This window comes from Malania oleifera, chromosome 12 (assembly GCF_029873635.1).
Source record: "Malania oleifera isolate guangnan ecotype guangnan chromosome 12, ASM2987363v1, whole genome shotgun sequence".
Lineage (NCBI taxonomy): Eukaryota > Viridiplantae > Streptophyta > Magnoliopsida > Santalales > Ximeniaceae > Malania > Malania oleifera.
Genome location: NC_080428.1, coordinates 53,196,484 through 53,268,572, shown reverse-complemented (window position 1 = coordinate 53,268,572; position 72,089 = coordinate 53,196,484). Strand labels below are relative to the sequence as shown.

At 37.4% G+C, this 72,089-nt stretch overlaps 2 protein-coding genes and 1 non-coding gene across 3 annotated transcripts; 2 read left to right on the top strand and 1 right to left on the bottom strand.

Moving 5' to 3' along the window:
- The first annotated feature begins 18,856 nt into the window (after positions 1–18,856).
- On the top strand, positions 18,857–35,455 carry LOC131144969 (nudix hydrolase 15, mitochondrial-like). The gene is made up of 4 exons (XM_058093966.1): positions 18,857–19,377; positions 19,664–19,806; positions 34,841–34,960; positions 35,060–35,455. The coding sequence occupies exons 1-4, from the start codon at positions 19,005–19,007 to the stop codon at positions 35,282–35,284; spliced, it is 861 nt and encodes a 286-aa protein (XP_057949949.1). The 5' UTR covers positions 18,857–19,004; the 3' UTR covers positions 35,285–35,455.
- A 1,136-nt stretch (positions 35,456–36,591) lies between these two features.
- LOC131144968 (magnesium-chelatase subunit ChlI, chloroplastic-like) lies at positions 36,592–39,409 on the bottom strand. The gene is made up of 3 exons (XM_058093965.1): positions 38,936–39,409; positions 38,571–38,689; positions 36,592–37,894 (listed from the first exon to the last, which is right to left on the bottom strand). The coding sequence occupies exons 1-3, from the start codon at positions 39,036–39,038 to the stop codon at positions 36,842–36,844; spliced, it is 1,275 nt and encodes a 424-aa protein (XP_057949948.1). The 5' UTR covers positions 39,039–39,409; the 3' UTR covers positions 36,592–36,841.
- Positions 39,410–48,133: 8,724 nt separating this feature from the next.
- Positions 48,134–48,239, top strand: LOC131145273 (small nucleolar RNA R71). Its single transcript, XR_009134058.1, has one exon. It is a non-coding gene; the product is annotated as a small nucleolar RNA R71 (small nucleolar RNA).
- Positions 48,240–72,089: the final 23,850 nt, after the last annotated feature.

Below are 72,089 nucleotides of genomic sequence, written 5' to 3'. Positions count from 1 at the left end.
GAGCACCCCGAACCGTCTCTCAGTATTTTCTCGTCGACGAAGCCCTGTGTTCGTCGACGAAATTCTGAAGACCTTCGTCGACGAGACCCTGTGTTCGTCGACGAAGTCTACGACCTTCTTCTGTTTCTGTTTCTATTTTCTCTCCCTCTTATTATTAAAAATGCTATTATTCTTCGGGTCACTACATGAATAGTCACGGACTGGTTTAGACCCTGTTAGGAAAGTTAGGTGCGCCATCCTGATAAGGCGTGTTGGTTGAGGTCAGCCCCTTGAATTGACCTAGTTGTAAACGGTGCTGCTCCACCTCGATAAGTGAGCATTAGTGGAATCCTCAAACTTGCGAGCTAGAGGCGAAGATGTAGGCACAGTTGGCTGAACCGTGATAACATATCTGGTGTTGATTTTATTTCTGCAATTTACTTTCTGCACCTGTATGTTTATGTTTATCATTTAAATTTTTTATTAGGATTGTGAATACATAGATAGACCCTAGGTTTGTGAAATATTGCTTGCTAGATTAGTTGATCCTAGGGGATTAATTTTTTAAATACCCAATTCACCCCCCCTCTTGAGAATACACAAAGGCTAACACATCCATTTATCGATATCTTATGTTTGTGCTGAAATGAAAACATGTTCACACACTAAATGCACCCATAAGATACTCATGATTTGTCAGCATCAAAATAGAGATCGGACTCAAAAAACCAACAACCTCAATCATCAAATCACAACGCGTAAATTACCAAAATTCTCTTTCAGAGGCTTATTCCCATAAATCAACCAATCTAACCTTGGAGTTCTAATTTCAAGTTCCAATCTCTTTACTTGGAAACATCACCATCGATGGATTTACCATGGTTTTTTGAACCCGTCACCTAATTCAGAAAATCACAAAAGTCCGTCAAGGGATTTCTGCCTCCTAGCTACAAAACAAAACTCAAAATTCCTTGAAAATAAAATAGTCTTCCCAAGAGGGGGTGAATTGGGTTAATTAAAAATTTATGTTCTTTTTAAACTTTTGGTATTTTAATTACAACAAAAAACTTAATTAAGTAAATTAAATAACAACCACAACCTAAACACTTAACAATAGTACTTGAAAGATAAACAATCCAATCAATCAACAAAATTGAAATCAATCGATTAAACACTTGATACTTTTGATAAGAACCTTGTGGTTATATGCAAGCCCTGTTTTGATTGTTTGTAATGCACTCTTTTAACCAAGATTTCACAAATTAATCAATGTACTCTCTAGAATTAAGAGTCTTCTTTGAATTCTTACTTAAGCCCTGCAATCAGCAATTTTCATTCACAATATATAGTGAAAAAAATAAAAGTGTAGGGTAGAGAGAAGACACCCAAATTTTATGAGGTTCAACTTATCCCTAGCCTTTGTCACCCAAATTTTATGAGGTTCAACTTATCCCTAGCCTTTGTCCTCTGTGACGCCCCGATTTTCGTATAATTTTGTTTTCAATAATAAATATATAATCACTCGTCATCCACAACATCCACAAATCGGCCACGTCAACAATCCTACTATCATTCATACGACCCGACCCGCATTGGGTACTGGGTAAAAAGTTATTTTATTATACAACCTAACAGCGGAAGACAGTATAAACATATTAGTCAGAATACAATACCCAGAGTATCAATATACACATATACACAAATATATACACTACCATCACAACCTCAAAACAACACAATTCTATGGAAATTACACCTCCCCGACTCCACAAAACTCACCCTGTGTGTCAGGGTCCCAACTCCCTATGATCACGGAGCTCTATCACCAGATCTATCCCTATTCCCAGAAAAATTTAGATAATTTGGGTGAGACATATCTCAGTAAGAAAGAATAAATTATTTACAGTGTGTGGTCATATGAGTTCAATTATAACATGCTTTATTTTTCAAAACAACATTTCATCAAAGAAAATAAATTGATATTCACATTCTCATAATCATATAGATATACAACACAAGCTTTTATAAGCTTTAAAACCATTTTTCAAGTTTATTCATTTCCAACACACATAATTACCCACGAAATTCCTGAGAATAGGGAAGATTGTCTACCCATACAGGTAGCTTCCCTCTGCCTTCACACGTTATGCAGTCAGGAATGACCACATCTGATACCTATCAGGGCACCCACCTTACTCAGTAAGCCCTCAAGCGGAGAAGTTCACTTCCCCTCAATTATTTATTTTATAAAACACACTCTTTCATTTCTCATAATCATTTCCCATTTTAACTCATTACATATTTATGTGTACATAAATTCACATTTATGTACTTTACATAATACATTAAATCACATATCTCACAACACAATTTTCATACTGAGCATACCTCCCCAACGGCATCAGTAGGAAAGGAATACCACCCACCTGCAATTATTGTGCGATATTGGCATATCATCAATCATATTTCAGTATATCTCAATTCAATTTAATATAAATATTCTCATCATTTTCTGTATACATTTCATCATCTCATAATAATATACATCATATTTCACATATTTCCACATTTCCTAAAACACTCATATCAGTAATTTGTACAAACTCATTTTTCATGCAAATAATTTCTACTCGCGTATAAATATCACATCAATCATTCTCATTTCAATATTTTCTCAAAAATTACACATCATTATATTTCACATTTTTCAACATACATCGTATGCCACATAGTTTTCATCTATTATTCATAAAATATTAATTTCATACTCCAAAATATCACAATTTAAAATTACTCAAATGTTACACAATTTATCTGATATTTATATCATAATAATTTTCAGACAAAATATCATATGCTCATTTTCACGTATTAATTCAAATAGTAATTTTAAAAACACTGCTATAATTTATTTCTCTTACCTGACTTACTAAGAATCTCGTTAGAATACCAAATCCCACGCCCTTGGCGCCCGAAATTCAAATCTTGCAATTTGTATTTTCTTTATATTAATTAACCTATTTTTCTAAAATAATACCCATCTAACCTTCTCTAGGATCCATATACCTCAAATTAACATTTAAACTAATATTTAACACCCCCACTTAATTTTTTGAATTTTATCTGCGGGTCCCAAAATTACATCCGTGGCGCTCACCCAAACCCTAAATACTAGAAATCCTACTTCAACTCCAGATGCACAACATTTTAGAATTTTTAAATTAATTCTAATTAATTAAAAATAAGCCCCTTAATAACCCCCGTACCCCAAATTTAGGGTTTTTTCCACGACGACCACACAAGAATTCCGTCTTGCTAGACTTGTAGAGAATCATCCCTAAATTATCGTGGTGGTGTCCGTTCGTCGTTTGAGCTAATAATTTGTAAGAAATTAAAGAAAAATGGGAAATTGGCTTATCTCAGGAGATACGCCTATGCCGCTCCTACTACCAATCCGCTTCGGTAGAAATGACGGCAGTAAAGAATGGAGTCCAGCGGTATCTTTTGATTTTTGATCGGATGAAAATCCGTCACGAAATCGAGGAGAGAGGGAGAAAGAATGAGATGAGAGAGAGAGTGAGTTCAGAGAGAATCTGAGAGCCTTCCTAAATTCGCCTGAAGCTTCAAAGCTTCAGGTGAATTGTTTCATATATAATAATAATAATAATAATAATAATAATAATAATAATAATAATAATAATAATAAGGATGATGATGATGATGATGATGATGATGATGATGATGATAATAATAATAATATTTAATTAATACTAAAAATAATATATTTTATTAATAAAAATAAATTTTAATTATTATTTTTCATTATTTTTTAAATTTTTTAAATTTTAAATTTATTTTATTTTATTTCCAAACCTATAACTTTCTAGGGCATTACATTCTGCCCTCCTTATAAAAATTTCGTTCTCGAAATTTGCTATTCGTTTGTTTCCCATTCTTTGAGAAAACACTTTCAGGAATACGTGATCTCCTACGTCAAACTCCAGTTCTCGCCGACGAGTATCAGCATAACTCTTCTGCCGGCTCTGCGCTGTCCTGATTCTGTCTCTGATGAGTCTAACTTTATCCTGAGTCTACTGTATCAGCTCTAGCCCCAATACCTGTCTCTCTCCAACCTCATCCCAATATAACGGGGATTGGCACCTCCTGCCATAAAGCGCCTCATACGGTGCCATCCCAATGCTAGCCTGATAGTCGTTATACGCAAACTCAACCAATGGCAGATGCTGCATCCAATGACCTCCAAAGTCCAGCACACATGCTCACAGCATATCCTCTAGAATCTGTATCGTCCTCTCCGTCTATCCATTTGTTTGAGGATGAAAAGCTGTGATGAACGACAACTGAGAACCCATAGCCCCCTGCAGACTCTTCCAAAAATGAGATGTGAACCATGGGTCTCTGTCTGAAACTATAGACACTGGGATGCCATGGAGTCTAACTATCTCTTAGATATATAACTCAGCCAATCTTTCCATGGAGTAGCTAACTTTGATCGGCACAAAGTGGGCAGTCTTTGTCAATCAATTGACCACTACCCAAATAGCGTCCTATCCACGCAATGCCAGCGGTAATCCTATGATGAAATCCATCGCTACATGCTCCCACTTCCACTCAGGAATGTGGAGTAGCTGCAATGATCCCACCAGTCTCTGATGCTCAGATTTCACTTGCTGGCACGTCAAACATTGATCCACATACTCGACTATCTCCCTCTTCATGTTACTCCACCAAAAGGATTCTCGAAGATCCCTGTACATTTTAGTGCTACTTGGATGTACAGTATATAGGGATCGATGAGCTTTCTCCAGGATAACCTTCTTGATCTCAAGGTCGGCAGGAATGCATAACCTGGTACAGAACCTCAAGACTCCATCATCTGAAATGTTGAACTCCGTTTCCTGACCATCATGTACCTTCCCCATAAGCTTTACTAGTTCTGCATCATTCCTCTGAGCTACTTTAATCCTTTCCTATAGAGTCGGCTGCAACCAAGTCAGCAATGAATGCCTGTTGATCGCCCTCTACCAGCTCCATGCCGAGCCTCTCTAGATCCATCTGGATCGGATGCTGAATCTTCATTGCAGATACAGATGAATCCACTGATTTTCGGCTCAAAGCATCAGTGACCACATTAGCCTTTCCTGGGTGGTAACTAATAGTGCAGTCGTAATCCTTCATTAGCTCCATTCATCTCATCTCTCTCATATTTAATTCCTTCTGCATAAAGAAATATTTTAAACTCTTATAGTTTGTAAATATCTCACACCTACCCCCATATAGATAGTGCCTCCAAATCTTCAATGCGTAAACAACCACCGCCAACTCCAGATCATGGGTAAGGTAGTTTTTCTCATATTCTTTCAATTGTCGTGAGGCATAGGATATCACTTTCCCTCGCTGCATCAACACGCATCCGAGCCCTTTATGGGACGTATCATTGTAAATTACGAACCCCTTTTCTTTTGAAGGGATAGTCAACACAGGCGCAGTGATGAGTCATTGCTTCAATTCCTGGAAGCTCTGTTCACATTCATCAGACCACTCAAACTTCACTCCCTTCCTGGTCAATCTGGTTAGTGGGCCTGACAGTCTCGAGAAGCCCTTAACAAACCTGCGGTAGTACCTAACCAATCCTAGGAAACTCCTAATCTCATGCACATTCTTTGGTTCCAGTCTACTACTGCCTCAATCTTACTATGATCAACAGAACTACCATCCCTGGATATAACGTGTCCAAGAAAGGTAACCTGTTATAGCCAGAACTCACACTTCTTGAGCTTCGCATATAGCTTCTTCTCTCGCAACACCTGTTGCACTATACTCAGATGCTCCTTATGCTCCTCTGGGCTCTTCGAATACACCAATATATCATCAATAAATACCACACAAATTAATCCAAATACTGGTGAAAAATCATGTTCATCAAATCCATAAACACTGCAGGAGCATTCGTCAAATCAAACGGCATAACTAGAAATTCATAGTGCTCATACTGTGTTTTGAATGCCGTCTTCGGAACATCTTCCGCCTTGACTTTCACCTAATGGTACCCAGAGCGTAAGTCTATCTTTGAAAAGATCTATGTCCCTTGTAGCTGGTTAAACAAATCATCGATACTCGAGAGCAGGTATTTATTCTTAATAGTCACTTGTTTATTTCTCGGTAGTCGATGCACAACCTCATCGACCCATCCTTCTTCCTCAGAAATAAAATTGGTGCTCCCCAGGGCAACACACTGGGCCGGATAAACCCCTTATCCAATAGTTCCTGCAACTGCTCTTTCAATTCTTTCAGCTCTACCGGTGCCATTCTATACGGTGCCTTCGAAATTAGCACTGTCCCCAGAACCAGATCAATAACGAACTCTACCTCACGATCAGGAGGTAGTCCCGGCAAATCCTTGGGGAATACATCAGGAAAATCCCTCACCATTGGGATATCCTCCACCCTCAACTCCCTTTCTGATACTGCCTTCACACAGGCTAAATATCCCTGACAGCCTTCTGACAACAATCTACGTGTCTGAATAGCAGATAGTAACTGAGGTGGGGTGCGCACACGTGATCCCATGAATCTGCACTCCTGTCCCTCTTGAGGTTTAAATGCTACCTCTCGCTAATGGTAATCAATATTAGCATAGTGGGCAGCTAGCCAATCCATACCCAAGATTACCTTAAACCCATGCATATCTAAAACCACTAGATTAGCTAGCAAAGACCTCCCTTGAATACCTATTGGACAGTCTCTGAGTACCTTTCTACATATCCCTACAACCCTAGTCGACGTAGCAACATAAAAACAAATATATAACTGTTGAGGCTCAAATCCACACAACTTCATATATTCTTGGGCGACAAAAGAATGCGTCGACAAAAGAATGCATCGCCCCAGAATCAAAAAAGACAATAGCTTTAAATGATAGTATTGAAACAATACCTGTCACCACATCTCCTGCCGCCTCTGCATCTCTTGGCGTCAATGCATACACTTGTGCCATAGCAGTATTCCTCTGCTGTCCCCCTCGAGGCGCCTGATAGCCTCCTTTATATGGCCTAGGAGCAACCATTACCGCTGGTGGTGCTTGACAGTTCCTCGCGATATGCCTAGGCTAGTGGCACTGATAGCAAACAATCTCTCTCACTCGACACTCTCCTGGGTGTCTCCTCAAACATCTGGGACAAGGAGGGGGCATCTGTCTACCCTGTACTACTCAATCTCCTCCTCCCTGTCGCTGTCCCCCTCTGCTATCATACCTCCTCCATGGCCCTCGACTGGGCCTTGCATGAAAATCAGAAGGCGCGGGCCTCTTCCTCTGGCTCTAGGCTGTTAGGCCTCTCTATATGCTGCTCTCAATCACCACAGCCCTATCCACTCTCTCCGCGAAGGTCTGAACTTGGAAACTTACAACCTGCGCATACAGGTTCTGCCTCAAACCCTCCTCAAACTTCCTCTCCTTCCTCTCCTCATCTAGCACCATATACGGGGAAAATCAGGACAGCTCAACAAACCTCGCTGCGTAGTGCTGCATCGTCATAGACCCCTGTGTCAGATATAGAAATTCTAATGCCTTCGCACTCCTGATCGTAGCGAGAAAGTACCGCTTGAAGAAAATCTCCCTAAAGCGACTCTATGTCATCACTATAGGATCTGACCTCTGCTCCTCAAGTAATCTCACTAACCTCCACCAGTGCTTTGCTTCTTCGGTCAATTTAAATGTAGAAAATAACACCATCTGCTCGTTTGTACATAAGAGGACTACCAGTATATCCTCTATGTCCTAAACCCAGTTCTCTGCTACCAATGGGTCCACTCCTCCAACAAAAGACGGGGGTCGCATACGCATGAACTGCTCAATCGTGCAGCTCCGTTCTCCCGAGCTCCTGGCCATCTCAGCCATCGCTTGCTGAGTAATGCTACGCAACACTGCGTCAGGGTCTGCACCACCCATACTGGAAGGTCCTACTCCATCACCTCCCGCATTCATGTTACTGTTCCCCGGACCCATCCTGCAAAGGGAGCAACTAATCTCAACATACAACTACTATCACACAACCCACACACCACTATAACTCATAAATTACTCTTCTATCCACATTCTTAATCCTCATTTAGGATTCAAACCTACCACTCAGAAACAAGACCCAGCGATAGTATCCATGGTTTTCCTGAAATCATCACCCCAGGAAAAACACAGAAACAATCCCGGTACTCCTGTCTCCAGGCTGCAAGATAGAATCCTAAATTTTCATCTCATCTTCAAACAACCACTAACTCACATTTCAGTCTACCCATCTCCTATTTCCCTTAAATTCAACTCCTATACTTTGGTATTTGTATTTCGCTGTCTACTAAAGTCTACGAAACCTAGCAACCTAGGCTCTGATACCAAACTGTGACGCCCCGATTTTCGTACATTTTTTTTTCAATAATAAATAAATAATCACTTGTCATCCACAACATCCACAAATTGGCAACGTCAACAATCCTACTATCATTCGTATGACCTGACCCGCATTGGGTACTTGGTAAAAAATTATTTTATTATACAACCTAACAGCGGAAGACAGTATAAACATACAAGTAAGAATACAATACCCAGAGTATCAATATACACATATACACAAATATATACACTCTCATCACAACCTAAAAACAACACAACTCTAGGGGAATTACACCTCCCCTACTCCACAAAACTCACCCTGTGTGTCAGCGTCCTAGTTCCCTATGATCACGGAGCTCTATCACCAGATCTATCCATGTTCCGTGAAAAATTTAGATAATTTGGATGAGACACATTTCAGTAAGAAGGAATAAATTATTTATAGTGTGTGGCCATATGAGTTCAATTATAACATGTTTTATTTTTCAAAACAAAATTTCATCTGAGAAAATAAACTGATATTCACATTCTCATAATCATATAGATATACAACACAAATTTTTATAAGCTTTAAAACCATTTTTCAAGTTTATTCATTTCCAACACACATACCCACGAAGTTCCTGAGAATAGGGAAGATTGCCCACCCATACAGATAGCTTCCCTCTGCTTTAACACGTTCTGCAGCTAGGAATGGCCACATCTGATACCTATCAAGGCACTCACCCTACTCAGTAAGCCCTCAGGCGGAGAGTTTCACTTCGCCTCAATTATTTATTTTATATAACACACACTCTTTCATTTCTCATAATCATTTCCCATTTTAACTCATTACATATCTATGTATGCATAAATTCACATTTATGTACTTTACATAATACATTAGATCACATAATTCTCATTCTCAACACATTCACGATTTCCATACTGAGCATACCTCCCCAATGACATCAGTAGGAATCTCACAATACAATTTCCATATTGAGCATACCTCCCCAACGGCATTAGTAGGAACTTCACAACACAATTTCCATAATGAGCATACCTCCCCAACGGCATCAGTAGGAACTTCATACACACAATCTCCTCCCTACTGAGCATACCTCCCCAACGGCATCAGTAGGAAAGGAATACCACCCACCCGCAATTATTGTGCGGTATTGGCATATCATCAATCATATTTAAGTATATCTCAATTCAATTTAATATAAATATTCTTATCATTTTCTGTGCACATTTCATCATCTCATAATAATATATATCATATTTCACATATTTCCACATTTCCTAAAACACTCATATCAATAATTTGTAGAAACTCATTTTTTATGCAAATAATTTCTACCCACGTATAAATATCACATCAATCATTCTCATTTCATTATTTTCTCAAAAAATACACATCATTATGTTTCACATTTTTCAACATATATCGTATGTCACACAGTTTTCATCTATTATTCATAAAATATTAATTTTACACTCCAAAATATCACAATTTAAAATTACTCAAATGCCATACAATTTATTTGATATTTATATCATAATAATTTTCAGACAAAATATCATATGCTCATTTTCACATATTAATTCAAGTAGTAATTCTAAAAACACTGCTGTAATTTATTCTCCTGACCTAACTTACGGAGAGTCTCGTTAGAACCCCAAATCCCACGCCCTTGGCGCCCGAAAGTCAAATCCTGTAATTTGCATTTTCTTTAGATTAATTAACCTTACTCATCTAACCTTTTCTAGGCTCTATATACCTCAAATTAACATTTAAACTAATATTTAACATCCCCACTTAATTTTCTAAATTTTGCCTGCGGGTCTCAAAATTGCACTCGCGGCGCTCACCCGAGCCCTAAATACTAGAAATCCTACTTCAACTGTAGATGCTCAACATTTTAGAATTTTTAAATTAATCCTAATTAATTAAAAATAAGCCCCTTAATAACCCCCGTACCCCAAATTTGGGGTTTTTCCCACGAAGACCCCACGAGAATTCCATTCTGCTAGACTTGTAGAGAATCACCTCTAGATTTTCGTGGTGGTGTCCGTTCATTTATTAGGCTTATAATTTATAAGAAATTAAAGAAAAATGAGAAATTGGCTTACCCCGGGAGATATACCTACGCCGCTCCTACCACCGATTCGCTCCGGTAGAAATGACGGTAGCGGAGAATAGAGTCCAGTGGTATCTTCCAATTTTCGATTGGGCGAAAATCCGTCATGAAATCGAGGAGAGGGAGAAAGAATGAGAGGAGAGAGAGAGAGTGAGTTTAGAGAAAATCTGAGAGCCTTCCTGAATTCGCTTGAAGCTTCAAAGCTTCAAATGAATTGTTTCATATATAATAAAAATAATAATAATAATAATATTTAATTAATACTAATAATAATATATTTTATTAATAAAAATAAATTTTAATTATTATTTTTCATTATTTTTTTATTTTAATTTTTTAAATTTTATTTTATTTCCAAGCCCATCACTTTCTGGGGCGTTACATCCTCGCCTTTAGCAAATACTACCAAAGGATTCCACTATGAACCGCTCCTTTACGGGTGAAGCAAACCTTTTACAAAACCTTCTTTTTCAGGAAGAGAAACCTCTCCAAATGATATCCCCTCGTTTGTTTACAATGATCCAAAAATCCTGAATCATCTAGAAATAACAAAGAAATTGGGAAGAATTTGTGTATAAGAGACACTCTCAAATAGAGCATGTTAGTTCAGTAATCAACACAATATACTTCAATGTAATTCAACATAAAGAGATTGAAGCTCGATTGAATTAAATCACTGAATTTATCTTCCTTGGATTGAAAGATTCAGACCTTAAAGACACAAATTCAGAGTTAGTATCAACAACAACTCAGTAATGAAAGCAAGATGTGAACAATAGAACTTTGAGTTCTTGATTGTTGAGAAATTTTCTTGGTGTCTAAAAATCTTGTTTTTAGGGGCTATTTATAGATGTTTAAAAGTTACTACCTTGTCTCCCAAGTTTCTTTAGAGTATGGACTAAGTTCTTGAAAAGAATAGTGCCTAAGAAACCAAATTTAAAACATTTCCTATTAGAGTTTTAACCAACCTATTCGAGTGGCAGTTGCTTGCCATGATTGGTCAGGCGCCTGCCAAGGTTCAAACCTGAAACACAGAAGGTAGGCAGTCGCCTGCCAAAGCATAGGCAGGTGCTTGGCTTGACCACCCAATCGCCTAGTAGGTTCCTGGCAGTCGCCTGGAACCCTACTGCCAGATTTTAAATATTTAAAATGAGCAATCACCTACTCGAGTTGGGCAGTCATCTAGCTTCTAGAGAACTAAATTTTAACTTTGAAAACTTCTTCTCTTTTGAGACCTTTATTATTTTAATTTAGGAAAACATATTTTAAGGTCTTCAAAAATTGGTTTCTTAGATTCTTGTTCTTAATGGGCTTCAATTCAATTTATATTAAGCTTTACATGAAGTACTCACATAAAGACTTTCTTAAGACTCTAAACCCTTGAGCTTCTTAAGTCTTCATGAAGCTCCTTACTTTGAGTTCTTTCCTTGATCATTAAGCATTCTTTGAGCTTTCTATACTCTTTCATTCTTCAAGCTTTTATAGAATATGCCCATCTTTAGCTTTTATCATTGAGTTTAGCTTTGAAACACTTGAGCTTTCTATTATTTGCTTCCTGCAATAGTTCAACTTGAAATCATATCAAATTATCTTGATTTGTTATCATCAAAATAAGAATTGTAAGCCTTCTTAGGCCAACACCTATTAGTATACTAATCTACCCATTCCTATCCTCATCCTAACTTGAACCTATACTCTGGTAAAATCATTTGTTAAAGTCTGCAAAACTGCTAGGCTCTGATACCATTTGTAACGCCCCGAACCCAAGAGTGGGGCCCGGGGTGTTATGTGTTCCATTCTTATATCCCTAATACCATTATTCTCACACACGCAACGGAAATAATAAAACATCCTCAATTTATAATACCATAGTACTACACTATACAACTAAAAAGGTATGTCCATACAACCATATTACATATCTAGGAACTTAAAACATAACGCAAATACATTAGAGTTATTACAGACACTCACAAAAACTAACTATCACCCTGCCCCGAAGCTCGCTAAGCTCGATCTTGAGATGGTCCTGAAAAATGATTTGTATATTGGGGTTAGACACTTCTCAGTAAGGACGAATAAATTATTATCAGTGTGTGTGGCTATCATGAGTTTTAGTGTATACAAAATATAATCATTTGTTAATAAATTGCAACTGAAAAGACACTAGCAGGTTGTACTCACACATATGACATTAGTTATACCACAGAAATCTGCATGCACATATTATACGTAATACCATAGCACACTCACCATCACACATAATGCCACAATCATAATGTATTCAATTCTCCTACACATACTCACACTCACAAAGGATAATGCACAAGCACTTCAGTATTCATCATTCTCACTGCGTACTAAGCATATCTCAATACGTGGCCCACATAGGGACTTTCACAGACACAATACACACAATACCATTCATAGCACATCGAAAAAAACGAACTCCTCATCCATCCTGCCAACGTTTTTACCCCATTTTATATAAATGACAATATAACGAACTCTTCATAATCCTGCCAACGTTATATTGCGATATACATGAAGGACATTAAATCACACAAACATATAAGTACTCACACCAAAACAATCACAATCGATTTTTTATGAAGAATTAATCTCGTGCCATACGAGTTAAGTATTAACTACACTTACTAAACTGAGATGGTCAACCCTAATAACTTTGATCCTTTACCAAAATACGTCTAATAACTCAAACACATAATTTTAACCAGTCAAATCATTCAGAAAATTCACTACAATAATCCAAAAATCACATATTTTAATTCAATTGGTTCAACTTTGAAATAACAATTATTATAAAATCCCTAGGCTCACAAATGCCAGTTTAATCAATTCATAATAATAATAATAATAATAATAATAATAATAATAATAATAATAATAATAATAATAATAATAATAATAATCCAAAATCCAGTTCTATATATCCAAATACCCAGAAAACATCTATATCGATTTCTATAATTACATATTTAATCGGTTGAATTTTAAAATATTCCTGACATAATTTGTTCCCCTTACCTTAGCCTTAGAGTGGTACCTAGGATTCCCAAATGAGGATTGCACTCCGGTTAACTTGTTAAGGATTGAAGTCGGGACCTCGTGGTAGTGTCCATTTTTTGATTCAGCTTACGGATAGAGAAAAAAAAAATAAAGAGAGAGAGTGGGAGAGCATGAGGAGAGAGAAAGAGAATTGAGAGAGATGGTGAGAGGCAGAGAAGGGCATAAGAGGGAGGGTAACTTACTAAGGAAGCTTTGCCTTGCTTTACTTTATAAATATCTTTACTATATTATATTAATATATATATACCAATAAGTTTGTACCATTATTTATTTTAGTTTATTTATTTATTTAATTCAATTTAATAATAATTAATTAATAACATTTTTTTTAGCCGGGTTACTACAGAGGGGGCACAATTTTTTAAGTGCTGGTTGGATGCAGACGACTGTATCGTTAGATGGATACGCGATGCGGGGTTCTATGGTATATATCAGATTGCCCATATCTAGTTGGATTAACATCTCGTGATAGCTTTAGTGGAGCGGTGGAGACTGGAGACGCACACGTTCCACCTACTGCACAGGGAGGCGACCATCACACTCCAGGACGTTGCGATTTTGTTTGGGCTGCCAATTGATAGGAGGCCTGTCATTGGTCATATTGCCGGACTAGTAGAGCGCCCTACAGATTGTCAAGGATGACTCACACTATGTACTATTTGCGAGCGTTTGTTAGGGGTTGTGCCACCTAACAGCGAGTTGGTTGATGCACGCATTCACATGCAGTTCTGTAACGCCCCGAACCCTTAAACCTGGGTCTGGTTCGTTATACCTGATAAAATCCCTGATAATCTATAATCCATAATATATATGCAGCGGAAAACATAACCATAGTCTCCACATAACATAATACCAGAGTTTACTAATTCTAACTACCAACCATAATAAATTAATCATCCATCAGTAATCAAATATATGCATGTCTCTAAAACATTATCCACTATTACCAGTATGTTTTACAACTATCCTTTCATAATTGAGTTAAAACATAAAGATATAAAACATAAAATATACATATCAGAATTAACATAAAAATATACCATTTTTCTTATATCTTCCAAAAATGTTATAAAATCTCGAGCTCTCAAAGCTCGATCCTGAGAAATCATGAAAAAAATGAATTCATATTCGGGTGAGACACATCTCAGTAAGGGAAGAAATAATATATTAAACTTAGGGTGTGGCCATCATGAGATTATACATATCATTTTATAATATTTGCAAATCATTAACATAATTTCTTGAAACCATTTTCTGATCCTAATCAAACACATACAAATGTTTAACCCACGAGATTACCCAAGGATAGGGGTGATTACCCACCCATACAAGTAGCTCCCCTCTGCTCTGATACTTAGGTAACCCTAAGGTCACAATTAAAACATACCAGAGCACTCACCTTACTCAGTAAGCCCTCAAGTGTTAAATTGATCTTATACTCACGCATTCAGCAATAGTTTACCGGCAAAGGCCCTAAGGATAGAGAATTCTACCCGCGCATACAAGTAGGTTACCTCAGCCCTAGTGCGTTATGCAGCTACTGCCATATCTGAAGCTACTAGTGCACTCGCCTTACTCAGCAAGCCCTTAGGCGAAAGGTACGCCTCGCTCAATCGTAACATGTTTTGCATACATACATACTTCTAATATCATAATACATCATTCTTTTCTGTCATTATACATTCATGCACATTCATTCCTGTTCATAACTTAACTTTACATTTCGTTTCACTTTAAGTGACTCTTTCCCATTTACATCATTTACCTTTGTCATTTCATTTCATTGTCATTTCATCGTCATTTCATTGCAAAACATTTCATTTCATTACTTCGTACTACAGCTGGTCTTTAGCCATCATCAGTTAGTCTACGTAGAAACGTGCTAAATCTGCTAACACATCTCCTTTTAGCTGTCATCAGTTAGTCTACACAGAAGTGTGCTAGATCTGCTAACATGACTCTCTTTCAGTTGTCTTACATTTACATGGTTGCATTTAACATACACAGGCAACATTGTCCATATCATATTTTATTCTCATTGTTTTACTTACTTAGCCTGCATCTCATACATTTAACATATAATTTGCACAGATTCTCATGTCACACAATTTAGCAATAAAATTCATACACTGCTTGTAAAATAAGCCAACCAACATTTAATATTTATATACTGAAAATACCTTTCATTTCTTAGTTAATTATCCTAAAAATATTTTTTCACTTTCATCAGTTTATTTTCGCACATACATATCTAATAAACAACCCTAAATTCGAAAGAAATATAATTTAAATAATTGGTATTTTACCCATACTGAAACATATACCCGTAAATATAACACAATTTATTTTTTTCTTTAAATTCATAAAAATTCTGATTTAATATATATTTTTCCCCTTATCTTATTTCTTGAACTATGCCAACAGGGACTTCGAAAAATACCTGCGGCGCTCACTTGGACCCTGAATCAAAAATTCCTAACTCCAATAAATTATTCATGAATAAAATATTATTTAAATATTTCCTAGGGCTATAATTTCTAAATAAATAAATATACCCTTAAATTTAACTAAATTGCAAAATTTCCCAAATCTCACTCTTACTTTGGAGTAGGGCCTAGAAAACCCCAATTAAAAAATTACCTGCGTCAAAATGACGACAACGATGATTAGGACCCCGTGGTGGTGTCTCATTGTCGTTTCAATAACATATTTAACCAGAAATTGAGAAATTGGGGAAAAATTACCTTTTCCCAAGAGCAGTACCTAAATCGTTCCCACGACAAATCTGCTGTAGTAGAAATGTCGGTGGCGGAGTTATGAATCCAACGACACCTTTCGTTTTCTAATTGGCGTTCGTTAGGCTGACGAAATCGAGGAGAGAAAGGAGGACAAAGGCGAGAGGCGGGGGCATGAGAGAAGCTGAGAGATTACAGAGAGGTGCAGAGAACCTCAATGTAGACAGGTAAGTTTCTTTAACCTTCTTCTTCTTTCTTTTTCTTTTTCTTTTTCGTTTTTTTTCTTTAACTTACTTTTAGATAACTTTTATATATATAAATATATATATTATACTTTAACTTTTATACATACATATATTAAACTTATATATGTATATATATATATATATATATATATATCTTTATTTCAATTTTTTTTTACTATTCTTTTATTTATTTAATTAATTTAATAATATTTAATTAATTCATTAATTAATTAATAATTACTCATTTTGTTTTCATACTATTTTTTTATTTGTTTATTTAATACATTAATTTAATAGTGTTTAACCACTTAATTAATTAATAATTTTAATTACTTTTTTTTTAAATTTTTTTTTTTTGGGTTATTACAGGTTCCTCGAGGGGGAGATGTTTCGTTAGCTCCCAGAAGATGTAGCTGCAGAGACTATAGCGTGCCACGCACGAGCCTACCTATTGCGCTTGATATGTGGAGTGTTGTTTTGTGACGTTTCAGGGAGTTGCGTGCATCTAATGTTCCTTCCACTCCTTGCGGACCTGGGAGAGATTCCCTTGTACATTTGGGGGTTCGCGACTTTGGCATGGCTTTATAAGGAGATGTGCTGCGCCGCTCACCTGCCGAAGACAATGATCGTTGGCCCACTCCACTTATTATAGGTTTGGGCTTGGAAGAGATTTCCATCCTTTGCTCCTACGCGCTGAGGCTTCCTACAGATTGAGAGGGGCGAGGACGGTCATCCGATTAACCGAATCCTACTCGCATACCGGTTAGTACCAACATCATTTATTATAGCATTCGTGTTATAAGTGCTACAAATACTAATTCATGGTACTTACTAGTTGTTACATTCGAAAATTTACGTTTTATTTTGTATAGATAGAGGGACGATATAAGGGCGCCTTTGGTTATGCAACACACATTGCCTTAGTATAGGTTCGAGTTGGATATGCATCGGGAGCATGAGGTATAGTCCGATTAAAATGTAGCACATCAGTCTTTTTCTACTAGATATGTATAGTTCGCTTACATTTTACTTATGTTTTAAGTGCAGTCCATATAGAAGCCCTACATGGTTGAGATTATAGCCAACTTACCTCTCGATTATACAGTCGGGAGTGACCTGTGGGTAGCCTAAGTGCTACTCATATGCTTTCATATTATCGAGTGGTATCTCTCTGACCGAGTTATGCGAAAATTTGGCTATTAACAGGGCATTCCCGACCGCTTCTTGACGTCAAGGGTAGATGTACTTGGGGAGGACCTCCATGGCATGGATGGATGTGGTCAAGGGGTCACAAACTAAGCGACTATGCACGAGATATTCGTGACTGCATAGGAGCATCGGTTGGACTATATTCTACCGGTGGAGGTGGGGGATGGTCCTATGCATCCAAATAACCCATACTTTACCTGGTATAGGTCCATCACACGACGCTTTGTTGACAGGACCGTTGCTGTATATATGAGTCTCGTAAGAAGACTTTAATCCACATATACTTTTATTATGTGTACGTTACGATCTACATGTGTTAACCAATTGTTTTCATATACTATAGGCTGACATACTACATGTGGTAGATTAGATCTCTCCAGATCCCGCAGGTTAGAGTTTAGTGAGTGCTAGATTGGACCTTGTCCACGAAGACGGTCGACGGGTCCCTAGACCTTGACCTGACGCGCCTGCACGAGGAGGTTGACTAGCTCCAGTACGAGGAGGTTGAGTAACTCCAGTAGGAGGACAACATGCTTCTTCCAGTCGTTCATTGAGTCCCACCTTCTCACCGCCGGTTGTGCAGGTGGAGTACGTGTTCAGCCCGTCAACACCGTATGCACTTTCACTAGGAGCTGATATTGCGGGATCGTCTAGTAGATAGGTTGACACCCCTTCTGACTCTACTGCCATCCCATCGATGTCATACTTATTATACGACATTTTCGATGCGGAGGAGGTCGATGCACCCGCCATATCACCTTATTCTCGTCTAGAGCTATCATATCAGTTATCTCCCCATCCACTTCGCATGGATGTTGATTACGTAGTACCTCTTGATAGAGATGATCCACAGACAATATGACAACGGGACATGACAATAGATGTAAATGACTAGTAAGGAGAGGGCAGACGCAGACGGCAATCACCCCAATCCCGGAGACGACCTCGCTGTGGCACTAAGTAGTATAACATTATGTTTATTTTATTTGTATAACACTGATAATTTTCATTTCATTTGTATAACATCGTTGTATTATTTATATATAAGTGTGAATGTTTATTCATTTTTCTCAAATTAAGTATTATTTAATATTTTATTATAAAATAATATTAAAATGGGGAAAAACCTCTGCTACTTTGATCAAGGGGACCAAGGGGATCTCTGCTGAGCGAACCCGATGAGAATTCCTCAATCTGGTACACAAATGTTTATCTGATGATTTCAATTCTGAGAAGGGTATCAAAATCAATGGCGAACACCCCTTCATCATCATTATCAACATCGCCGCCGCTTTATCATGACGGATCACAGAGACTTGCAGTCTTAGCTAGGCAGCTCCGTCTGTACAAGCCACCGCCGCAAACGCCGCCTTCAGATGACGACACAGACGACATTGAAGAACAACGCATCGAAGAAAGTGCGAGAAAGGTGTTATCCCAAGTGGGCTTTGCGGAATCTGCGACCTCAATTGTGCCCGAACGATTCAGACCGAAGAGAGCCGCCGTTCTTATATGTCTTTTTGAAGGGAATCATGGTGATCTTCGAGTCATCCTCACGAAACGGTCTTCGCAGCTCTCCACTCACTCGGGTAGGTGGCGTTTAGAAGGATCGCCCTTATGGATCCGGAGAAAATGTAAGGAAACTGAAGGAAAATAGAAGAAAATTTCCTTTTCTGGGCTTTGGGGAGTGTCTGGGTACTCGTTGTGATGGACTCCCTAATAAAATGGAAAATTTTAATTTCGTTTCTTTTCCTGCGCTTTCTGGCCATAAGAGATTAGAAAATGTGATGATGTTATAATAAGGAGGCGATTGTGTGGGGTGTGAGGATTTGGCTTTAAGTGTCAATTTCACCAATTGGGTTTGTTTTGCTGCAGGAGAAGTTTCATTGCCAGGAGGAAAAGCAGAAGAAGGAGACGCAGATGATAGCCAGACTGCAACGAGAGAGGCAAAGGAGGAGATTGGGTTGGATCCTTCGCTTGTTGATGTTGTCACTGTTCTTGAACCCTTCTTGTCTAAGGTAAAGCATTGAAATGAATATCTCTTTGATGCTTTTGTTTTGCTTGTTCAATGCATTTTTGCTGATCCCTCCTTGTTTGAGTTATTATTCTCGGGAAATTTCTTTATAAGTGCTAGATACATCTTTGTCAGGTTTGAGTCTTTTGTTATAGCTAAATGAGGTTGTGGGAGAGTAATCAGAAGTGCCTTTGTATTTAGAAACTCTAGTTTTTTGCTCTTTTTAAAGTGGCCGGCTGGGGAGGTGTGGCTTTAGACTAGTTTTGAAATTTGACATTGAATTGATGCATATATTGGCAGGTGTGCTTCATTTCTTTCTCAATGTTTCTTATTGTAATGCCACATTTGGTTTGGAGAATGGAATGGTATGAAAATTTGAATGTGGAATAGAATGAATGAAAATTTGAATGGGGAATGCTAAGAAATCAAGTGATAAATTCTATTTCCATTCCGTCCCTATCTATGAAATGTGCAGTTAAATCTTCCTCCTTTAATGCCCCAGAATGTGAGTGCGTCATATATTTAAAAGTTCATAACTTCATATTTTCTGCAATAAATAAATAAATAAATAAATAAAATTCTGTCGACTGTCTCTTTTGAAATATAAGCTTTTCGCTATAGGCTCACTCGAAATCTTCTAGAGGATTGTATACCTTGAAATGTAAGTCTTAAACCTGGGGCAACTTGAAGAGCGTAACCATAGAGTGTGATCTTGTAAATTTCCTTGAAATATTTCTGTATCTCTTATCATAAAGTTCTTCCACCAGAATAAGTAAAGCTAGTGGCCACTATAAAGTAGCATCTGTTTCTTGCCTAGGGTTTCTTTAATAGCTTTACTAATCTATCCATAGTTCATTGTAACATATTTTGTTTGGCTTAGAATAAATTCCATCAAGATTCTTGATAACCTTTTGCTTGAACTTTGAATTGAATGAGTTGTTCTATGCTTTAAAATATTAAGAGAGAAACTGTATTAGTGTTTGGGGCAAGTAAATAAGCCTTAGAGTTCCTTAAAATAAGTAAAAAATTATCACCTAGTTTGCATAGTTCTCGCACCATAATAGGGATTTGGGGTGGGAATGATGTCTCCAGTTGGTAGGCTCGCCAAAGTTTGAGTCCTTGACTACTAAAAATAATATTTATAACCTAACTAATCCCAAGTTTTGTAGAAAGTGGGGAAAGTCGGGTATTGATCCACAAGGACTCAAGTGCAGTTATCAACTGTTTCCAATTTAGTTTATTATAGCCTTGTGTAAAAGAAAGTGAAAAGGAGAGATTTTGGTGGGTGTTTCTAACAACCTACTGAAAGCATATAAAATCTATATTATCTCTACTCCCACAAAACAATCCTCAATTCATAAATCAAGCTTAGGATGTTGTGTGCATAAACTTAGTTCAGTCAGCTATCCGTATTAGGTTAAACGGTGAAAGGAACTGTTCGAAGGGATAGCGTAGTAACGGTGCACCGATTGTCCGGAGCACGATCGGGAACCGGAGTATACCCTATCTCAGCGACCACGCAAAACCTTTTTAGTATCCACTGCCTACTACGTATATCTGACTAAACCGGTAGTAGTGCTATCCTATCTCAAAGACTTTATAACAATCCAAGCAGTAAAGGAAAGCAATTAAATGCAGTAAAGGAAAGCAATTAAATCAAAGCATATAAATCAAAGCAAGTAAAGATGGTTTCGTATTACAAACTTAAGATTTTGTCACTAACAATCAAGATTACAATGGAGAACTAGAACAGGAATGTAAATTGAAAGCTATAAAGATGAAAGCAAGTAAAAAGATCAATCATTTTTATTCGAATTTTCTATTACTAACAACTGTCTGTACAATTGAATGATCATCTAATCGACGCAGAAAGCACAAGAGTTTCGCCAGTTGTCACAAGCCTTCGAATACGTCTTGCACAAACCATAACAGGTATTGAAATCTACACTACTCCTACTCTAGATGGCTCTCAATGACATCTTAAGTCTATCACTAACCTAAGAGAGGCCAAAGAGGAACCCACAGAACATGTTCGTATACTCATTAGGGTTTACACGGTTTGAATTTCGAAATAGGAAAGTTGTAGCAAATATGGCGTAGAAGATCGTTGCTATCAACCAAGTCGCACCCATGCTTTCCCTTGGTCGCACTTGGTTGGGACTCGCGGGAAATCAGGGATTTGAATCTTCAGCATCTTAGACTTCGTCGCACCATAGGGTCTTGCTGGTCGAGTTTATGGTCGAGACTTGCAGGATCTTGAACTTCAGGAAATCTCAGGAACTCGACATAGTTGCCCTTCAAGTTCTTTTGGTCGACCACTTTGTCGATACTCTCGGTATTTCTGGGCTTAGTAATTTTTAGTATCTCGACTTGGTTGCCCTTGAGGGTTACATGGTCGAACACTTGGTTGAACCTTGCAGCAATTCTTCTTCAGTTCTGAACCTTGGAGTCTGCAGCAGATGACTTGGTCGCCCTTGTGTTAGCTGGTCACTTACATGGTCGACTAAAGTCTTCTTCTCTTTTGATGTGTGTTGAGGCTCCAGGAGCTTGGCTGAACATTTGATTTGACTTTGTGTACTCCAATTTCTCCTTTGACTTCTCGTAATGCCTAACTCCTTAGTTTTAACCTGTTTTTTCTGAAGCACGAATAAATCTTGCATAACTTCGAACTATGTTAACAAATGGCTACGTACAAGATAAATGAGGATAAATAAAGGTAAATGAGGGCCTAAAATAATGCATTTTAGGGATTTATCATAACCCCCAACTTGCATTTTGCTAGTCCACAAGCAAAGTAAAAACTAAAAACTCTAAGAAAACTAAGAAAATCCTATCTACCTCCTATTTCGCAGGAAACACGGTTGCATTTACCTTATGCAACAAGGGTTTAAACCCCTAGGTTGGTCCTAGTGGACGAGTTGTAGTCTCGTGAGGGTTTCCAAGGCGATACCCACAAACACCAAATTCAGTAAACATGTAAATAAGATCAACATGCAACACAGTCATACCATTTTACATACAAGAATATAACTTAATTACATCTAGGCCTTTTCATACATTACTCCATTATACACACTCTCCGCAACAATTTACTCATGTAAGTCTCAACAGTACATAACCATCAAGAAAAATACACTCATAGGGAATCAACCAGCAGTTGCAATTCAGAGTTAATTATTATCATGTAATATCAAGTATGGATAGGCCACAACACAAGGCATGTGTAAAGTGCATGATTTGTCACACCTAAAATACCCTTGGACACCTATAGAATGGTTGTCTTGACTCGACCTCACTGGCATACCCTTAAAACACTCAAGAAAATAAGTTTACTCTCATATGTGAGGAAGAATGTCATGATCAAACATCCCACATATATTGAAGAACTAACGCTAAGCATGGAGTGAACTAGTCTCATACGAATAAGATCCAACCTATTAATGAGGTGTCGGGTCTTTCACCCTAGCGCCTTCTCACCCACTTGCCACATCCAATCAAGACCACCCTAGGTTGACCTATTCATGGACTAGGCGTGAATACAACTAATGCATCGGACAATTGAAGAATCTTCAAATGTGTAAAATCATACGTGTTGTGTCCCTAGTTTGACCTTTTTATATTTGGAGCAGGTATTCTACATATTGTTTCATTTCTTTTTCTCTTCTACTCATTCTTTTATGCATTTTTCTTTTCATGGTCAGTTAGGACAGTTTTCAAAACTTTTTATGTCTTCATACCTCCAATGGGAATTTAAGCTCGAAAAGGAGTCCATGAAATAAGTTTATCTCTAGGGGTGACTCAATTTTCACGTCTTGAGTAGGCTACAAGATTTAGGTTTCTATCTCCCCACTAGACATCACCTCTAGACTAGCAAGTGCAAGAAAAGAGACTAGTATACAAGGAGAATCCAGAAAAAGGGAAGTTGAGTTCCATAAACTCAGAGTTTGACGTCAACAACTCAAGAAATAAACGACAGGCTCAATAGTACCTCACAAGGTGTCATAGTCGCCACAGTTATTCTTTCGGTGCTCTCAAGGAACCCTAAGTATTACAAACCACATGTGAGTACGTTTTTAGCCTTATGAAGTACCATGTGAATACAAGAGTTTACATAACCATATTAACACAAATGAATCACCAGGCAACCCACATAGAGTGTCATAACAGTACATAGGCTATGTTATGTGAAACTACACACAAATAACTCACTACTTCGTTAGTGAGCATAACAAGGTCATATGATTGGTACGCCTATGTATGTAACATATGGGTAGTATAAATGTATGTAAATAGTATAAACAGTGTTAACATGTCATAACAGATAATGTTTACTAAAAAAATTTAAAATTGTCATTTTTGTGCTTAAAATGTGCCATGTGGTGTTTTTCTACCCCCACCCCCAACTTAAAACTTCAGTGTCTTCACTGAAGTGTGGAAAGAAAAAATTGGGAATGCATGGGAGAGGAAACACTACATGGTGCAATTAAATCAATTAGTGTACTTACATAAGAGATAACCACACAATCTAGAAATAGAACGCATGCAATAATACACTAAAGCACAAAAGACAAGGCAAAAGCACCATATGATATTCCATTAATATCCAAAGGCAGTATAATGTATATCGAGCATTACAAGCATTGGTATGTCCAAAAAAAACATGGTGTTACAGAATAAAAAAAGAAAAGAAAAGAAAGAAAAACAGTGTGCATGAGCACAGTACATATGCAAACGAGAGTGCAACAAAGGATCCTAACACTAGCCTTAATTGCACCCCCAACTAACCTATGACTTACTCTAAGGACCCTAAACTCTACCTACTCTACAATATACAACCTATGGACTCAAAGAAGAAATATAATTGGGTTGCCTCCCAAAAGCGCTAAGTTTACCTTTCTCATCTAGACGCCATGAAAGCTTGTGTCGAATTTAACTGGGATCAATCATAAGAACCTTCTCCACTAATCCCTCACTAGCCCACTTCACACATGTCCAAGGCCTTCTCTCTAGACTAGAGGCCGAGTCACAAACAGCAGAAATGTTCTCATACATGTCCTCTAGGCCTCAGATGGAAGGACTATTAACCTGAAGCTTGATTGTGTTTGCGAAAGGACAGTCGACCTTAACTTGGTTAAATGTGTCCATCATGGACTCAACATTAGCTTTCTTCTTAGACTTGGGGTTCGAGTGAAGAATTGTGTGATATGGCATTGCAGGGATATGGTGGGCAATGCTCCATCATTGGAGAAGGTGGGCATCACGGGATTACTCATTGTATTGGAGAAAAAAAAAGTTGCATGGTTCAACACTGTGCTCTATCTCCATCTCCTCCTTACCCATACCTACGTCCAATTTTTTCTCGACCTTTTTGTTTACCTCCCAACCACTTCGAAGGGTGATCACGACTTGAGTTTGCTCATGATATGTCGAGTGGCTGGAAACCGGATCACTCTCTACCCTTTGTTGTCCTTTTGGGTCGACGAGGGACCGACTCTACAACTTCTCCTTTTCCCGCCTACTCAAGGGTATAGCTAGTTGGCCCATGGTGGCCTCAAGCTTCGCTATGGACTGCGAGTGGGAATAGAGCTATTGTTGATTAATCTGACAATCAACCTCGATGCCCTTAAGGGCCTTCAGTATTGTCTCCTGGAAGGAATCATATCGGGGATGAGGAGGAGATGGATGTTGATATGACGAAGGTCTAGGGGCAGATACGGGAGGATTTTGGGCATTTTGGTACGAGCGAGAAGGTGGAGCAGCAGGTGATATATGAGGTCTTTGTGCTTGAAAACTTGGAGCTCGTGGCCCCTAGGAGAAGTTAGGATGCTGATTCCACCTTGAATTGTACGTATTTGAATATTGGTCATTAGATGGCCTATCGTATCGATTATGGGTAGCCTTAACTTCTTCCTGCACAAACTCAGGCTGGGAAGGCTCATGGGGGCAATTGTAGCAAGTGTGTGAAGGATCAGAACAGATGGCGCACACCTTTGCACACGCTGCTGGCTGTGGTCGCTGTCCTAAGGACAAGAACCAGTCTAACTTTTAAACTATTGTGTGCAGTGTGGGCGCTAGGTCACGGTTTGTGGTTAGCTCATAGACTCCCTTAGATCTGGAAGTGGAAGGCTAGGATGGTCTACGAGTAGCAACTACATGTTGTTGAGAATTTTCGGTGAGGTTCTCGAAGAGAACCTATGCCTTATTCTCTGTTTGGTGAGGAAAATACCTCCACGAGAAGCATCTACCATTGACCTATCTCGTTCATCCAATCTTTCATAGAAGGTCTGAAACAATTGCCACCTAGGGACCTGATGGTGTGGACATTTACGTAATAGGTCCCTAAAATGCTCCCAAGTCTCGAAAAAAAGTTCCTCATCCAACTATGAGAAACTAGTGATTGCCCTTTGTAGTTTGTTAGTCTTCTCAATGGGGAAATACTTTTTCAAGAACTCGTGCTGCATGGTTGCCCAGTTGGTCACCGAGTTCGGCTCTAAGGACGTCAGCCAATATTTGGCCTTATCCTTCAAAGAGAATGGGAAAAGCCTTAAGCGGAGGGCATCATCATCAAAATCATGGATGCGGATGGTGGAACAAATCTTGAGAAATTCATTCAGATGCTTATAAGGATTTTCATTTGAATTCCCAAACAAATTAAGAAGCATCGAGATGATAGAAGTCTTTATCTTGAATTGCGCCGCTTGGACATCTGGGAACCGGATGTAAGACGGCGAGGTATATGTATTGGGTACACAGTAGTCCCAAAGAGGCCTAAGACGTTGCTCGTCCACCACAGGTTGGTGGGGAGCTTGGGGTTCTGGGATTTGAACGACATGAATCGGGTTGTGTTCAGCCGTTACTTTTGGTTTGGACAACTTAGCACATTGAGGATTAGAGGTGGGTTTCCTAAGGGACCTACAGGATCTCTCAATCTCGAGGTCCATAGGCACCAACTCTGGATCCAAAGGGCGCAAACCCAGCATACACACTTATAGCATATAGAATCAAGACTTCAATATATAAAACAAAAACAAAAAAATAAAGGAAAAACAAAGAAAAATAAAGCAATAATACGCTAAACTAGAAATTGGCTAATAACCGTGACCTAGTCCCCGACAATGGTGCCAAAATTTGGTAGGCTTGCCAAGGTTTGGGTCCTTAACTACCAAAAATAATATTTATAACCTAACTAATCCCAAGTCCTGTAGAAAGTGGGGAAAGTCGAGAAAGTTGGGTATCGATCCACAGGTACTCAAGTGCAGTTATCAACTGTTTCCAATCTAGTTTATTATAGTCTTGTGTGAAAGAAAGTGAAAAGGAGAGATTTTGGTGGGTGTTTCTAACAACCTACTGAAAGCATATAAAATTTATATTATCTTTACTCCTACAAAGCAATCCTTAGTTCATAAATCAGACTTAGGATGTTGGGTGCGTAAACTCCGTTTGGTCAGCTATCCGTATTAGGTTAAACGGTGAAAGGAACCGTTCAAAGGCATAGGGTAGTAAGGGTGCACCAATCGTCCAGAGCACGATCGGGAACCGGAGTATACGTTATCTCATCGACCACGCAAAACCTTTTTAGTATCCGCTGCCTACTACGTGTATTTGACTAAACCGGTAGTAGTGCTATCCTATCTCTAAGACTTCATAACAATCCAAGTAGTAAAGGAAAGCAGTTAATTCGAAGCATATAAATCAAAGCAAGTTAAAATGGCTTTGTATTGCAAACTTAAGAGTCGGTCACTAACAATCAAGATTACGATAGAGAACTAGAACAGGAATGTAAATTGAAAGCAGTAAATATGAAAGCAAGTAAAAAGATCAATCCTTTGTATTCGAATCATCTGTCACTAACGACTGTCCGTACAATTGAATGATCATCTAATCTACGAGGAAAGCACAAGAGTTCCGCCGGTTGCGAATACGTCTTGCACAAACCATAACAGGTATTGAAATATACACTACTCCTACTCTAGATGGCTCTTAATGACATCTTAAGTTTGTCACTAACCTAAGAGAGGCCAAAGAGGAGCCTAGAGAACATGTTTGTAGCTATTATTTATACCCATTAGGGTTTACAAGGTTTGAATTTCAAAATAGGAAAGTTTCCAGCAAATCTCGTGCAGAAGATCATCACTGTCGACCAAGTCGCACCCATGCTTTCCCCTGGTCGCACTTGGTCGAGACTTGCGGGAAATAAGGGATTTGAATCTTCAGCATCTTCGATTTTGTTGCACCATAGGGTCTTGCTGGTCGAGTTTATGGTCGAGACTTGCAGGATCTCGAATTTTAGGAAATTTCAGGAACTTGACATAGTCGCCCTTCAAGTTCTCTTGGTCGACCACTTCGTTGATACTCTCGATATTTCTGCGCTTAGTAATTTTTAGTATCTTGACTTGGTCGCCCTTGAGGGTCACATGGTCGAACACTTGGTCGAACCTTGCAGCAATTCTTCTTCAGTTCTGAACCTTGGAGTTTGCAGCAGATGACTTGGTCGCCCCTGTGTTAGCTGGTCGCTTACATGGTCGAACAGAGTCTTCTTCTCTTTTGATGTGTGTTGAGGCTTCAGGAGCTTGGCTGAACATCTGATTTGACTTTGTGTACTCCAATTTCTCCTTTGGCTTCTCGTAATGCCTAACTCCTTGGTTTTACCCTGTATTTCCTTAAACATGAATAAACCTTGCATAACTCCAAACTATGTTAACAAAAAGTTATATACAAGATAAATGAGGATAAACAAAGGTAAATAAGAGCCTAAAATAATGCATTTTAGGGACTCGTCACTAGTCCCACGTGAACGTTCTGGATAGAATTCCTATAGGAGGGGAGCAAAAGAAGAGAGTCTGTAAATGTTAGAGGCGCATGGTGCAGCTGGTGCAAAAGATACCTAGGGCCTAGGCTCAATGTAACGTCACAGGGCTCAAGGCTTAGGTACACGGCTCACCATGTTATAAAAATTATGTATAACAATAACAACAACAAAACCAAGCCTTAGTCCCACTAAGTGGGGTCGGCTATATGAATCCTTTTTCGCCAATTTATGCGATCATGGACCATTTCTTTTGATAGATTCAAGGATATTAAATCCTTACTTACTATCTCCACCCAAGTTATTTTAGGTCTACCTGTACCCCTTCTACTGCCCCCCACAGTAACTAAGTCACTCTTCCTCACAGGTGCACTATAAGGCCTACGTTGCAAGTGTCCATACCATCTGAGTCATCCCTCCCTTATCTTATCTTCTATAGGAGTTATACCGAACTTATCACGAATATGTTCATTCCTTAATTTATCTTTCAATGTTATTATAAAAATTATGTATAAAAGCTCTATATAATGGATTTTCAATTTCTAAACAAATCGGCAATAATATTTTAGTGCAAAAATACTTAGGGATTCGGCAAACGTGAGTGCAGAGAAGCGCAACAACCAACCAGAATTGAACATAGGAACATGAGATTGCAAGGGAAATACCAAGCATCAAGCATAGTTCAATATTAACAATTGTGATGAAAAATAAATAAATAAAGCTAAGCTCAAGTGCTTTGTAATTGTAAATTTTCTTTTTTAGCTTCTTTTCGATAAAATAATAATATAGCTTAAAATTCAAGCTCCAAGCCTTTAAAAATATGGAGGAGACAAGGGGGAAAATGGGTAAAACACAAAGAAATTGAGAGAAAATCTGAGTCGTAGAAGTGAAGAAGAGAGAGGAAAAGAAAAAAAAAAAAAGAGGAAAAAAGAATAGGGAAGGAAGAACCTGATTATCAATAGGGGGAGGAAGACAATGATCTTATCATGAAAAACAGAAGAGAAAGAAGAAGACACACAAAGAGGAGGAATAGGGAGAAAATGAGTATGGTTGTTATTAGTGGGAGGGGAAGATAACAAAATGTGGTTATGAATAGAGAAGAGGAACTGATAGGCTTGCAAGGAGAGTTGGAGGGAATCAATCATTTGTGTACTTTTGGACTTGAGAATGAAAAAAAAGTGATATAAAATGATGCTTTTTATTATTTTGGAGGGAATTAATCAATGATGCTTTTCATTTGCAAAAGAATGCAAATGAAATTATATGGCCATATAAGGATGGGTTAGATGTTAACCTCATGAGGCACCTTTTTCGGGCAAATTAAACTATGAAGCCCAGCCAAAGTGGACAATACCTCATTGAAGTTGGACCAAGATCATTATGCCTAGTGTCTAGGTGTAAGGAAATGCTAGTTTAGAAATATTTGCTACTACATGGCATTATTCGGCATGAGCCTGATGTTACCATCCTTTTACAAGTTACAATAATGAATTTGTACGAGGGACTAGTTTCTTGAGCCAAAAGTTGAAAGGCAGAAACTTGGTGGGGGAGGGTTTATTAGTAATAGCAATTACTATGTCTTTCTAGAGTGAGAATGACGAGCATAGATAGAGAGCCTTGTTTCATCATATTGTTTGTTTCTAAGAACGAGGATTTGTCTAGGTAAATTTGGTGCAAAATCATCTTCCTGGTGGGGAAATGGCCATGGCAGTTTCCTCTGAAAACTAACTCCCGTTTGCACAAGGTCATTCATAGTAAAAAGGGGCTCATAGAATGGGTGGGATGCTATGGCATAAGGACTGTTGTGTATGATGACACTTATTAATTTCTTTCTCTGATTTTGCATTCCTTTTTTCCCAATGTGCATTACAAAATTGGGAATGGGGAGAGAGATTGTTCTAGGAGGATCATTGGCTTGATGATGCTCCTTTATTTGGAGCTTCTTTCCTTTGTTTGTCCACTCTTCATTATGGTTTGATACTTTGATTCATGGTTTTAAATAAAGGCCGCTGCCGTTATGTAACGCCGTCACATAACGTTTTTTTGGGTTACCAATATCGTTACACTATGAAATCAGTGGGAAGAAAAATCACAGCTGTAGGGACCGTTACGGACCGCAACCGTTTCATAAAGGCTGCTACTACCGTTATGTAACCTCTATAGGACTGTTACATAAAAATTTTTAATTTATTTTATACTTTTTCTTCTCTCATTTCCCTCTCTTTCATAAATCATTCTCAATATATCATGCGGTGAGAGGGGGAAAAGATTACAATGAGGATGACAATGATACAAAATTTACTATTTCTTTAAATACTCACAAGAGATGCATTAATTAACAATTTGAAAATACTAACTTGTTAGGTAAATATTTTATTTTGATAATATTAGTAATGTGACATTTATGTTCTATATTTTTCAACTTCAACCTTCTTTCTTTTCTGGCTATTTTATATTCATAATATTTGTATGTCTTATGTGTCTAATAGATTAATGGAGTGTATAATGTATTTTGTTTTATTAATTAATATAGTACACATGAGAATTTATCACATATAAGAACAATGAGAAGTATAAATACGCGCACACACGTAATTTTTCTATCAGTGGTGGTTTAAAACAAATGTAAACTTGTTGCCCTTACCAAATAACTTAGTTACTCGAACTAAAGGATCCAAAATACACTAAAACTCTTTCTAAGAAGGGCTAAAAGCTTAAAACATGCAAGTACGCTAATATACACAAGGTTGTGCATGCTTCAATAAAATTCACGGTTGTTAAACCCGGTTCCCATTATGTAACATCCGCTACTCGCGCTACCCGTTACACCTATTACCGTTACATTATGCTACCCGATACCGCGATTTAAAACAATGCTTTGATTCCTATGTTCTTGGTTACAAAGGGGAGCATGGAGTTGTGGAAATCATATTTTAGTAGTAATTTGAATGAGAGGGAGATGGATGATTTGATCCTTTTGCTGAATGTTTTGGGTTCTTTCTAGTGTTCTTTGGTGAGGGATAGGATTTGGGCTCTGGATGTCTGGATATTTCCTTGCAAATATATATATTTTTTTCATTCATTAGACTCATACTCATAGTAGGGGAGCTTAGGCCTGATGGTAAGGTTGTCGTCGTGTGACCTAGAAGTCACGGGTTCGAGGTGTGGAAACAGCCTATTGCAAAAATGTAAAGTAAGGCTGCGTACTATAGACCCATTGTGGCCTGCCCCTTTCCTGAACCCCGCATACGCAGGAGCTTTGTGCACCAGACTGCCCTTTTTTTAGACTCAAACTCATAATGCTATTCGTGTCCTCTGCATTTTTTATTTGGAAAACTGAGATTCCTATGAAGGGTTTTTACTTGGACTGGAATTCTTAATAGGATCAATTTAGTGAAGAAGACCAAATAAAATAGTGCCTTATGAGTCCTAACGTTTGTGCTCTATATTATTAGGTGGGGAGGCTTGGCAGAGTGGGGAGACTGGTTTTGCATTGCCCTTTCTCTTGGAGTATTTGGTGTTCTAGAGAGCAATGGGTTTGTCCTTGGTTTGATTTGTGCCCTCAAGTTTAGAAGGTTTGGAAAGAGTAGGGGAAGAAAGATTGTTGAGAATTCCTATTGTAAGTTTGTCCCATATTGGAAAAATTGAGTGGAGGATGGGTGCTTATATACATGGTTGGGCCCAAGATTCAATAAGCTTAAATTTTTCAGTCAATTTGGTGGTCATCCATGTATATCAAGTTCATGTGAGTACACCTCTAGTTCTAATAGGTGGCATTAGAGTCGATGAACTTTGAGCGAGCGACATTGTAAAGTTGAGGTATAAAGCTAATTCTCTTGACGTGCTAATAGCTGGAGGACCAAGTCTGTGACGGAGAACACTAAGGATCATCTAGGCCTGGTAGATTAATCTTAATATAGAATCAGTACATGGAAAGTAGGATTGATTTGAACATATGTGGAATGAAATCTGAAGCACGTAAGGCACAAAAGTAAGACTCACTTGAGCAACTGTTGGAGAATTGGGCTTGCTCTTATGAGGGAAAGGGTTCCGCTCAAGGGGAGATGGTTTGAAGTGGGCTCAAGTTTGTTCATTTATGTGTTCTTGCTAAAGTAAACTTGTGGAAGAGGAGAGGTGATGAGTGGAATTGCATGGTTTTGTATCCTTTCCCATGGTTGAGTAATGACTCCTAGTTAGTTACATGACACTAAGTGACCAAGAATGACTCTCGTTAAAGGAGAAGTGGTTGGAACTCACAAGTGGGAGAGATTGTTGAGAATTTCACTTGTTAGTTTCTCCCACATTGGAAAGATAGAATGGTGGATGGTGGTTATATACATGATTGAGCCCAAGACTCAATAAGCTTAAGCTTTTGGGTCAAGTTGGTGCTCATCCATGTATATCAAACTCGTGTGAAGACACCCTTGTTTCTAACAAAGATCTTTTGGAGATTTGCTGTTTTTATGGTTTTTTGGTGCATCTAGTTGGAGTGTAGTGCTTATATTTTCTAGGGTTGCCTTACTACCATGGTTTTAAATCATGGTAACGGTTAGCGTAATGTAACGGTAATGGGTGTAACGGGAAGCGGGAGTAGCGGATGTTACATAACAACGCACAACCTTGTGCATATTAGCGTACTTGCATGTTTTAAGCTTCTAGCCCTTATTAGCAAGAGTTTTAGTGTATTTTGGATCCTTTAGTTCGTGTAATTAAGTTATTTGGTGAGGGAAACAAGTTTACATTTGTTTTAAACCACCATTGATAGAAAAATTACGTGTGTATGCATATTTATACTTCTCATTGTTGTGATAAAGTCTTATGTGTGCTAAATTAATTAATAAAACAAAATACATTATGCACTCCATTAATCTATTAGACACATAAGATATACAAATATAAAATGGCTAGGAAAGAAAGAAGGTTGAAGTTGAAAAATATAGAACATAAATATCCTATTATTATATTATCAAAATAAAATATTTTCATAACAAGTTAGTATTTTCAAATTGTTAATTAATGCATCTATTGTTAGTATTTAAAGAAATAGTAAATTTTGTATCATTGTCATCCTCATTTTAATCTTTTCCCCTCTTGCCACTAGGTATATTGAGAATGATATTTGAAAGAAAGGGAAAAAGTGAGAAGAAAAAGGAAAAAATAAAATAATTTTTTGGTTTAACAGTCTTGTAGCGGTTACGTAATGGCCGTAGCCGCCTTTACATAACGATCGTAGCGGCCTTTACGTAACAGTTGCGGTCTATAACGGCCGCTATGGTTGTGATTTTTCTTTGCACCGATTTCGCGGTGTGTAACAGTATCGGTAACCCAAAAAACCGTTACATCATGGTCGTGGCCTTTATTTAAAACCATGCTTACTCCTGCCTTGATTTGGTGTAGAGTGGTCTTCCTTGTGTCATTTTGGCACCCTTTATACGGCTTTCTTCAATTGATATGCTGAGGGATCGGAGATCTTTGCTTTATCAGTTTTTTAGTGTTTTGTTCTCCCTTTTTTTTATAATTACTTTTTATTTTTGCATTCTCACTTGGAGGATACCTTATCGCCTGTCTCTTTTTCCTTTTTTATTTTCATATATCATCATAAAATTATTTTTGTTAAAAAGTTTTTTTTTATGACTGATCATGTGGCTTACCCTAGCTAGGTTGGCAAGGGACCCCCTACCAGGTGTCTAGTTCTTTGTTTATTTGGATTGTATGCTTGCTCTGTACACCTTTATGTGTGGTCAAAACAGTTTAGATTTCTTTTGAATTCCTGAATCAACTATAGTTTCTGAGGGTTGGGTTCTTGTGTAAAGAACATCAGCTAATTGCTATTATAAACCTGTTTATGAGCTGCAAGAGGGATGAATGTTGTAGGTTTGTTGATGTTATTGCCCAGGAAAATGTTTTAAAGAGGACTTGTTTTCCTTTTGTTTTCCACCTTTACTCTTCCCCTTCCGAGGTTTTGATGTGGTTCATCTCTGTTCAATATAGTCAGTTGACGCTTCCACATTCCTGCAAATTCAGTTGACTTCTGTTGCAGGTCAGAACTCTACCTGTAACTAGAACTGTGAAATTATAACTCGTCTTCTGCAAAATTAATGGTGATTTTATATTAGATGCTTTTCATGTTAAATCCCAGTCAACGACCATAATAACATACAGAAGGTGCATATTGCTATTCATGATGCTGTTATATGTTTCTAATTAACATATTATATCCTCTCTGATGCAGCATCTCCTGAGAGTAGTACCCGTTATTGGCATACTTTCTAATAAAAATGAATTTAAGCCCACTCCAAACACCTCTGAAGTGGAAGTGGTATTTGATGCTCCATTGGAAATGTTTCTCAAGGTTGTCCTCTTTAGTTCCATTTCTCTGATAAATGTATTTTTTTTTTTCTAGTTGGAGGTTTTTCTTTCAGAAAAAATTAATTTAGAATGTTTGATTCAGGATGAGAATCGGAAAGAAGAAGAGAGAGAGTGGATGGGAATGAAGTACCTGATTCATATCTTTGATTATGAAGTTGACAATAAGAAGTTTGTGATATGGGGTCTCACTGCTGGAATCCTGATTAGGGCTGCATCGATTGTGTTCCAGCGGCCACCAGCATTTCTGGAGCAGAAGCCTAAGTACAGGGTTCCTAGATATGTGAAGAAAGATACAGAAATGCCTTGAAGGTTTAAAAGGAAAAATTGTTTGCTCTTTATCCTATAATTATCCATGGCAATGAAACCAATGACAACCTTCTCTTTGTCATAAACTAGTATAATTTGTTCAGTGTTGTTAAAATGTGGGTGAGGAACTGAAACCAGTGCATAAAATAAAAATGGTACCATTTTACAGACACTTTTCAGTTAATTTTAGACTAGAAGCATCTAACATCAGCCATGGAGAATCTTTTGGTGGGAGTTTTTGCAAATATAAGTGTGTTGCCATCTTTGATGATAAATTGTTCCTTTCAATGGTTCTTTCCAGAATTTGGCGGGTGTTGAGCATAAAAGGTAAAGAAAAACAGAGGTATACGTATAACTGAGATCTAGTGGAGGTGGTGATCATTATTTAGATCTTTTTTAAGTTTTTCACATTGTTGGCATGGACAGATCAATGTGTAAAAGATGACTGGGAGATTTGATGAATTATTGATGTTGATTCTGGCATAAAAGGGTTCCTGTCTATGTAATTTGTTGTAGCCTTGATGCTTTGTCATCAGGACTTGCATCTTCCAACGATGGCAGGATCATTTGCCCTTTTTATTTTCCTACATTGTGAGAGAGAGGACTATTTGTTCTCCCCGGTAGTTTGAGGCTCGTTTTTCAATTTCCTTCTGCATGCACGCACATACTTAGCTCAGCCCCAATAAGCCAATAAATCATTCTTCGGACTCAGAATAACCAAGCTCATTTTGTTTTCAGCAATCTGGCAGTGCATAATTTCACCCATAGGCTGGCTTTGTGGAACTTAGTTGTGTTTGATCCGAATGATGACCTGAAATAATGTTGCGTGGTCTTTTAATGAGATATTTTTATCCTAAGGCTTCCAGAGCAAAGGATTGGGGCTAAGCCATATTCTTGGGGGTTTGGGGCCAATGCCTTGGAAAAAAAATTTTTGAGCCCATTTTGTAGCCCATTGCTGTACGCAGGATATAAATTCGTTGTTATGGTGATTAGAGTTAATCGACCGTCACAGTTTTTGAGAGAAAATATTGTACTGCCGAATTCTGTATTTTCTTTCTAATAATAATGAAATTTCTCCAACTCCGTGGACATAAACAAAACTATCGAACCTCGTAAATATTATTGTGTGCGAAAGATTATTTTTCTTTGAAGTGTGTTTTTTTCTCTATTTTGTTTCTCACGGGAATTTCGTGTAAATTCCCTACACCATAAACCCTGGAATGACTTCACTTGGTATTTCAATCACCCTTGACCAATAAAAAAACCTCTAGGCACAAAGCAAACTAGAGTCATTAAGTAACTCAAACGTGAGAGAAACTGCAAATCTAACTATTGCATTTATCCACGAATAGGAAAAAAAATATCATAAAAGAACATGTATCCGGACAGTAATTTCAACTGAACTAACACCTTCCTCAGGATAATAGACAACAGTTCTATCTTATGCCCAGCTCGAGCTTCAGATCACTTATATATGGAAAATTGAAAATACCAACAAAAATTTATGCCAAACAATATGTCCAACCAAAATGACAGAAGCGTCATATATTCATCTTTTTCAGCTAAACACCTCATAAAATTTCTCAATGACAAGTAAACCTGAGTCAATTGACTCCAAAGGATCCTTCCGAAGACGATGCCTTAAGCAGTTGGGGATAACAGTAGCAATGTCCTCAGCTGTTACCTTATCTCTTCCTCTCAGAGCAGCCAGAGCTTTGGCTGCTCTACTCGTCACTATATCACCTCTCAATCCATCCACATTCAGCTCTGCACACACTTTGGAGATTTTCACCAGGAGATCATGATCAATCTGAACAGAAGAAAGAGAACTCCTAGCTGAGGCAATTTGTTGCTGGAGCTTCTCTTGCTCAGCCTTGTAAGAAACCCGGAATTTCTTGGGATTTTTATCAAACCGAGCTCTCTCCTCCACGATTTTCACTCTGAGCTCGGCATCCTTCACGGTTCCAACTTGTGCGTGCATGCCAAATCGGTCAAGGAGCTGTGGCCGGAGCTCCCCTTCTTCAGGATTGCCCGAACCAATCAGAATAAATCGTGCAGGATGTGAGATTGAAATTCCCTCTCTTTCAACAGTGTTCCATCCTGAGGCAGCAGAATCCAAAAGAACATCCACCAAATGGTCATCCAGGAGATTTACTTCATCCACATAAAGAATCCCCCTATTGGCTTTGGCAAGAAGCCCAGGCTCAAATGCCTTGACACCCTCAGTCAGTGCCTTCTCGATGTCGATTGTCCCACAGACTCTGTCCTCTGTCGCACCTAGAGGCAAATCAACCATGTTGATTTTGGTCATGACAACAGAGAGCTTCTCGCCTTTCAGAATGCTCTCTCTAACCTCTATTCCCATCGATTCTGGATCTTCTGGATCAGAGTTATATGGGTCACTCGCTACCACATTGATTTCAGGAAGTAGATCAACCAAAGACCTAACAGTTGTGGATTTCCCTGTTCCTCTATCACCCATAATCATGACTCCTCCTATCTTGGGATCAATAACATTCAGCAGAAGACATAGTTTCATCTCATCTTGACCTACTATAGCAGAGAATGGGTACACCGGTCTCTGGCTTTCCTTTGAGGCAAGCATTTGGGCCTGAAAACATGCAACATGAAAGATGCAGCATTCATAAACTTCATTAACATGGATTCTGGGAACTTACCTAATGATTAGTATATAAGAATGAAAAAGGAATGGAATGGAATGAATCAGAATTCATTTCTCTATTTTTAAGTATTCTTCCTATAAAATTTTTATACCATTTCGCTCCTAAATGCTAGTTCATTCCATTCCGACGCAGCAAACATTGTGTTACATTATGTTTAGTTCATGAAACGGAATGAAGTGAGAATGCTGGAATGAAGTGAGAGTGATTGAATAAAGAACATGAAAAAATCAAGTGACAAATTCAAATTCATCCTAGTCATCCGCACTAATAATTGGCAAATCAATGCTATGAGACCATCTTCCATTAGTTCTTTTTCTCTTTCCTCCTTTCACCTTAAACATTTTTTTTCCTGGTATAAATTTAGAACCTCTTTTCTTCCAAAACATTGCTCTAGCATTGGTGGAAAACAAGGGTTCCAAGCAGCAATAATGAAGATTGCATTGAAATCTTTGATTTCAATCGAACACATCACAAATAGGCTAGTTCTTATGTGCAAATTCAGTGACCAAATGAAGTATAGTTACGGTGACCCTGGCAGAATGATAAACACGAATACATAAGCCCAGATAGGGTTACTGAAGACACCCAGTCAAAGACTCATACCTGTTCTTCGGCAGAGCTAATTTCGGTGGCAACATTGGCGACTGAAATATGAAACTGAGGCCTGCCCTTCTTAACTGGAAATCCAATCCCACCATACAACGTCCTTCCATTACTCTGCCCTGTAATTACAAAATCCAAATATCAACAAAAAGTTAAAATACTTCTCATGCTACACTAAAATCTGCTGAAACCCATCACACATTTTATCTAAAAATGAGTGAAATCTGTGGACAGAGAAGCTCTAGTGACGACCTGGGTCGATCAAATGGGTATCGAGAACCAGGAATCTAAGCCCAAAACCGACACCGAATAGGAGCAAAAAAGAAAAAATTGCAGTGGGTTCACGGATTCCTAAAGAGATGTACCTGGAGTTGAACATAGGGAGGAGATAAAACACTTGGGAGAGGGAGAAGAGAGGGTTCGAGAAGCCAAGATTGCTGTAGAAGAAGTTCCTAGCACGCCGGCCATGTTGAAGTGCTCGCCAGCGCAGTCTCTGTTACGGGGACTATGCGTCTGTAAGTTTCACATGGGTTCCGCTGGTTCAGCTTTAGGTGCGGATAAGAGGATAGACCTCGGCGATTCCCGTAGTCTCTGCCTTGCTTTTGTCACAACTACTGCTTTTATCTTTCCAGGAAATACAGTATTAGCAACAGCGCCAAAGAAGAGTGTTCACCCAACCCCACATCGTGGTAAGTTATACGACAAATTGGTAGCAGGTGTTTGATAAAATGACTGAAAAAAGGCCTTAAAAGGGATTATAAGTGTTGAATGCTCAATGAACTTTTAAATTTGTGCGCACATGATTGAAATTTTGTTGCTTGGCAACTAATTCCTTGATTGTACATGTTAGATTAGATATTTTGAGAAGTAAAATCTTATGTAGTAGTGTGTGATGAAGTGTTGTGGAATTTATATTATTTTTAGAGTTAAAACGTCTAACAAAGCCATTGAACAAATCTCTCAATTGAATCAATAAGGGGAAAATATTCAGTTAAATATCAAGTTTTTGAGAAAATATGCTCTAGGATTATGCGCGTATATACACAGTAAATTGAAAGAGAAACGAAAGAAAAAAATAAGATGATGCTTGTGATTTGATAGTGTGCTTAGATCTCTTGCACTATTTCAACTCTCATGAAGCATGTAATGAAAAATTCAAAATTATCTCATATAACAATAAAATGATATACTATGTGAAAAATTCAAAATTATCTCATATAACAATAAAATGATATACTATGATTCGAAATATTGTACTATATTATGGGGTCCCTAGCAACCTATGCTGGGCTCGACTAAGCGAAAATGTAGGTTTTATGAAGGCAAGAATATCAATAATCCTTTCTTTGATGAAGAAAATGATAAAATTACTTTGAATGCGATAAATAAATCCTCTTTGTAGGCTTTTTGAGTTCGATCCCTATTTTGATGCTGACAAAACATTTATATCTTATGTGTGTACTTAGTTTGTGAATAGGTTCATATTTCGGTGCACACATAAGGATTAAGAGAAATGGAGGCCAAGACAGATCTTAATGCACCTACACTTGGCGTACTCCATGAAGTAAAGAGTAAAAGATCAAGAAGAAGATATTTAATTTTATTGTATTGCATTTAATTTATATTTTGGTCTGTAATAATGCATGACATGAATGATAAGCTCAGGATGGTTGTAGACTGACCCTAGGGACCAGCGCTTTTCATAAAAACTCTTTTCTTAAATAACTAATTGGTTAGGGTCAAAGATTAGGGGTAAAACGAAGTTTACAAAAACGAAGGTCGACCGACGTTAGATTTTTTAACTTAATTCAAAAGTCTCGACCATAGGGAACCGAACATAGACCATAGCTGACCTTAGGATACAAATTCTTTAATGAAAAATCCGTCACTTAAAAACCATACTCATACATTTAATGGGAAATTTCGTTAAGGTCAAAATCAGGGGCAAAATAGGAATTTCACTTGCCTCGGTTGACCAACCATCACAAGGTCATTTGACCTTAGTCGACCAAAATGAGAAAGTTGACCAAAATCAAATCTTCGGTTGACCGAACTTGGTAGTATAAATGGCTTGGTCAACTGAACTGACCAGAAGTCAACCTATTGACTTCACTCGGTTGACTGTTTCGAAAAGAACATATTGTTTACGATCGATTGAACTGACACGTGTCTAACCCTCAACTACTTGGTTGACCAAACTCATAGTTCAAAATAACCACGGTCGACCGAACCATATAAGCGGTCAACCGAACCTTGAATATGGTTGACCGAACCTCTCGGGTTGGCGAGATTTTTACCGTGGTTAAACTGGATTATTTTTAATTAAACCTTTTTAAACATTTTCAAAAATACCCATTGAGTCCCCAACGGTTATATTTTTTTGGAAAAACTATATATACCCCTTCATTTGGCTTAATTAGTAGAAGATTACGAAAAATCATTAAGAAAAATTCTCTCAAAGTTTTGTACTCATTTTTTATCCTCTCTTTATTATTACTTTGAAAAATCTATTTTCAAGAGAGCATTCTTTATCTTGGGCATTTTATTGTTTACAAATCATATTGTTTTTACTCTCACATCCCATTCATTATTCAGATCATTGTCTTGAGAGTAAACCCTAAATTTTCTCCATGTATTCTCATTAATAAATATCCTTGGAAAAAAAACTATTTCTTAGTTGTGAATCTTGCACATCCATTGCAAGATTCAAAGGCTCATTAGCTTGTGCTTGTGAAAATATTTTTGAACCATAAACTCTAGATTCTGCAACACCTTATTTAGAAAAATATTTTTGAAGAAATTTTTTATTTGGACATAAAATCTTTGAGCACTCATCATACACATTTTTATTCAAAGATTATTTTTGTGAAAGTCACATCCTCACATTGAGCTTATTTGCATATCATACGTGAGTGTATTTGTGCTTATTATTGTACACATATGCTTTTGAGAAGCATTCCGATTGTATGAAAAATATTTCATTTGAATATTTTTTGTAATCCCGACGGGTTGTCGGAAGAGGGAGACTAGCCCTGTGAATAGTCCTGAATTACTCAAACTCGGTTAGGAGAACACTAGACTGGTTCAGAACCGATTAGGAGATCTAGGTGCACCATCCTGGTAAGGTGTTGTAAACGGTGTCGCTCCACCCGCAAGTAAGCAATTTAGTGGAATCCTCTTGCTTGTGAGCTTGAGGCGGGGACGTAGGCAGTATTGGCCGAAACTCGATAACATATCTTGTGTCATTCTCTTTCCCTGCACTATTTAATTTTTCGCATTTATTTGTTTATATTTCAATTTCTGAGAATACTTGGGAAATACTGAGATTGCTTTAATTGTTTAAATATTTGCTCAGTTAATTACCAGTGTGATTGAGATTACATAGACAGACCCTAAGTTGCGTAATACTATTGTCATCTGGTTTAACTTAGATATAAAATTTTAAAATTCCAATTCACCCATCTCTTGGGAATACACTAATTCCCACAATTGGTATCAGAGTCTTGTTGCATAGACTTAAACAATTTTGTAAAAGATCGTAATGACTCAAATTGGTGTATCTCCATTTAGTGAGAGACAGTCTCCTACTAGGCCTCCTGAATTTTTTTGTGTCAATTTTACTTATTGAAAAATTAGAATGAGTGTATTTATAAAATCAATGGATTGGATGGTCTTGCGGGTGATTATTAATGGAATTCGTATCCCCTTGGATGAAAATGATATTAGGATAATGCATGCGAATTCATATGCCATGGAATTATTATATTGTGCTTTAGATTCTCATATTTTTCATGAAATTATAGCATGTAAAAATGCGAGAGAAATCTAGGATGAACTCGAAAGGAAATATGGAGAATCCTGGGAGAATGAGACCACCACTCTGGTAGTGGTAAATGATAGGGCAATTGCATTAATAGACAGAGAGACATATGATCCTATCTCAGCCTTTATAGATGATTCTGTTGCTAAATTCTTTGATACATTATATTTTGAATCATCTATTGAATATAATGATAGTTCTATTGATAATGCATGCGATGATTCTTATAAAAAATTTTATGATATAACTTATGATGAATCATCTATTGTTTCTGATGATAATACTATATGCATTGATTCATATTAATGTTATAGTGATAAGTCTTATGTTGAATCATGCATTGAATTTAATGACGATAGCACGCCCTTTAATGAGAAACTAGAAAGTGCTTTATTTTTTTTTTGGATTACCTACCGGGTATCCACATGTCTGTTTTACAGTCCACGTGACTAATCCTACGCCCCTTGAAGTTGACCCCACAACTCCAAAGGGAGGGTAAATTCAGGAGTCCAGGGGCGAAAACGAACTCGGGAGGGTTTGAACATCTGATCTTGTGAAAGGCACTCCCGTAGCCCGCACTACCACTTGAACCACACCCTAGAAAGTGCTTTATTGAAAGCACATAAGCTTGTAGTTAGGATGTCTAAAATGAAAGCAATCTTGAAAAATGAAAATAAAAGGTGGACAACGCAATTAGAAAATCTAAGAGAATATTATATCACCTTAGAAAAGAAAAAGATTATGAAGGTTTTGAAAATCATCTGCTTACAAAGAAAAATTGAAAATTATTTTGGAATGATTTTCAAATCCAAAAATGAAAAGGATTACTCCGATAAATCCCTAAGAGTCAAAAGAAATAATACTTTCAAAAAGGAGGCATCTTTTAAATCCAATAGCCATTTTTATGTCTCATCGAGTAAAAATAAGATTTGTGAGCATACTCTTTCACGCATACACAAAACTTACTTATTTTGTGAAATGTTATGGCACATTCAATTTACTTGTCCATCTAGAAGTGTTAGAGGCTTAGATAAGGAGATGACATAGGTAGTTATGAAAGCAAACCCCGTAGGACTTGAGGAAGAATGAGATCAAATAAGAATTAAATATTCATTTTAAATTCTTCCTTAGTTCCTACGTTTAAGGGGTTGTGATGACTTTAGGCTTGGGAAATGGTGCATGCTTAAAATTCCAAATCTTATTATATATATTCACTACTAAGATTCTTAGAAGGAAGTTAAGCCAATATCAAGATTCAAGTTATATTTATCCTATTTGAACTTATACATCAATATCATAGTAATTGGGTAAAATATGAAAACATTGGCCTCAAAATGCTAAAATAAAATTCACTTCCAAATGGACATGGCATCTTTGCTAGATAAATAATTCTTAATGCCTAACCCATGCCTAAATGTGGATATCCTAAGTTAAGCATATTTTTGTCCATTGCACAAGTTTGGTTTTAGGGAATTCATCATATATTGGTTTACCATCTAACCCTAAGCCTATCCTTAAACATAAGAGCCTAATCAAATATTGGTCATCACTCTAGGCTCAAGCACTAATGATCATTAGTCCCTATTCTAACTAGTGCTTACTTAAAGACATCCTTCCACAATCAAAATTAGCGACATTGATTAAGGGATTCAAGTTCAATCAAAATTATCCCTTGTGCTTTAAATGTAAAACTCTTTAGTTTTGATTCATGCTAATGCATTCCTCCTTCATAGGAGATCTTTACCAAACCACAATCATATAAGGTAAAGATCCATATTTTCCTTGGTCTATATCCTTGCTCAAAATTGAAGTTACATCTAAAGGATACCTTCTATCCTCCAAAGAGCATTGGGCAAAATATTCAATTACTCCTTATTGCTCTTTGCCCAATCTGTTTGGACATACACGCTAGCTCAAATATGTCTTGAAATTGTCCACTCAGGAATGCTCTTCTGATATCCTTAGTAAATTAACCTTCAAGAGTATTCGTCCTAACTCGCTTCATAAGCTCTCAAACGTTAACATCAAATTATTTAGAGCTTCATCTCATTAGAACAAGTTGAATGGCTTAAGTGGTTGCATTAGGTATTAACCTAGATGAAGGAATAAGAATTCAAGTAAACCTATGCACATGTGGTTAAAACTCAAAGCCATGTTGAACTTGTACCTCTCACACGTATTGAGATTCATAAGAAAAGAGGCAGACATTGGTTTATCACCTTAAGGAATATTTATTGTGACTTTTTGATCTGATAAGCCTAAAGCTTTCATCGCCAAGATTAAATCTTTGAAAATCTTAAAACAATTGGCTAAAATTTTGAAAATTCAAAAAAAAACATAAAATGATTAAGTGCATAACTCAGGGGGAGCATATATTTTTCATGGTCATAAATTGAAAAGCTCTTATAATCATACCCTATGTTTATATGCCTTTATGAATAGCATTGTAGCATACTATACATGTTGTGCTGAATGATTAAATTTATTTGATGAATAGTTAATTATGATCATTGCACTGAACTCAAATTATCCATTTTTGCCTAATGCTCCATTTCATTCATATCCCAATCAATACAATGTAGTGCAAGTATAAGAGCAACTACAAAATATGGTAGACTCGTGCAAGAGCAAGAAAGAAAATGACCCTTGTCGTAGAGGCATATTACAAGACCCAATATTACGTGACGTAGTTGTATTGATTTTAGTCAGAATCAGAGTCAGAATCCAAATCAAATGAAATCATCAGCGATTTGGCCAATGCTGCGTCATGAGCAGGTGCTGTTTCCTGCAGGTATTGAAGCCGACAGGGAGAGAGTGGAGGTTGAGGCCATCGTGGTTGAAGAGCCTAGAGTGACCTCGGCTGGTTAGACATTGTTCGTAGCAAGAGGGACTGATATGACTGAAAGATGTGTGACCATGGTTGTGGGTCAGGCCTGGGAGTCAGAGGCTCTGCAGGGGAAGGGTTGAAGGCTTCCGATGGTGGGACATACGGGGTGGTAGGGTGGATGTGTTGAAATGGTAATGGATAGGGAAGCCTGACTACATGGAGATTGGTGGAGGGTTGTTCTACAAATGGTGGTGTCACAGAGTAGGACGCACCTGCTAGTCGTGGGGTTGAACCCCATCATGGAATCTGCTGCAGACGCTGGCGGGGTGCCCGTACCAAGTACACCCTCTTTTCCAGTGTCATTGAACTCTACCGACCCCTCGATGAAGAGCCTCATTGTGGCAAAGCTCCAAGCTGTCGCCTCTTAGAAGCTTGTTGAGATTATGCATGAGGGGATACTGGAGATGAATCAGAAGAAGAAGACATTTCCAAGAGAGTGCTTTTTGCTCTGGTGGTGAGGCGAGAAGAGGGTGACAATGCTTGCCTATGATGAGAATGTAGGAGGTGAAGAGTTGGAATCAACCAGGTTTTAAATAATCTCTCGATGATTTTGACTAGGGCGCACCCAGCTCAATATTAGTCGCGGACCTGGTTGACCCTCTTAGTATTCTTCATGCTCATAACAACTTAGGGGCCGGACTAGGTCTCCCTTCACCTGTGATGGTCGTGTACTTGATCACGACCCTCACTTATCCTAAAACCTATTCTGAAGACTCTAACTTCTAGCTAGTCTATTCTAAATACCTTAAGGACTTAAAAGAAAATAAAAATTGTTAGGTTGCCTCTCGAAAGCGCTAAGTTTGTCGTCTTTAGCCAGACACTTTGAAGCTCATTTTGAACTCATCCTGGTTCCCAACTAACATTGGTTTCTCCTGTTTCTTCCTCACACCTGAGATTGCATACCCCCAACTTAGTTTCAGATTTGGGGTCCCAATCATGTTTTAGCATAGATTGCTCAAGAGGATCCTCAAATTCAATATGGGTACGGCTATCAAGTTGCAGTATCCCAAGGGTGTTTCCATAGCATTGAAGGAGTTGCTTCCCTAACAATTTTATCAATCACTTCTTCATCCACAATTTGGACAGCTTTCAGAGGATGTTGGGAAGCATTAAATATGTTCAACCTACATTGCTTATGGTCCTATGAGATGTCCATAATTTCTGTCCTACATTGAATGCAGGTGTTAGCCGTGGGTAGGAATGGTCGTCCCAAAAGGACAGGGATCGGGTTGGTTGAAGTCTCTATATCCAAAATGATAAAATCGACACTGTAGTGGAAATCTCTCACTTTGACTACCACATCTTCTACCACACCCCGTGGTTTCTTAAGAGATCGATTAGCAAGGCATATAGAAACTGAGGTGGGTTGCAAGTCTCTTGGGTTAAGTTTCTGCTAGGTCGAGTATGAAAGAAAGCTCAAACTTGCTCCTAAATTTAGAAGGGCCCCATTAATGGTGTAACTACCAATCACACATGAGATAGTAGGTGAGCTGGGGTCCTTTAGTTTAGGAACAAGGTGCTTTAGTATTATGGAACTTAAATGCTCGGTCTGCTTAACCAAACCATCTATGTGCACCCTTGATTTTGTCTCTTGTGTTGACAAGTCCTCAAGGAATTTTATAAACACATGTGATTTCTTAATGCCATCGAGGAGAGGCTTATCCATTCGCACTTGTTTAAATATGTCCCAGATGGACTCGGTGGAAGCCGCTTTCCTAAATATAGAGGGTGTGAGTGGGGTTGCTGGATGTGTCACTAAGTAGCTGTGAAAAACCCTATGGGGGGCGAAGTGAGGTGTGGTTCTTCTAGTGGTGGGTGTGAGACTCAATGGTCTGTGTAATCGACTAGAGGAAGAGAGAGTGCATGAATCTGCGTTGGGCATTTCTAGTTTTTCATCTTGGGTATCTCCTGTGCTTGGCTAGTCCTTACCTTGTTCAAGTGTCAGCCTACCTTTTTGAAATGTGGTTACTTTCTGGACCTGCTCAGAGTATGAGGAGGGTTCAGCGTCTAGTTCACATTCTACCCCATATTGTCCCTTTGGATTCACGATGGGTTGACTTGGTAACTTATTCTCATCCCTTCAACTTAAAGCAGCAGCTAGCTTTCCTATGGCGGTTTCTAGCTTTGCGATAGATTGGGAGTGGGAGTGAAGGAGTTGCCGGTCCACTTGACGGCCAGCTACAATTCTCTTAAGGGTTGTCAACACCGTCTCTTGTAATGAATCATATTTGAATTGAGGTGGAGGCGGATGTTGAATGGTTAAAGTTCTAGGGGCTGAGTCCGGATGGTTTTGAAAATTTTGATATGGGCGTGGAGGCACATCATTAGGGTTTTTTTGAGATCTTTGGCTTTGAAAACTAGGAGCTTGCGGCCTTTAGGAGAAGTTAGGATGTTGTTTCCACCAGGGTTGTAGGTATTCGAATACTTGTTGTTAGATGACTTATCGTACTTGTGAGTGACCTTTACTTCCTCCTGCACAAGCTCAGGTTGGGAATGCACGTAAGGGCAATTGTAACATGTATGGGAAGGGTTAGAGTAGATTGCACAAACCTCTACACATGCTGTTGTCTGCGGTCCTAAGGACATGCATTGATCTAAATTTTTAGATATGCCATCCAAGGTCAGGGCCAGGTCTTGGCCAGTGGCCAACTCATAAACTCCTTTTAGTTTGATGGATTAGGTAGTCTACGAGTGGCAACCATGTGCTGCTGAGAATTTTTTGCCAGATTTTCGAACAGAATTTAGGCCTCATTCTCGTGCTTAATTAGGAAAGTACCTCCACACGATGCATCAACCATAGACCTATCTCTTTCAGTCAACCCTTCATAGAAAGTTTGGACTAATTGTCACTTAGGGACCTGGTGATGTGGGCATTTATGGAGCATGTCCCTATAGCGCTCACAAGTCTCGAAAAAGAGTTTCCCATCCATTTGTGAGAAACTTGTGATGACTCTCTGAAGTTGATTAGTCTTCCCAATTGGGAAGTACTTTTTAAGAAATTCATGTTGCATGATGGCCCAGTTGGTCACCGAGTTCGGTTCTAAGGACGTCAGCCAATATTTGACTTTATCCTTTAGAGAGAACGAGAAAAGCCTAAAACGGAGAGCATCATCACTAAAATTAGGAATGCGGATGGTGGAGCAGATTTCCAAGAACTCATCTAGATGCTAATAAGGATTTTCAGTAGAATTTCCATGAAAGTTAGGCAGCATCGAGATGATTGAAATCTTAATCTCAAATTGGGCTTCCTGAACATCCAGGAACCGGATGTAGGATGGCGATGTGTATGCATTAGGTACAAAGTAGTCCCTAAGAGGTTATAGGTGTTGCTCTCCCATCACAGGTAGGTGAGGAGCATGGGGTTCCGGGATTTTTTTAGCAAGAACCGGTGGGTTATCTTCGGCCATTGCTTTCAGTTCAGACGACTCAACTTTCTTATGATTAGAGATAGGTTTCCTAAGGGACCTATGAGATTTTTCAATCTCAAGATTTATGTGAATTATCTCGGGTTCCAAAGAATGCAGACCAAAAATACACATGTATAAGCACACATATTCAGACTTCAAAAACAGAAAACAAAAATAAGGAAAATAGAAATTAAGTAGGAAAGTGAAAACAAAAGGAGAGCAAATCAAAAGAATAAGACAATAATACTCTAAAGCGGAAGTTGGCTTATAACCGTAGCCAAGTCCCCAACAATGACGCCAAAATTTGGTAGGCTCGCTAAGGCTTGGGTCCTTAATTACCAAAAAGAATATTTATAAACCTAACTATCCCAAGTTCAGTAGAAAGTGGGTAAGTCGGGTATCGATCCACGGGGACTTGAAGCGCAATTAGTAAACCACTTCCAAGTTAGCTTATTATGGCCATATTATGAAAAGGAAGTAAAAGGTGATATTTTGCAATGGTGGATGTTTCTAACTACTGAAAAACAATAAAATGAAAACGAGTAAATCTACACTACAGGAAAGCAAGTAAATTTATGATTTACCCTACTCCTACAAAGTGATACTGTGGTCTGAATCAAACACTGGAAACCATGGCTCTATCTACGTTCATCCAGACTTCCATAGAAGTACTAACCCGAACAGGCCAAAGCAGAAGAGGGGCGATTAAGGGCACATGGTAGCAAGGGTGCACCAACCGTTCAGAGCACGGTCAGGAACCGGAGTATACATGTCTCAATGATGAACGAACACCTCCGCAGTTTCGTAGCCAACTATTTCCCTCTGACTGATACGCAGAAGTGCTTATCCTTATCTGCGACCCTTCATCAAACATACAACACGTAAGTGGAAAGTAATAAACGAAAGCATGCAAATGAAAGTAAAAGTAAAAAGATCATCCCTTTATTATTTAGAATGTCTGTTGTTGGCCTAACTAGGCTTTTCAATCTTATTTTGATGATAACAAAATGAAGGAGACTTTAACATGTGGTGTTGAGTGATGTGTTTTAGGTAAAAGGACTCTCAAGGTTGATAAGATGAAGTTCAATGTTAATCTAGTTGAAACTCCTTAGAATATTGAAGTTAATGAACAACAAATGAAGAAATTAAAAGGGCAAGCAAACTTTCAAGTCAAAAGTGAACCTCGAGAGGCTGAAGGAGACTGAAGGACCTAGTGCTTAAAGAAGACCATGATTAAAAGAACTATTGTAAATACTTCAAAACCAAATGCTATTTAGATATGTGAAGCTCTCATAAATCAAAAGAAACTAAAAAACACCTTATTAAAAAAGATTAAAATATGTTTTTTTTTTTTTTTTTTTTTAATTTTGAAGCTCACTAAGCAAAGAGACTTAGAGACCTTAGTTTAAGTCTTGGAACACATTTTTCAAAGTTAAATAAGTTAATATTCCAAGATTAATTAAGCAAAGAAGAGTTTAATTCAATAATTTAATTAAATGAGGAAATTGTTCTTTGGAAAAATTTTGAATTTCAAAATTAATTCAATAATTTAATGCTACCTAATTAAATGAGAAAATTATTTTTTTTTTTTTTGAAAAATTTTGAATTTCAAAATTAATTCAATAATTTAATGCTACTTAATTTAATGAGGACATTATTCTTTTAAAAAACATATAAATACCTCTTTGGGTAATGAAAAATAAGACATAGAATACACAAGAAAAGTAATCAAACAGTCAATATGCTAAAGTTCTTCCTGCGTTGAAGTTCTCCTTGAGTTCCATTTGCTCACATATTTTGCTAGAGAGAAATTCTACAATTTTGGTAGATTGAAAAATATCAAAGGTTGGTACCGGATTGCAATTCAATTTTTTTGAAAGAACCATCAGTGACTTCTAAAACTTTAAAGTTTCACATGTTCTATATTACTTTGGTTTTTTGAAGTACAATTTAGAACTCAAATTTGTACAACCTGCTCTAAATTTTGAGAGTATTTTTTGTACGCAAATCTATTTCTATCTTCTTACACTTTGAACGATTCAAAGGGTTGATTGGATTGTTTGACCACGTACAGGTTGGTGCTTGGAGAGGTTTTTCTCTTCCTGAAAAAAAGGGTAAATTGTGTAAAGTTTTTGTTCCATCCGGAAGGAACAAGATTTAGTAAATTCCTTAGGTGGTTGATCTAAGGCGAGGATGTAGGTTGGGGTAAGTCGAACCTTGTAAAAAGTGGTGGTGTCACTCTCTCCTCCTTACTCTTTTTTTTTTTTAATTTTAGCAACGATATAACCTACATGAATGTTTTAATACTTGTAATCATAAAGTAATACATATTGGAATTTAAGTAAACTCAAAAAGCCTAATTTGATATTGGGCTTGCGAAAACCGAAAGGGAGTATGTCACATCCCGAACCTGGGTTCTTATAGAGTACGTTGGTTAATCGATCTTTTGCAGAAACCGAAAGGAAGTACGTTGATTGGTTAACACCCAAAGCCTATTAGCTGAAGGTTTAATTAAGTTCTGATATGGCTAAGGTGTTTGAATTCATAAGTCAACAACAGGAATTGTACATTCATATACAGGACCTCTAAATATTCCAAATTAATTTCTTGTTATGTAGTTGTTGTGTTTGAATGGTAAATTAATTGATTGTGTTTGTTGATTGTGGATTGATTAGAAGATATAGGAGTTAGTGTGGATTGCCTAATTAATGGAAATACAAGAAAACCTTAAGAGATTGTAAAAAGGAACAAAAGCTCTAAAAAAGGATCAAAGAAATTTTTAATAAACCCAATTCACCCCCCCCCCCTCCTTGGGACTACACCTTAGGTTTCAATTGGTATCAAAGCCCGGTTATAGCAAAACCTAACAAGTAGCTATATAAAGATTAAAATGGCACAAATAGGAGTAGCTCCCTTTGGTGAGGGTCAATCCTCGACTAGGCCACCCATTTTTTGTGGAATAAATTACACCTTTTGGAAGTAACGAATGAGAATCTACCTTCAAACAATAGAATGGAAGGAATGGAATGTTGTCACAAATGGAAATTTAATCCCTACTAAGCTAGTTGATGGAAAAAAAGTACCTAAAGAAGATAAAGAACTAAATGACTTAGATTACAAAATGTTGCAAATTAACTCAAGTGCAATAAACGCCTTATACTGTGCACTTGATGCAAATGAATTTAATAGAGTAATAACGTATAAAACAATCAAAGAAATTTGGGATAAATTGGAAGTAACCTATGAAGACACGGTAGATGTTAGGGAAAGTAGAATCAATATGTTAACTAGTGAATATGAAGCTTTTAGGATGAACTCCGATGAAAGTATAACAAGCATGTACACTAGGTTCACCCATATCATAAACTCACTAAGTGTCTTAGGAAAAACTTATTCCATCCATGAGATGATCCATAAAATTCTAAGAGCACTTCCACCTATTTGGGAACCAAAAGCCACAGCCATTACGGAAGGAAGAAATCTTAAAACAACTTCCTTAGATGAACTCATAGGATCTTTTCTAACCTATGAAATGATGTTAAAAGAAAGAAGCATTGAAAACAAAAATAAGAAGTTTATAGCTGCAAAAGCTTTGAAAGAATATTCAAGTGAGGAAGATAATGAATCTAGTGAATTAGAAGATGATGACTTAGCACTCATAACTAAAAGACTTGGAAAATTCTTAAGAAAAAACAAAAAATTTGCTAGAAAATTTAATGGATCAAAAGCTGAAAAAGGAGAAATTAATAAAAAAGAATACTAGAACAAAAATGATCCTCCCACTTGCTATCATCGTAAAAAGGTCGGACACATTAAACCAGAATGCCCATAACTCAAGAAGGAAAAGAAGAAAAAGAAGCTTGCAATGAAGGCAACTTGCGATGACACTAGTTCGAGTGAATCGGAAAGTGAGCCAAGTGATCGAGAAGTAGCAAACATGTGCTTCATGGCGCATAACGAAGAGGTAAACTCTTATTATTCTCTCTCTGAAGATTCATGTAATGAATCTTGTAGTAATTCGTGTAAAAGTATGCCTTCTTACAAAGAGCCTCAAGTTGAATTACTCTTTCTACATAACAAGTTTATTAAAATCTTAAAGAGGAACACAAGGTTGAAACAACAAAACGAAGCACTTAGAAATCAACTTGAATCCTCAAAACTTGTTGAAGAAGAAAAAGACTTAAAGATTGAAGAACTTGAGAAGAAAGTAGATAACTTATCTCAAAAATTAGCTAAGTCTCAAGTAAATGAAGATTGTAAGAAAGTGCAAGAAATAAATGATCTTAAAAATCAAATTCAAGAGAAAGAAAAGATCATCTACAACTTTACCAAAGGTAAGGATAACTTCGAAAAGATGGTAGGACAACAAAGAATGGCAAACAACAAAGAAGGAAATGGTTATAATGGAGTACCAAACAAAAGAAAGAAAAACTTGTTTATGTGATATTTTGTAAATCAATCTAGACATTATGCAAGCATTTCATCAACAAATATTTATGAGCACACCACTTGCTACATGTGTAAAAATAAAAGGACACATAATGTTTAATTGTCCACTTAGGAAAAAGTACATTAAAGTAAAAGATAAGTGGAAGATAAATGCTAAAACTAGACAAGATTTAAAGAAAGTTAAGAAGGTTTGGGTTCCAAAAGTAACAACTTAAATCTTTTCTTGTAGGTTTGCTTTAGGACCCCATCATCTAAGGATAAATGGTACTTGGATAGTGGATGTTCAAGACATGTGATGAGAGATAAATCTAAGTTCACCTCTTTTACTCAAAAGGATGGAGGATTTGTCAACTTCAGTGACAATGCAAAAGGCAAGATCATCGGAATAGGTAAAATCGATAAAGACTCTTCACTTACTATAGATGATGTCTTATTGGTAGATGGTCTAAAGCATAATTTACGAAGCATTAGTCAACTTAGCGACAAAGGATTTGAAATAATATTTAAGAAAGACAAATGCATAATTCAAGATTTTAAGGATCAAAAGACACTATTCACTACATTTAGAATGAACAATGTATATTGCATAAACCTTGATAGCTTAATCTCTCAAGACATAACTTGCTTAGCAGGCATAAGTGAGAATAGTTGGCTTTGGCATAGGAGGTTAGGACATGCAAGTATGAATCTTATATCTAAGCTTTCTAAAAAGAATTTAGTTAAAGGCTTGCCTAACACCAAATTTATCAAAGATAAAGTGTGTGATGCTTGTCAATTAGGAAGACAAACCAAGAAAAGCTTCAAAAAGAAGAAACTTATATCAACTAGTAGACCCCTAGAATTCATACACTTAGACTTGTTTGGTCCTACTAGAACCCAAAGTTTAGGAGGAAAACAATACGCCTTCGTAATTGTTGATGATTACTCAAGATACACATGGGTGTTGTTCCTAGCTAACAAAGAAGAAGCTTACAACTCATTAATCACTTTATGTAAGAAGCTTCAAAATGACAAAGGGTATAATGTCTCAAATATTAGAAGTGACCAAGGAAGAGAATTTAAGAATCAAAATGTTGAAAAATTTTGTAATGAACATGACATAAATCACAACTTTTCAGCACCTAGAACCTAACAACAAAATGGAGCTGTGGAAAGGAAAAATAGAACCCTTCAAGAAATGACAAGGACTATGCCTAATGAGAATGACCTACCCAAATATTTTTGAGCTAAAGCTATAAATACAGCTAGCTATATAATTAATAGAGTTTCCATTTGATCAAACCTAAACAAGACACCCTATGAATTGTGAAAAGGAAGAAGGCCTAACATAAATTACTTTCATGTCTTTGGATGTAAGTGTTTCGTCCTAAATAACAAAGACAACTTAGGAAAATTTGATGCTAAATCAGATGAAGGCATTTTCCTAGGATACTCCACAAATAGTAAAGCTTATAAAGTTTACAACAAAAGAACACTCACCATAGTTGAATCAATTCACGTAGACTTTGATGAATCTAACCCTTTTTCAAGAGAAGTCAAAAATGAAGAAAAAGATGATATGTTCAAAAAGGAAGATCAGATAGAAATCAAGGAAGAGAAAGAAATAAACGATGAAAAGCCAAAAGATGAACTCATAGAAAAAATGGAATTACCAAAAGAATGGAAGTATAAGAAAGATCACCCTCAAGAACAAATTATAGGTGAACCATCTAGAGGTGTGACTACTAGATCTTCACTAAAGAAACTTTGCAATCATTATGCATTCCTATCCCAAAATGAACCTAAAGATATTGAAGAAACCCTTAAGGATGAATTTTGGATAGTTGCAACGCAAGAAGAATTAAACCAATTTGAAAGAAGCCAAGTATGGAAATTAGTACCCAAACCGGAAAATCATTCGATCGTAGGAACTAAATGAGTATTTAGAAATAAAAAGGATGAAAATGGTATAATCACTTGAAACAAAGCTAGACTTATAGTAAAGGGGTACAATCAAGAAGAAGGAATAGATTATGATGAAACCTTTGCTCCCGTATCTAGAATGGAAGCTATTAGAATGTTGTTAGCCTATGCTTACTACAAAGAATTTAAGTTATACCAAATGGATGTCTGATGTAGGACGGGAAAGGTCGACCTATGTCCTACGATTCAACCCTCACACAAACACATACACTTAAACACTTTAATTTAAGAATTTAATTATCCGAACATAAACACAATAAATCATGTTTTATTTCACATGTTCAAGGATTTTGAAAAGGTGTATAACTTGTCCAACAATTAAGTCCCGATTGATTCTTTCACAAAGGAATCAAGTTATATACTGAAAATTTGTTATTTCAAATATTCAAGAATAAAAGTTCTATGTTAGCAAACTAATATTCATACAATTGATTTTAACTAGCAAGTACCAATATTGCAATCTATGGATCAAATGGGCTATTCAAAGATGTGATTTTAATCTACTAGCAAGGGTTCACAAAATATAAAAAAGATTCAAACACAAGTATTGAAGTTACCAAGATATTGGTTTGGATGACTTGACGTTGTTCCACACGTAGTTAGGTCATACCGTTGGTCCTTTGTACAAGCTTTGAATCACAAGATGAACACGGCAATGAAGTGTAGATGATGATCGTCGTGTGGGTGTATGAAGACGCTGGCCGTGTGGTGTTGATGGGGGCCGTGAGAATATTAGATGGAGGAGGGGTTGATGGAGTCGTTGGATAGTTTAGTGGTCTCTCACCACTTGATCTCCGGAGAGAACGCCGTAGCCTCACACTACTCACTCACAAGGAGAGGAACAAGCTTTAAAAGCTCAAGCAAAGAGATGCTTCTTCAATATTCAACTTCAACTTTTTTTTTTGTTCTTACAATAAGAAAGCTATTTATAGGCATAGCCTAGGAGACATAGCTTTAAACACTCAACAACTCTCAACAATTTTCAACAACAACTCTCAATAACTTTCAACAACAACTCTCAACAACTTTCAACAACTATTAACCTAACACAATTAATACTTACTAAAAAACAAGGAACTCCAACTCATAAGCACACAAGTCAAGCTTGGTTGTCTTACATTATTACAATTCAAATTTGAAATTTAAACACATTCCAAAAGGAAGGCTAAAATCGTGTGGGACCCATTGGAGCCATGTGGGGGTCACATGGGTTTTGAGTTGGACTTTGCTTCAATACTTCACTTGGGTCTTCAAGCATGGTCTTCAAGCACCTAATAATCTTGAAATAACATATCCACAAAAAATATAAATTAACACAATAGCAAAGTCTTCACATAAAAAAGTCTTCCATCAAAGAAGTAGATGATCTTCAATTAATCCCATGTGTTCCTGCAAAATAGATATAAACAATAGTGGACATCTGGAGGTCGTCCACGTGTCACCATGTCATCAAAGGAGTGGAGATCGGGAGGTCGTCCATGTATCATCATATCAGTAAAAGGGATACATAAGGCATGTTGATCCCCATCATCTCTCCCGGGCCCAAAAGAATTCTTCTCCGAAGATTTAGAGGTGATTTATTGGGAATACAATTCTGAAGTGCGATGAAAAAGGTCTTCTTTAAGTATCCAACTTCTCTCAATAAGTGGTTTGTCTCTCCACTTGACAAAGAACTTTTGATATGATCCTGCTCGTGTGAACTTTAGCTTGTCATCCAAGATTACATCAAGGTACTTGGGCATGGGTAAGGGTAGAGGCAAAGGCAATTTTGGTTTTTCAGGGTCAAAAGGAGTGGGAAATGGAGTGGGGTCACCTGTAGGGTTATAATTTGAAGGTTCCATAAAATAAGATGCTACAAGAAAAAGGGTTAGATTTTCAACATTAAAAACATTGTCTATGCTAAAATCAATAGGAATATTAAGCATGTAAGCATCTGAACTAGTTTTCTTGAAAATTTTGAAATGATCCATCTTGTTAGCATGTAACTTCCTCACCTTTCCTACAAGAATCTGCTCAGGATGAATCTGGACCATAACCATATCACCTTTTGAAAATTCTTTCAACATGCAATGTAGGTCAGCAGTAGATTTATAGTGTTCATGATTCAAATTAATTTTCATTCTGATCTCAGAGTGTAAGTCATGTATGTGTTTTGCAAAAGTATCAGCTGACTCGCTAACTCTAGATTCTGGTGGCAATGGAATGAGGTCTATAGGCTTCCTAGGGCTATATCTTGTAATAACCTGAAATGGGCTGAGTATTGTGGTCCTATCCACTAAACTGCTGAATGCAAAATGAAGGCATAAATCCCAAGATGTAATGTTTTCAACTACCTTACATCTCAATTGGTCCCTAAGGCTCCTATTTACGAGTTCAACTTGACAATTAGTTTGGGGATAGTAAGCACTAGAACATTTAAGTTTGGTGCCTAACATGGTCCTTAAGGCTGTCAAGAAGTAACCTATGAGTTGTACATCTTTATTTGAAACAATGGTTTTGAGAAACCTATGCTCGATGAGAATCTTGTTGGGTGCTCTATTATTGATGCGTGTGCTCAAAATGTTATCTTCCTTGGGATTAGGGAAAGTAAGGCAGGCAAGTGGACCTAAACTCTTATGAACAAAGTCATGTTCATTCAATTTATTCACTTGTTTCAGCTCCTCATGTTCTATCGGGTTCACTCTATGATGTGGTAAATGAGGCAGAGATGAATAAGGAACAAGGTTAGTGATATGTTGATTGTCTCTTGTGGGAGATGACTCACTAGGTGACTCAAAGATGACATCCTTAAATTCAGAAGGTAGGGATGATACTTCTACGAGTGTTTCTTTCTTAGAAAGGGCCATTTCAGTCTCCTTAGTAACAACCACCAACACTTGTTGTGTATCTTGACTTTCCTGCTCAAACGACTCTTCACTTATGATATTCAAGGTTTCTCCACTAGTTTCTTTCTTTTCCTTCTTCTTTTTCTCACCATCTTCCTTATCAAGTGCCAAGTTCCTAGTAGGACATTGTTTAAGAAAGTGTCCTTGTTTATGGTACCTAAAGCACACTGCATTGCCAGAACTCTGGTGAGAGGATCCAGTCATAGGTGCTTCCCTTTGTCCATAGGTTTTTGGTCCGTGGGATTACTCCCTTGGGAAGCAACTTGACCTGATTGCGCTGGTTGAGACTTTTCATAACTCTGAATCTGGTGAGAGTATGATTCATTGGAAGAGGTATCAAACCGTTTTCCCATGTGCCCTTTGGTCATTTGCTCAAATTCATAAGCTAAACTATAGGCATGTTCAAGGGACTTAATGTGATATGGGAACAGTTTTCTCCTCAGTTCAAGCTTTAATCCTAGGCAAAATCGGGAGGTCTGTTGACTATCAGTCTCATAGACACCACATCTTACAGTCAGCTTATCGAATTGATTCATATATTCTATAACAGTCATGCTACCTTGACGCAAGTCGTAAAGCTGATCTATAAGGTGCTCTCTATAACTAAGGGGTGCATACTTCTCCCTTAACTTGTCCTTCATTAGATCCCAATGCTCAATGGGTTTATGGTTTAACCTCGCTTCTCGCCTCTCAATGTTTATCCAATGGAGTTTGGCTTGCCCAGTTAATCTCATTTTTGCAAACCTCACTCGGTGTGAGTCATGCATCTTACACCACTCAAAATAGGCATCCATTCCAGTCAACCAATCTTGAAAGAATTTAGGATCCTTTTGTCCATCAAAGATGGGGGCTTCTATCCTCATTTCATCAATGTAAGGATCACGACGGTCCCTACGGTAAGGTCTTCTAATATGAAGGTCATCAATGTTATAGTCCTCATCATCCCAATGTTGGGCATAGGGCTCACGATGTGGGGGTATCCTAGCAATGTAATCTTGGTGACTCACTCGCCTTTGTGGAGGGAGGGAAGGTCTTTCTCTAGGAGTCATAAGTGGCTCTCTCTCAACATGAATCCTACGACCTCGGTGAGGATTCCCGACTTGAGTAGACATCCTAGGGGTTGGGAAAGGATTCGGAGAGCACTAGGGCAGCCCTTTAGAATGGTGTTTGGTTAAACAAGGTAAGGTCAAGTGTAAACATAACATAATTGAGGTCCAAATACCCAAAATTCAAAGTATAGATGGGCTGTACTTGGCAAAACCGTCACCCGTTTTTCTGGAAACCCGAGAGCTGCTAAAGGATTTTCAACTGCAAACACCTTCTGGTATTTGGGACATAACTTTTTCTACAGAACTCCAAATAAAGTGATCTTAGTGTCAAAAGAAAGCTAAGAAAATTTTCCACAACTCTTGTGTTTAAGATTTTTGAAGATGGTAAGGTTTTGACAGTGAAAATTGCACATCAATATGGCAGATGGAAAATGAAGATGTTGGGACTTAGAGGGTTCGCCTAATTCGAACTAGGCTCTGATACCAAGATGATGTAGGACGGGAAAGGTCGACCTATATCCTACGATTCAACCCTCACACAAGCACATACACTTAAACACTTTAATTTAAGAATTTAATTATCCGAACATAAACACAATAAATCATGTTTTATTTCACATGTTCAAGGATTTTGAAAAGGTGTATGACTTGTCCAACAATTAAGTCCCGATTGATTCTTTCACAAAGGAATCAAGTTATATACTGAAAATTTGTTATTTCAAATATTCAAGAATAAAAGTTCTATGTTAGCAAACTAATATTCATACAATTGATTTTAACTAGCAAGTACCAATATTGCAATCTATGGATCAAATGGGCTATTCAAAGATGTGATTTTAATCTACTAGCAAGGGTTCACAAAATATAAAAAAGATTCAAACACAAGTATTGAAGTTACCAAGATATTGGTTTGGATGACTTGACATTGTTCCACACGTAGTTAGGTCATACCGTTGGTCCTTTGTACAAGCTTTGAATCACAAGATGAACACGGCAATGAAGTGTAGATGATGATCGTCGTGTGGGTGTATGAAGACGCTGGCCATGTGGTGTTGATGGGGGCCGTGAGAATATTAGATGGAGGAGGGGTTGATGGAGTCGTTGGATAGTTTAGTGGTCTCTCACCACTTGATCTCCGGAGAGAACGCCGTAGCCTCACACTACTCACTCACAAGGAGAGGAACAAGCTTTACAAGCTCAAGCAAAGAGATGCTTCTTCAATATTCAACTTCAACTTTTTTTTTTTGTTCTTACAATAAGAAAGCTATTTATAGGCATAGCCTAGGAGACATAGCTTTAAACACTCAACAACTCTCAACAATTTTCAACAACAACTCTCAATAACTTTCAACAACAACTCTCAACAACTTTCAACAACTATTAAACTAACACAATTAATACTTACTAAAAAACAAGGAACTCCAACTCATAAGCACACAAGTCAAGCTTGGTTGTCTTACATTATTACAATTCAAATTTGAAATTTAAACAAATTCCAAAAGGAAGGCTAAAATTGTGTGGGACCCATTGGAGCCATGTGGGGGCCACATGGGTTTTGAGTTGGACTTTGCTTCAATACTTCACTTGGGTCTTCAAGCATGGTCTTCAAGCACCTAATAATCTTGAAATAACATATCCACAAAAAATATAAATTAACACAATAGCAAAGTCTTCACATAAAAAAGTCTTCCATCAAAGAAGTAGATGATCTTCAATTAATCCCATGTGTTCCTGCAAAATAGATATAAACAATAGTGGACATCTGGAGGTCGTCCACGTGTCACCATGTCATCAAAGGAGTGGAGATCGGGAGGTCGTCCATGTATCATCATATCAGTAAAAGGGATACATAAGGCATGTTGATCCCCATCAATGTCAAAAGTGCATTCTTGAATGGGTATATTAATGAAGAGGTATATGTTGATCAACCCCCTGACTTTGAGGTTATTGAAAATCCTAACCATGTATTTAGACTAACTAAGGCTTTATATGGACTAAAACAGGCCCCTAGGGCCTAGTATGAAAGACTCAGTGGATTTCTAATTGAGAAGGGATTTTCAAGAGGAAAAATTGATAGTACCTTGTTTATTAAAAATAAGGAAGATGACATACTTTTAGTTCAAATCTACGTAGATGATATAATTTTTGGTGCTACAAATGAACATCTATGTAAAGAATTTGCAAAATGTATGCAAGAAGAATTCGAAATGAGTATGATGGGGGAATTAAACTATTTTCTTGGACTGCAAATTAAACAAGCAAAGAATGTGATTTTTATAAGTCTATCAAAATACATAAAAGATATGATACAAAAATTTGGTATGGAAAATAGTAAACCCATAGGCACACCTATGAGTACCGCCATTAGCCTAGATAAAGATGAAAAAAGAAAATCCATAGACACAAAGCATTATAGAGACATGATTGGAAGTCTATTATATCTGACAGCCAGTAGACCCGATATAATGTTTAGTGTGTGTATGTGTGCACATTTTCAATCAGCACCTAAGGAATCACACCAAATAGCTGTTAAAAGAATCCTAAGATACTTAATAGGCACAATGGACTTAGGACTATGGTACCTTAAAGACACCGATTTTGAAATGATCAGTTATTCAGATGTGGACTATGCCGGTTGTAAGATAGATAGAAAAAGCACAAGTGGCACATGCCACTTCTTAGGAAGATATTTAGTTTCTTGATTTTCTAAGAAACAAAATTCTGTGGTTTTATCAACTGCTGAGGCCGAATATGCAGCAGCTGGTAGTTGTTGTGCACAAACTCTCTATATGAAACAACAATTAAGAGATTTCAATTTAAGATACACAATTGTACCAATTAAGTGTGATAATACGAGTGCGATTAACATATCTAAAAATCCTATTTCACACTCAAGAATAAAGCACATTGACATAAGACAACACTTCCTAAGAGATCATGTTCAAAAAGAAGACATCAACCTGGAATTCATCAATACAAATGACCAATGGGCTGATATCTTTATTAAACCACTCTCAGAAGATAGATTTATAACCATTAGAAGAGAGCTTAGGCTACTACATAGTAGAGAAGCAAACTAAAAGAACAAGACTTAAAGAAAAATCTATAGTCAGCCAACTGACCCTAAGGTTAGCTGACTAACTGAAGTGTTTTTCTTATGGAATAGCGGCCAGTCAGCTTACTGACTGATAGAGCAACCCTAGACTTGTTTTTGAAACTTAAAAGTGTTAGTTAACTGACCTAGGGTTTGTTTCTTTGAGTGATCAAAATTTGTACTTTGATGTGTTGTATAATACAACACTCAGCTTGGATTGCTTTCCTTGTTTCTTGAAAAATAGGCTTATGATATGTGATATGTAGCATGCTACAAGTGGATGTTTGAAAAATTGGTATCTTGAAATTGGTATTTTTGAAAATCTAAACCTAAAATTACAAAGCATGAAACATTTTCTAAAGTTGAGCACCATATGCGTGATTGAAAATTCAAAGATGTCCCAACACATATGAAACAAGAATGCCCAATTTGAAATATGATGTTGAATCTTGGCATGATTGAGGAATGTGTGATCATATGTTCATTTGAATGTTTACCTTTTTTTATTGATGTCAAAAGGGGGAGTAGTATTTGAGCAAAAATATCTTGGCATGATTATAAGATTGAGAGCATGATATTGAAACTTGAGCATGTTGAGTATGATAGTGAAAAATAATATTTGAGCATGTTGAGCATGATTAGAGTGAAAAAGTGAGCAATAAGCATGATTGATCTTGAATCAACAAATTGTTAAAGTAATGCTTATTGTAAGGTGGAGTAATATAATGCTAGTTGTAAGGGGGAGATTTATTTTTTTAATGCTTATTCATACTTTTTTGCTCCTTATTTGTCATCATAAAAAAGGGAGAGATTATTGGCCTAACTGAGCTTTTCAATCTTGTTTTGATGATAACAAAATGAAGGACACTTTAACATGTGGTGTTGAGTGATGTGTTTTAGGTAATAGGACTCTTAAGGTTGATAAGATGAAGTTCAATATTAATCTAGTGGAAGTTCCTCATAATATTGAAGTTAATGAACAAATGAAGAAGTTAAAAGGGCAAGCAAACTTTGAAGTCAAAAGTGAACCTTGAGAGGCTGAAGGACCTATTGCTTAAAGACGACCATGATTAGAAGGATTATTGTAAGTACTTCAAAGTCAAATGCTATTTAGATATGCGAAACTCTCATAAATCAAAAGAAACTAAGAAACACCTTGTTAAAAGATATTAAAATATGTTTTTTTTTTTTTTTTTTTTTTTCATTTTGAAGCTCATTAGGCAAAGAGACTTAGAGACCTTAGTTTAAGTCTTGGAACACATTTATCAAAGTTAGACAAGTTAATATTCCAAGATTAATTAAGCAAAGAAGAGTTTAATTTAATAATTTAATTAAATGAGGAAATTGTTCTTTAGAAAAAAATTGAATTTCAAAATTAATTCAATAATTTAATGCTACCTAAATAAATGAGAAAATTATTTTTTTTTTTTCAAAAAATTTGAATTTCAAAATTAATTCAATAATTTAATGCTACCTAATTTAATGAGGACATTATTTTTTGAAAAAGCCTATAAATACCTCTTTGGGTAATGAAAAATAAGACATGAATACACAAGAAAAGTGATCAAATAGTCAATATGCTGAAGTTCCTGCGCTGAAGTTCTCCTTGAGTTCCATTTGCTCACATCTTTTGCTGGAGAAAAATTCTACAATTTTGGTAGATTGACAATATCAAAGCTTGGTTTCGGGTTGCAATTCAATTTTTTTTAAAGAACTATTGCTGACTTCTAAAACTTTAGAGCTTCACATGTTCTATATTGTTTTGGTTTTTTGAAGTTCAATTTAGAACTCAAATTTGTACAACCTGCTCTAATATTTTAAGAGTATTTTTTGTACGCAAATCTACTTCTATCTTCTTGTACTTTGAACGATTCAAATGGTTGATTGGATCTTTGGACCAAGCACATGCTGGTGCTTGGAGAGGTTTTTCTCTTCCTGAAAAAGAGGGTAAATTGTGTAAGGTTTTTGTTCCACCCAGAAGGAACAAGATTTAGTAAATTCCTTAGGTGGTTGACCTAAGGCAAGGACGTAGGTTGGGGTAAGCCGAACCTCGTAAAAAGTGGTGGTGTCACTCTCTTTTCCTTACTCTTTTTTAATTTCAACAATGATATAACTTGTGTGAATGTTTTAATACTTGTAATCATAAATTAATACATATTGGAATTTAAGTAAACCCAAAAAGCCTAATTTGTTATTGGGCTTGTGGAAACCGAAAGGGAGTATGTTGGTTAATCGATCTTTTGCGGAAACCGAATGGAAGTATGTTGATTGGTTAACACCCAAAACCTATTAGCAGAAGGTTTAATTAAGTTCTAATATTAAAAAGGTGTTTGGATTCATAAGTCAACAACAAGAATTGTACATTCATATATAGGACCTCTAAATATTCCAAATTGATTTCTTGTTATGTGGTCGTTGTGTTTGAATGGTAAATTAATTGATTGTGTTTGTTGATTGTGGATTGATTAGAAGAAATAGAAGTTAGTGTGGATTGCCTAATTAATGGAAATACAAGAAAATCTTAAGAGATTGTAAAAAGGAACAAGAGCTCTAAAAAGGGATCAAAGAAAATTTTTAATAAACCCAATTCACCCCTCCCTCTTATGACTACACCTTAGGTTTCATCTGTCACTAATTCCGGGAGTTACAAAGGAGTGATCATGTAATGTACACGAATAGCACATGAACGCCGCTGGTTTTCACCAGCCGTCAAACACTTCATGCACACACACCGAAATAGGAATTAAAAACTATGCTACTCCTAATCTATCTTGGCTCTCAATGACATTTTAACCCCATCACTAACCTAATAGAGGCCAAAGAGGAACTCAGAGCTCATTTTTGTAGCGAATACTTATAGGCTCTAGGGTTTACAAAGTTTGTTTTACAATTTAGGAAAGTTTGCAGCAAATCTTGTGCAGAAGATCGTCGCTGTCGATCAAGTCGCTCCTTCGTCATTCTTGTGCGCACCCTGGTCGAGACTCGTGGGAAGTCAATGATTCAAATCTCCAATGCCTTCGACCTCATCGTGCCTCAGGGTCTTGATGGTTGAATTGATGATCGAGACTTGCAGTATCTTGATCTTCAGGAAATCTTAGTATCTTGAAATAGTCACCCTTGAAGGTCTCCTGGTCGAACACTTCGTCAAGACTCTCGGTACTTCTGAATTTCAGTTTTGTCTCCGCATTTCAAAATGGTCTCCCTAGTGGGTCACTTGGTCGAACTTTGCAGCATTCTGATTCCTGGTCTGCACCTTGGAGTTTGTAGTTGAAGACTAAGTCGCCCATGTGGTTTACTGGTCGTGCCACATGGTCGAACATCATCTTCTGGTCCATTTATGCTTTGAAGCTTATGGAGCTTGGCTAAACGTTTGAACTCGAGCTTTGGATCCTCCAAATTCTCCTTGGCTTCTTATAATGCTTAACTCCATGGTTTTGTCCTGTTTTTCCTGAAAAGACAAACAAACCTTGCATAGCTCTGAACAATGATAACTTTGGGTAAATATATAATAAAATGAGGACAAGCATAGGTAAATGAAGGTCTGAAATCATATATTTTAGGGACTTATAAAGTCTTATCAACTAATGAAAGACTTCAAAATTAAATCAACCTGTTGGCTTAACATGACTTTCAAATCTTGTTTTAATGATAACAAATAAAGGTTAATTTAATATGTTTTATTTAAGTGATGATATTTTAGGAAACCTTGTATAAAAAAGGTCAAAAGGATCAAAGAAATGGAAGTTCAAGATCACTAGTACCATAAAGCCACACTCCATCTCCAAAGTGATCAAAAGAATGCTCAAGAGGACCAAGATGTTCAAAACATGTGGAAGCCTAAAGATGACTCAAACTCAAGTATAAGAGGATTCAAAGCAAAGACATATTATTAGTGGTGGTTTCTATGAACCGTCACTAATATGGTTAACTTTGTCTGCTAATACAATACTATTAGTGACAGTTAATAAACCGTCACTAATAAGTGTCTTTTAGTGACACCTTGAAATTGTCACTATTACCCCAAGAAACGTTGCTAATATTTTGTCAAGATAGTTTCCGCGTGAAAAGTGGCTTCCCACAATAGTTTGAGTGGAAAAACTAATTTTTAGTGACGAAAGTATTAGTGACGGTTTTAAACCGTCAGTAATAATGACGAATTAGTGACGGTTATCAAAACCGTCACTAATAATTACACTAGTAGTGACGGTTTTTAAAAATCATCACTAATACGCACATTTAGTGACGAAAATTCAAATCGTTACTAATACTTTTGTCACTAAAAATCAATTTTTTTGTAGCGATTATTGAGAGTGAGGTGGGGAAAATTCCTTTTGAAGAAGCTAATAAGGTTTGCAAGATGACTCTTCCTAGTAAGGTAAAGGAGTGAAGGTTTTTCAACACAGAAAATTGTCCACCATTCGACACGTACATATTCCAGTCATAGTGCTATATATCTACATATTTTTGCTCAAGTTTAATGCCAGCCTTCTATTTGTGTTGATAAATTCTATTTTAAATGGCTATGCGATGCAATTTAAGTGTCAAAACTCTTTTGAAAGAATTAAGATCTTATGAAGCTGTTAGGACCCTGTGAACAACTAGAAAAAATTGAAACACTAGAAATTTATGTGGTTTGGTCAAGATCAACCTACGTCCATAGAGCACACCACAATTCACTTAAACCGCTGGGAAAGAAATACAATTCTCTCAGGCCTCTCTTCTATCTTCCTCACACTCTCTTTTTCCTCTCTTTTCTTCTCTGTACATATTAACTATCCACAACTCCTCTGTTTATAGGTAGCTAGTAATCAATCATAATTAATTACAATAAATCAAAATTGAGAAGTTTCATTAATCTAAAATGAATGGCACAGCTTGCAAACACGTCTCTGGCTCAGCTCACGGGTCTCTAACTCAGCTCACGCGTCTCTTGGCTCCAGCACAACAATCTCCCACTTGGAGAGGGAGATGCCTCCTCAACCAGTATCAGTATACGAATAAATGATGTGCTCAAAATATGTCTTCAGGCATGAAGATCAATTGAAGTTGAAAACAATTTCAACTTCTTTGCAGTCACCACCTTAGTTAACATATCTGTCAAATTTATGTTACCTTTGAATTTTTCAAGTGTCAACATGCCATCCTCTATCAGAGATCTAACGAAGTGATAACGTAATCCAATATGTTTAGTTCTGGAATGAAATGTGGAGTTCTTTGCCAGATGTATCGCACTCTGACTATCACTGTGCAAAACATTTCTCTCCTGCTTTAATCCAAGCTCCACTAACAAACCATGAAGCCAAATCATCTCTTTACTGGCTTCTATCACTGCTACATACTCAACTTCTGTAGTGGATAGAACAACAATCTTCTATATCTATGACATCCAACTAACAATTATTGTGCCAACAGTGAATATATACCCGATGGTGCTTCTGCGATGATCAATTTCACCTGCAAAATCAGCATCTACAAATTCTTGGATTTTCAAATCACTTTTGCCAAAACATAGGCACTTATCGATAGTGCCACGTAGATATCTCAAAATTCACTTCACTGCTTCCCAGTGTGTCTTCCCTGGATTTGACATATACCTGCTAACAGCTCCCACTACTTGGCCAATATCTGGTCTGGTACTAACCATAGCATACATTAGACTTCCAACGGCTAAAGCGTATGGTACCTTAACCATGAAATCTTTTTCTTCATCTGTCTAGGGAGACTAATCCTTAGAGTGACTGAAGTGACCTGCCAAGGGTGTATTTACAGCTTTGGCGCTGCTCATGTTGAACCTTTGTAAAACATGGCTGATGTACTCTGACTGAGATAACTGCAACGTACCTTGTTGTTTATCTCTAAAAAACCACATCCCAAGAATCTTCTTTGCAGGACCCAAGTCTTTCATATCAAATTCTTCTGAAAATTGCTGCTTCAACTTTCTGATCTCTTCTATATCTGATCCTACGCCTAGCATATCATCAACATATAACAATAGGATAATATAACTAGTACTCTACCTCTTGAAGTAGCAACCGTGGTCGGTATTACACTTCTAAATATTGTTCCTCTGCATACAACTATCAAATTTCTTGCACCATTGCCTAGGAGCTTTATTGAGACCATACAAACTCTTCTTCAATTTCCAACCAAGATTCTCTTTACCTTTAACTGAGAAACCTTCTTGTTGCATATAAATTTCCTCATTAAGATCACCGTAAATGCCGTCTTCACGTCCAACTGCTTAATATGTAAACCCTCTGAAGTAACAATACTCAAGACAAATCTGATGGTTGTCAGCTTGACGATTGGTGCAAAAATATCAGTGTAGTCAATTCCTTCCTTCTGTTTGAAACCTTTGACTACTAACCGAGTTTTATACCTCTTGGATCCATCATGCTCTTCATTGATCATGTACACCCATTTGTTGTGAAGAGCCTTCTTACCATTAGGCAACTTAGCTAGTTCCCATGTTTTGTTGGAGTTAAAGAGACTTCATCTCGTCTTTCATTGCAAGCTCCCACTTGCTCGAATCTCCTGCCTGACATGCTTCAACATAGCATTCAGGTTCTCCTCCATCTGTAAGAAGTAAATGATTCACATACCTCCTATTTGGTATATGCTGCCGAGAAGATCTCGTAAGCTCTGGTGCTGTAGGAGGTGATGGTGCAACAATCTGCTCCATAGGTTCCTCTGCTTGAGGATTCTCGGTATTCTACTGAGGATTCTCGGTGTTCCACTAACATGTCCTTACACCTTCTAAAACATCATCCACATCTACAAAGGTTATTTCAGACTCTATAGATTCTGTTGTGTGTTTATCTTTATACATCACCTTTTCATCAAAAATAACATCTCTGCTTCTGATCACCTTTTTCTTTCATCATCCGAAGTGCGATACCCATATTCATCTCCACCATAATTGATGAAAGTGCATTTCCGAGATTTCGAATCCATCTTATTCCTAACATGATCATTGATGTGTACATATGCAATACAACCAAAAACTCTCAAATGTGAAAATCTTACCTTTTTATTGCTCCATACTTCTTCTAGTAGATTATAGTCCAATGGTACCGATGGATTACTGTTAATCAAATAAGCTGTTGTGTTGACTACTTCTGCCCAAAACATCTTTGGCAAACCTGACTGCATACGCATGCTTCTAGCTTTTTCTATCAACGTTCTGTTCATCTGCTTGACTATGCCATTGTGTTGAGGCGTACCTAGTACAATTCTTTCCATTATAATATCATGCTCATAGTAGAATTTCTTGAACTTGGTGTCAACATACTCACCACCGTTATCTGTTCTCAGCTTCTTAATTTTCAAACTAGTTTCATTTTCTCCCATTGCTTTCCAAATTTTAAAAGCATCAAAAACATCAAATTTATATTTCATAAAGTAAACCCATACCTTTCGTGAATGATCATCGATAAATGTTACGAAGTAATGCTTCCCACCTATGGATGAAATGGTTGTTGGTCCCCATACATCTAAATGGACTAGTTCAAGTCTCTCCTTTTTTAGGGTACTGATGTTTGTCTGGAAACTGACTCTCTTTTGTTTCCCAAATATGCAATCCTCACATGTGTCAATCTTCACCAATTGTAAATCACTCAACTTACCCTTTAAGTGCATCACCCTGAGTCCCTTCTCACTTAGGAGTCCGAGTCGTTGATGTCATATGTTGCTATCATCATTTCCTATAGCAACTGTAATAGACATGCATACATTAGTAGTTACATAAAGAGTACCACTTTTCTTACCTCGTGCAATTGTCAATGCACCCTTCGAAATCTTCCATTCATCACAAATGAAAGTTGTGTTATATCCTTCATCTACCAGTTGACCAACTGAAATCAAATTCTTCCTCAGGTCTGGAATATACTTGACATCTCTCAGCTTCCATACTGACTCATTCATCTCGATCTTCACTGTCCCCTTGCTGGTAATGTCGCAAGGTTGATCATTACCAAGATATACTTTACCGAAATTACCTGATGTATACTCTTCTAGGAAATCTCCGCTGCAAGTGGCATGGAATGAAGCTCCAGAGTCTAACACCCAAGACTTCTTTTTTCTCTCCAAAGAGCAAAACAACATATCATCATTTTCTGAAGCAACATTTGCTTCTATCTTTGCCCTCGTCTCATATTCTTTTTTCAGACTTTTGCACCTATTCTTATAATGACTAGTTTTTCCACAGTTTCAGCACTCAATAATTTTTGTGCCATGGGAACCTATATCTTGAGAACCTCTAGGATTTCTAGATTTAGACCGCCTGAGCCTATATCTTCCGCAATTGTTTGATCGTCCATACATGTTTCCTCTGCCTCAACTTTCCATGTTCAAGGCTGAACTCGAAGTGGAGCCATGGTTTGACTACAATATGATTACTTCCATCAAAATCATGGTGACGACCTCATCGTATACAAGCTTTGATTTCCTTGCGAAACTATTGATTGTAGTAACAACACAATTCTAACTTTCAGACAACTGACTGAGAATCAGTAGGGCATGAATCTCACTAGGAAATGTAATCTCGACTGAGGCGAGTTGATCTGACAACTCATTGAAATTATTCAAATGTCTACTAAAACTTTTACCTGCAGACATGGTCATAGTAAATAACCTTTTTATAAGATGTACCTTATTAGTGGCTGACGACTACTCGTGCATATTAGAAAACGCATCCATTAGAGACTTGGTGGATGATATATGCTTGATATTGAATGCCACAAACTTTGACAACGTCATTCTGATAGCTCCGAGAACTTTTCGATCAAGCAACTCCCACTCGTCGTCGTTCATAGATGCTGGCTTACCCTTCAATGGTAAGTGCAACTCCTTTCCAAACAAATAATCTTCAATCTACATATTTCAGAAACCAAAATTGTTGCCGTTGAACATTTCGATATTTGAGCTCTTTTAGTTCAACATCTCGATTTGCTGATCTAGAGATGAAATTGGCTCAAATGGATAGCACAGTTGAATCTGAAATGGTCGAAAACCTTAGAAATGGTTCAAGTCGTTCGAAAAATAGACCCAAAATGACTTCGAAAAAGCCCGGTCAAAGATCAGGTCAAACCTGATCAACGGTGCTGACGTGGCAGGTGCTGAAGTGGAAGTGTTGACATGGCATTGTGGGGCCCACTTGTTGACTTGGCAGAGCTGACGTAGCACTGTGGGTCCCACTTGCTAACTTGGCAGTGTTGACGTGTTACTAGGTCCACCTGTTGACGTGGCCCACCTGTTGACGTGGCACTGACTTAACGCTAACAGGATGCCACTGACGTAGGCTAGTCGGGTCGGATCAGATACAGATTCGAGTCGTGTGCAGACATTTGTTTGGAACGGGCGTCAGGTTGGTCTAAGTCTGGAGCGGATTGTTGGGCCGTCAAGGCGGCCAGGCGAGGAAGACGCATGGTGCATGTTGGGCGCGTGGCCGGCAGGTCACCGGCGCATGATGGTGCGTGAGAACACGGACTGCTCCGGCAAAGCGCATGTTGGAGCGTGTGCGGCCGTCTAAACTCTTTTCGAGTTTCGGCTTGCACTGTTGGCTTCTTCTCGGTGAGGTGAATGTGATGGTGACCTCAAAATTTAATTTCGAGCCACTAGACAGAACTTTGATTTCGGTGAAAAAATCCAATTTTTCCTTTCTACTTCAAATCGGATTCTGATATCACTTGTTAGGATCTTGTGAGCAATCAGAAAAAATTGAGACACCATAAATTTATGTGGTTCGGTCAAGATCAACCTACGTCCACGGAGCACACCACAATTCACTTAAATCGCTGGGAAAGAAATACAATTCTCTCAGGCTTCTCTTCTCTCTTCCTCACACTCTCTTCTTCCTCTCTTTTCTTCTTTGTAAATATCAACTCTCCACAACTCCTCTATTCATAGGTAGTTGGTAATCAATCATAATTAATTACAATAAATCAAAATTGAGAAGTATTAGTTTTT

Coding starts and splice junctions, on each gene's coding strand:
- LOC131144969 (XM_058093966.1), top strand. CDS start 19,005: ATGATTTCAATTCTGAGAAGGGTATCAAAATCAATGGCGAACACCCCT. Junction 19,378..19,663: donor GCAGCTCTCCACTCACTCGG/GTAGGTGGCGTT, acceptor GTTTTGCTGCAG/GAGAAGTTTCATTGCCAGGA. Junction 19,807..34,840: donor TTGAACCCTTCTTGTCTAAG/GTAAAGCATTGA, acceptor TCTCTGATGCAG/CATCTCCTGAGAGTAGTACC.
- LOC131144968 (XM_058093965.1), bottom strand. CDS start 39,038: ATGGCCGGCGTGCTAGGAACTTCTTCTACAGCAATCTTGGCTTCTCGA. Junction 38,690..38,935: donor CTCCCTATGTTCAACTCCAG/GTACATCTCTTT, acceptor TTGTAATTACAG/GGCAGAGTAATGGAAGGACG. Junction 37,895..38,570: donor TTAGCTCTGCCGAAGAACAG/GTATGAGTCTTT, acceptor GCATGTTTTCAG/GCCCAAATGCTTGCCTCAAA.